The sequence below is a fragment of the Lolium perenne genome, chromosome 7 (genome assembly GCF_019359855.2).
Source record: "Lolium perenne isolate Kyuss_39 chromosome 7, Kyuss_2.0, whole genome shotgun sequence".
NCBI lineage: Eukaryota > Viridiplantae > Streptophyta > Magnoliopsida > Poales > Poaceae > Lolium > Lolium perenne.
Window position 1 is genome coordinate 192,989,309 of NC_067250.2, and position 71,193 is coordinate 193,060,501.

At 45.2% G+C, this 71,193-nt stretch overlaps 3 protein-coding genes, 3 long non-coding RNA genes and 2 pseudogenes across 15 annotated transcripts; 7 read left to right on the forward strand and 1 right to left on the reverse strand.

Moving 5' to 3' along the window:
* The first annotated feature begins 4,856 nt into the window (after positions 1-4,856).
* Positions 4,857-5,874, forward strand: LOC127314638 (germin-like protein 8-11; annotated as a pseudogene).
* Positions 5,875-6,081: 207 nt separating this feature from the next.
* LOC127312490 (germin-like protein 8-5) lies at positions 6,082-6,811 on the forward strand (annotated as a pseudogene).
* Positions 6,812-21,535: 14,724 nt separating this feature from the next.
* LOC139834124 (uncharacterized) lies at positions 21,536-26,172 on the forward strand. Its single transcript, XM_071824529.1, has 3 exons — positions 21,536-21,672; positions 21,766-21,927; positions 25,853-26,172. The coding sequence occupies exons 1-3, from the start codon at positions 21,540-21,542 to the stop codon at positions 25,993-25,995; spliced, it is 438 nt and encodes a 145-aa protein (XP_071680630.1). The 5' UTR covers positions 21,536-21,539; the 3' UTR covers positions 25,996-26,172.
* A 767-nt stretch (positions 26,173-26,939) lies between these two features.
* LOC139833435 (uncharacterized) lies at positions 26,940-29,833 on the forward strand. Its single transcript, XR_011749188.1, has 3 exons — positions 26,940-28,608; positions 28,699-28,904; positions 29,815-29,833. It is a non-coding gene; the product is annotated as an uncharacterized lncRNA (long non-coding RNA).
* A 9-nt stretch (positions 29,834-29,842) lies between these two features.
* LOC127312489 (uncharacterized) lies at positions 29,843-31,482 on the forward strand. 5 transcript variants are annotated; one of them, XR_011749189.1, is made up of 5 exons: positions 29,843-29,916; positions 30,013-30,164; positions 30,365-30,844; positions 30,928-31,073; positions 31,177-31,482. It is a non-coding gene; the product is annotated as an uncharacterized lncRNA (long non-coding RNA). The 5 variants fall into 5 exon arrangements; XR_007858397.2 differs by having other exon boundaries at positions 30,013-30,844; positions 30,925-31,073; XR_007858395.1 differs by having other exon boundaries at positions 30,013-30,844.
* Positions 31,483-32,933: 1,451 nt separating this feature from the next.
* LOC127314637 (uncharacterized) lies at positions 32,934-37,500 on the forward strand. Of its 6 annotated transcripts, none has more exons than XR_007859795.2 (6): positions 32,934-33,382; positions 33,513-33,718; positions 33,927-34,061; positions 34,318-36,231; positions 36,466-36,571; positions 37,161-37,500. It is a non-coding gene; the product is annotated as an uncharacterized lncRNA (long non-coding RNA). The 6 variants fall into 6 exon arrangements; XR_007859797.2 differs by having other exon boundaries at positions 32,935-33,382; positions 34,318-35,760; positions 36,141-36,571; XR_007859794.2 differs by having other exon boundaries at positions 32,935-33,382; positions 34,318-34,442; positions 34,564-36,571.
* A 5,177-nt stretch (positions 37,501-42,677) lies between these two features.
* On the forward strand, positions 42,678-43,702 carry LOC127314636 (germin-like protein 8-11). The gene is made up of 2 exons (XM_051345141.1): positions 42,678-42,833; positions 42,962-43,702. The coding sequence occupies exons 1-2, from the start codon at positions 42,713-42,715 to the stop codon at positions 43,516-43,518; spliced, it is 678 nt and encodes a 225-aa protein (XP_051201101.1). The 5' UTR covers positions 42,678-42,712; the 3' UTR covers positions 43,519-43,702.
* Positions 43,703-67,410: 23,708 nt separating this feature from the next.
* Positions 67,411-67,857, reverse strand: LOC139833802 (uncharacterized). Its single transcript, XM_071824149.1, has one exon. It carries the CDS (start codon positions 67,855-67,857, stop codon positions 67,411-67,413), a length of 447 nt encoding a protein of 148 aa, XP_071680250.1.
* Positions 67,858-71,193: the final 3,336 nt, after the last annotated feature.

The window sequence follows — 71,193 nt, forward strand, 5'->3', positions numbered from 1 at the left end:
ACCATATTGCCCAATCTCTCTTAGGAACCTAACTTTTCTTAAAATCTCGGGACGAGATTTGTTTAAGGGGGAAGGGTTTGTAACATCCCAAATTTTCAAACAAAGAAGAAGAGGAATTTCCTTTTTCCAAAAATGAGAACCAACAAAAACTTTCTTACCAATGAAGTTATGCATAGTGCTCCTACCTAATACTTGTGCTATTTCTATGATTGTTGGTTTGTTACATTGAACATACTTCCAAAACCCTAAAACCCTAACCATCTCAAAACAAAAGTGGATCAAATATGAAGAAACTAAAATAAAATAAAAAGACATATGTCGACATATAGCCCAACTATGTAAATATTGACACCTACCATTCTTACTTTTCTAAATAGTGGTGAACTATTGTAAACCCCACTAAACCCTAAACATCACCCCTCTTATCACCATCCATTAAAAACAAAATAAAAAGAAATGATATTAAATAAGAAAAAGGCCTATGTGCCTATGACTATTCTTGGTAAAACTTTTACCTAGGCTTTTATACCTTGTTTAGAGGTTTTGAAAACATCAACAAACCTAAACTAGTACTTACCAACTAATTCAAGTGAGAAACAGAAATAAAATAAACATATGCATAGAGGCATATGTGGCACATAGCCATAATGGTAAATCTTGCCCTATGCCCTCATACCTTACCCAAATGGTTTGAAACTCTTATCAAACTCAATCTAACCCTAAATAGATCCTAACGCATGCCCAATTGGGTCAAGTGAACCAAAATGGAAAAATAAGAAAAATCCAATTCAACACACATGTGTTTATGGACATTTTTTGCAAATCTTTAACCTAGGCCACTTTGGCTTGTGCCATTTCTTGGAGAAGGTTACTAAACACTTAAGCACCCTTTTTGAACCAAAGAAACCCAAATCAAATCAAGAGAAATTCAAAAACCTAGTCACATATGATAATGGTCAAATCTGCCATTTTTAGTCTGATCACTACTTTGAGCCTCTGTATTTAGAGATTTTCAAACCAAACAATTCCAACTCTTTGCACCTCATCCAAGTACACATCAAGGTGAACAACTTTGGTAAAGACCACCAGTACAAATTCATCTTGGATCAAAAACTATTTTCAATCAAAGTTGGGACTTTTTAACAAATTCAACATCACACCCACTATGAAATTTTGCATTTCTTTTTATTTTCCAATGCCACCACCACTGTGTCTCTGGTCATTTGAAGAAAGTCCAATTCATCCCTCTCACATTTTTCAAATTTCATTGTATAATGCAAATTGGACAAAATTTGGGGATCCATTTCAAACTCAAAACCCAAAGTTACTATTCCAAATAGTGTTGGCCAAATTTTTGCCCACCCCTTGCCTCCACCTGGTGCCATGGTCCCCTCTCAACCAAGCCAGGCCATTAAAAACCCTAGAGGAGGGCAAAGCATGGCCTAGCCATGGCCATGCCGGCCATGCTCCCCATGGCATGCTCCCCCTCTCTCCCCACCTATCTAGCCCTGGCCACCATGTCTCTCTGCTCCCCCTTGCTTCCCTGAGAGTGCTGGTACCCGCCATTGCCGGAGAGGAGCACGCATTTGCCCAGACCAACACGCGCCCGCGACGCCCTGTGTCGCCAGGGTCGGCATGGACATGTCGCCGTGCGCACGACAGCGCGCGACACGGGCACGCGTCGCCACGGCGATGCAGACCTTCCCTCGGACCCCATTTCTTCGCCTTGAGCTTCTCCACGATGCCACGGACCCGCCAGACACGCTCCCTTGCCCGCGCGAGCGCAGTAGCCGTCGCTATCATCGACACCTTCCGCCACGGCCGCGCAGTGCACCACTTTCCCCCGACCGAATTTGGCACCGTCCCGCCCCGCAATTGCCGCCAGGAGGTCCGCCAGGAACCGCAACACAGTGTCGCGCCCTCGCTTAGCTCCCTACGCCGCCGTAACCCCCGCGCCATGCTCGACCTCGCAGCACCCCTCGGCACTCCTCGCTAGCTATAAAAGGAGGCCACCCCGCGATGAATTGCTCACACCATCTCGCTCCCCATCCTCTTCTCGACCTCCTCCACCCCTTGCTCCTCCACATCGTCGCCGGTAGCCACCCAATTCGTCGCCAGAGCCCGCGGAACCACCGCAGACGCCGCCGTTGATTTGCGCCACCTCGTGCGACGCCATCTGTACCAGCAGCTTCCTCATCCTCGACAACCTCCTCCTGCACCTTGCCAACCCCTCGCCGGAGCCCAGGTTAGCCGTCGACCCCCACCACCGCCGCGACCAGGGTAGGGTCTCGTCGGAGACGACGAAGATCTGCCGCCGTTCGATCACGATCTGATCGTGCGGTCCGTTTTAAAACATACCGGTTCGGTGATTATGACCCGCTGACAGGTGGATCCCACCGTCAGGCGGCCCGCTGAGCGCCAGAGCGAAGCTGGGCCAGCCCGTTTAGTTTTTCCCGCGCGAGCCCACTAATTCAAAATCTAAATTTCTGTTTTAATTCAAATAGCTATCACATGCTTTTTCAAATTTAAATAGATTCAATTTGGCTCAACCAAATTTAATGAATTACATACCGTTGGAAAGCTTATGAAATTTCCTAACTAACTACACTGGTATCATCTTGAGATTCATTGTAGAATTAATGTGACAAAAAGAACTAGGCAGGGACTTTTGCACATTCAAACAATTATTAAAAATCAACCAAAAATGTTTTTTAGTTGATTTCAACTCTCATAGCTCACATTTCACTTACTCTAATTGTTTGTGCAAAAATATGGCAAGGTTACTTTGTGTGATCATGGCCTAGTTGAAATAAAGGACTTTATGGCTATTCTAGTAACATGATATTGTCCAAAACTATTATGTAAATTTTATGATAGGCTTGCTCCCATTTAAATCTTATCCCAAGTAACTTCATATGAGGTTGTGACCATGATCTACTTGCTCTCATATTGAATTACTTGGTGATGTTAAATCATAAGTGTTATGGTTAAATTGTATGAGGTACTCTACCTCATTTAAATCATTTTCCCAAATGATGATTATGAATGGTTGACCTTGGTCAACAATGGTTCATGTATTATGCATTTGAGGAGATTAAATCTTAACAAGATTCAATGAGAGGAAATTGTTTCCTCAAAGACTTAAATAGAAACTCTAAGTCAAGTGTTGTAATGACAGGAAATTATTTTCTCTTAAGAAGAAAACATAGCCGACTAACATACTAGTAAGTGTGGAATGCTAGGATAGTTGTGTGAACCCATTGTGTGTGCTTAGTATAGCTCTTGAACCTTGTTTGGTGATTGTTATCTCGTATCCGTTTTTAGACGCTAGTACCAAGGAGTACCAGGAAGAGGAGGTCTACTACCAAGAGGAGGAAGACCACTTTGACCAGTACACCGCTCAAGGCAAGCTAATATTCTTTCAAGTGCAAAGCTCTATTTGAGCAAGGCAACATTACCTTTACTTTATGAGCAATGATCCTATCCCAAGTTTTTACCCCTCAAGCTTTAACTTTATTTATCAAAGGTTACTTTTATAGTTAACTTTGGTCTAAGTATAGAGTGTTATAAGAGTAGTAAAGTTAGCATTAAAGTTGGACAAGCTAGATAGCACCCCTCATGATTAGTTGCTAGTGCTAACAAATAAAATTGACTACTCTAGATGGGAACTTTTGATTTGAAGTGAATTTGAAAACTTGGAATGATGAGTCATTCTAGTGAAAGATCTTTGAAGGCGAATATGACTTGAATGACTTGGTGAATTTGATAAAAACTGATGTTGGTTTGGATGCGATACCTTTCCAATTAGTTAGTACCCCCACAATACATGATTATGGGTAGGGCTTAACTGGAAGTTTATGCATCTTAGTATGGGTTCCCTCTGAACAAGCATCATAGGGGTTATGCCGAGGCTGCCTCCGTAGAATGTGAAATGATGTGATATGAGGTGAATGTACGGCCCAAGCCCTGTGCAGTTCCCAGGCTGACGGTTTGTCTTCACTGGGAGGCCAAGCTCATGGGGAGAGGTGCCTATACTAGGGTATGTAAGTGAAAGGTTATGGTTGATGATCCGCGTACTGAGTTACGATGATTCAGGGTTATCCTTGACGGATGTAATCAAATGTTGTGGCACAAGTGTGCAACCTCTGCAGAGTGTAAATCTATTCGAATAGCCGTGTCCACGGTTACGGACGGTTGGAAAGACCATACTGTTTCCGGTGTCAGATATTTCTTGAAAATGGTTGATGAATTGAATGGTGACTTGACTGGAATCACAAAGGAATTGTGGGAATGACACTAATGTTACCACTTGAGTTAGTTAGCACATGGAGAGTCTTTTATCAAATACTTGTGAACTAAAACTGACTTTATGCAAAATAAACTAGAGCTTGGCACCCCCTTACTAAAACTGTTAGTACTTACTCTAGTATTAGTTTGCGAGTACTTTAAAGTACTCACAGCTGTGTCCCTGGCTATTCAAATGGCCAGACTTTGAAGAAGAGCAGCAGTACCAGGAGGACAGACAACAAGACGTCTACGACAACTAGGGAATCTTCTGACGTCAGACGTTGGCCTGTGGACTAGATAGTCCCTTCTATTATGCTTCCGCTATGAATTGTATTCGTTGATCATTAGATCAACTATTTGTGTAATATTGGATCATGTGATCTGAATTTGTAAGACAAGTATAGTTTGTAATGAATGATGACTTATGATATCGACTGTTATGTCTCGCAACAACAATATTCCTGGGATTGCGATGAATGGCATAATAGGCATCTGGACTTAAAAATCTGGGTGTTGACACTATATAAGCATCCACCCTCTGCATCTTCAAAGCATCAGCCACCCACATAACACACAAGAAGCAACATAGGAAAAACACAATCGAAAAGGCTCAAAACAAATGGCCTCCTCTTTTTCCTTCCTTGTCCTCGCCGCTCTTCTCGCATTGGTCCCATGGCAGGCCATAGCCTCTGATCCTAGCCCACACCAAGACTTTTGTGTCGTCGACAAGAAGTCTGCAGGTATTATTTACTTCATGACTTATTTTTCAAGTTATTATCAAATATATATCTTGTCTCTCTAGAGATTATGCTTCTGCACACAATAATGAAACATCCATACTTACATCTTAAATTTGTTGTGCATGCAGTATTTGTGAATGGGTTTGTTTGCAAGAACCCAAAGGATGTTAACGCAGATGACTTCTTCAAGGAAGCCAACCTTGACAAGCCTAGGGTGACCAATAAGGTTGGATCCAACGTCACCTTGATCAATGTCATGCAGATTGCTGACCTCAACACCCTAGGCATCTCACTAGCACGCATAGACTATGCAACCTTAGGTCAGAACCCACCACACACACACACCCTCGCGCCACTGAGATCCTCACAGTTTTTTAGGGTACATTGTATGTTGGCTTCGTCACATCTAATCCGGAGAACAACTTCCTATCCAAGGTGCTTAACAAAGGAGATGTGTTTGTATTTCCCGAGGGGCTCATCCACTTTCAGTTCAACCCCAACCCTCACAAGCCAGCTGTTGCAATTGCTGCCCTTAGTAGCCAGAACCCAAGAGCTATCACCATTGCCAATGCGGTGTTTGGATCAAAGCCACCAATCTCAGATGATGTTCTTGCCAAGGCATTTCAAGTGGAGAAGAAGACGATTGACTGGCTTCAGGCTCAGTTTTGGGAGAACAACCACTACTAAATCGGACTTTGGTTAACCTTTATGGAAGATCTATGTTTGCTGCCAAGAGCTTACTTTAGTCTGAAACTTTAAATAAATGACACATATGTCATGGCACTATATGTGCCCGTGAGTTTGAATGTATTTCGGACTTTCAAATAATTAAAAATATTGGTTTTTTTCTGACTCGGAGAATATGGTACTCCCATGTGTTTTGTCTCTCGAAAATAAATCAAAATTGGGGACTTTGTTGCTCTAGTTCCAGAGCAAAAGTATCTTCATTAGTAATTCAGTATAAGTATGACGTCGACGGTTATACATGTGATGCAAATGGTACGTATATAGTATGTGTATCGTCACTCCGTTCTCAAATAAGTATACTTTGGAAATGGCCACCTCTTCTTCCTCAATTCTCCTCGCTTTCTCACATTGGTCCCATCGCAGGTCATAACATCTGACCCTAGCCCACTCCAAGACTTTTGTGCCACCGACAAGAAGTCTCCAAGTATTATGTACTTATTGACTTATTTTTCAAGTTATTGCCAAATATACATGTCGCCTCTCTCGATATTATGATTGCGGAAATAACAATGCAACAGTCATAATGATATTTCAAATTTTTTGTGCATACATTTTTTGTCAATGGGTTTGTTTACAAGAACGCGATGGATGTCAATGCAAATTACTTCTTCAAGGCAGCCAACCTTAGCAAGCCTAGGATAACTAACAAGGTTGGATCCACCGTCACTTTGATCAATGTCATGCAGATTACTGGTCTCAACACCCTGGACATCTCAGTGGGGCACAAAGACTATGCACCCTTAGGTCAGAAACCACCACACACGCACAGTATATTGTATGTTGGTTTCATCACGTCCAATCCTGAGAACAGCTTCCTCTCCAAGGGTCTCATCCACTTCCGATCCAGCCCCGACCCTCACAAGCATGTTGTTGCAATTGCTGCACTCAGTAGCTAGAACTCTGGAGCTATCACCGTTGCCAATTTGTTGTTTGGATCAAAGCCACTAATCTTAGATGATGTTTTTGTCAAGGCATTTCAAGTGGAGAAGAAGATAATAGACTGGCTTTAGGCTCAGTTCTGGTAGAGCAACCACTAGTAAGTCGAACTACGGTTGACCTTCATGGAAGATCTATGTTGCAGAGAGCTTTCTTTAGTTTCTGGCTATATATGAATCTTAAGCCTTCATTTCAAAAAAATATAAATCTTAAGCTATAAATAAATGCTACATATGCCCCGTGAGGATGAATGCATTTCCACCTTTTGAATAATTAATTGTGTTTGTATTTGTCCGACTCGCATCATATGGTACTTTCATGTGTCTTGCTTCCCGACAATATATAAAAACTGGGGACTTTGTTGCCCTGGTTCCATAGAAAAAGTATCTTCATTATAATTTCAGTATAAGTTTAACATTGCCGGTTGTACATATATATGATGGTGCATGCTTGTATACCAAATATATGAAGGGGATATTCACTTTGGCTCATAGGAGCATTTGCGCCCATTATGTGAATCTACATTTCGAAGTGCAAAAAGATTCTAAAATAAAAAATTCATGTACATCTACACATTTTATGTTCGTACACAAGTTTTCAAAAAAAAAAACTAAAAAAATTTGTGGCTCCTGTAAAAAACAAAATTTGATGCTATAACACGACTACGTACAGGACATTTTTTTTGTACACGCTACATAAAATATTATTTCTCCACGAAAACTTGTGCACTAACATAGAATGTCACGACGTACATTAAAAAAATTATGCCAGAATTTTTTGACATTTTTATTTATTTATTATTATTATATTTTATAATGGGAGCATTTGCTACTATGAGCCAAAACTCCACCTCCATATCTGACGGGGTTATAATATTCACAATTGATCATGCCAAAATTAAAGGGCAATTCAGTATTCCCATATTTCATATATGACGACGATATTGACATTCCACGTGCCTTAAATTTATTGTACTTATGTGTCATCAGTCACAAATAGATGGCGAATTGTTCATTGATAACCTTGTCACTGAGTATCTAATCAAGTATTGTGCCAAAAATCATAATGATTAACTCGAATGGTAAGGTGACTGAATTACAAAACAAAATAAAAACAGGCAGGAACTACTCGCTAAATCAGCAACAAGAACTAGAAAATAGTTCTTGGGCCCTTGAAACTACCATGCGGACATTATCTCAATGTTTTCCATATATGTACGTAACTCATGGAGATATACGAAAATAAATTATTGTTTGAGTTGTTTCCTTGTAGCAAACTCTATGCTACAAAATATTATGTATTTGATGGAAACGAGCTCTATGAAAAAATATAATTTAAACTATCTATTTATAGAAATTTATTTTCTTAACAAATGAGCTAAGTTAAATGGCCTAAAAAAGTTGCTAATATACAACGTGTGCTCGCACTTCCGGTGAATAAATTTGCAAACCATGTTACTGGAATGGATGCAGGCAGCCGCTCATTTGTCCAGCAAACCATACCATTTAGTCCCAGTTGGGAATGAAGGAACTCAAAATATAGGAATATGAAAATTGCAGGAATTGAGATGTCATACTGAATTTGTACAGGAACCAAAACCACATGAAAGTTACAAAAACATCATTTGAATGTTACATAGGAAAAACACATGAGTTATAGACACGGGTAGATGAAAACATGAGGTCAGATCTGATGTTAGTTTTCCCCAACAATCCCGTGGAATAACTTATTGCATAGGAATTTCAAAGGAATCTCAGATTCTCATTCCTTTGTTCCAAGGGTTAATTATTGGTTTGCCACTACAGTCCGAGCATGACTCAGTTTTGCCACTAGAGCAGAATGGTGCTTAGTTTTGCCACCGCTTCTTGCGCAGCTGCTCTGTCGAGGCCAAACGGCCAGGCTTCAAACGTTTCCGTCTCTTGCCGTTACTGGAAGTGGGGCCAGATCTTACAGGTAGGACCGCGCAATGACAAATAGGTGAAGACCGAACTACCCCTGCTCCCGCCACACAGCCACACACCGATCCGCTGCACCCACCACCATCTGCGCCCCTGCCGGCACCACCTGCGCCGCCACCACCTGCGACGCCACCACCTGTGCCGCCACCCGGCCGTCCCGCGTGGACACCTGCTCCACCACCACCGCCTCCAGGAGCACCTACTCTGCCCCCACCGTCTTGCGACGTAGTCGCTCGTTCCACCACTGCGCCCTCCAACTGCTCGATGAAATGACTAGTGGCGGCGACGACCTTGGCGAGGCAGGCGTCGGGCCGGAGACCCGCCGTGTCCACGACTGGGTTCCCGAGGGGTAAGCCTTGTTCCTATTGAGCTTTCTTGTGCAGTGCAATAGTCGATTTGACATGGAGTGCTTATTGCGTTTGATTTTGCTTTTGGTGTGCTCATTGCCTCTTTGTTTATGGTTGATTAGGATGGAATTGCGGTTTGCTTTCTTGGTGAACATTAGAAGGGAGCGATTCATTGTGGATGCAAAGGATCAAAAGAAATTCCAATGAGGGTTTAATTATCGGTTGCCAATGGAATGTAATTGGAGTTTTAGACAATTTGGCGAGGTAATTTGCGGCCCATATCCTTGGGGTATGCATGATGAAGTGGAATTCAAATACTACGATGGGGGAAGTGATTGGGTGAAAGTTATTAATGATGAAGAGCTCGCTACCATGTTTGCTAAGCATAAGGAGAAAGAGCAATTTCATGTGAGGCTGCAAAATGATGTGGTTGTGCCGGCAGTTGGACCTTCTCGGACAGATTCATGTCGTCGTAATGGCAGCTCTAGCCAGAACAGTTCAGTTAGGGGAGCTTCAGTTAGTGCACGGCGACGTGGTGGCTCGTCAAACATGGGCACCGGCAGTAGGGTCCCAAGAGAAGTGGAGCCTGAATACATCGATGATGAAGAGAGGCTATATTCTGATGTTGTGCAGAATTTACGACGGCCATGTCGGGCTGAAAGCCGAGATGAGTGTGACAATGAGGCTTTTGTGATTGATGATGAGGAGGTTGAGGACGAAGACCTTCCAGCTATTGAATGGGACCCTGCAAACTCTCAGATGGAAGAAGGTACCATCTTTGCATCCATGAGTGAGTATAGAAATGCACTTGTGACATACTGCATCAAGGCAGAGCGTACATTTGAAGTTGACAAGAGCGACAGAGTACGTTACAGAGTGCACTGTCCGACTGAAGATTGTCCATGGAGGATGCACGCGTCTAAAAAGCGAAATAGCACGAATGTTCAAGTCAAAGTGAACCCTTTTAGGCACACATGTCTGGAATCAACCCTGAGGAAGGAAACAATCAGTAGAGCCAAGTAAAGATGGGTGGCTAAAGAAGTAAAACGGTGGGTGACAGAAGACCATCAAGTGGGTACAAAGGAGTTGCAGAATAAGCTCAAAGAAAAGTTCAAGATAGAGGTACCATACATGAGGGTTTTCAATGGAAAACAACATGCTATGGATTCTATTTATGATAATTGGCAGGAAAGTTTTAAACTGTTGTATTCATTTAAGGGTGAAGTGGAGAAGACCAATCCAGGTAGTATTGTAGATATTGATCACCTCACCGTGGAGTACACATTGAGGGGAATGACAATGACCAAAGAATGCTTTAGTTGTCTGCTTTGAGGCTTGTCGCCAGGGTATTTTGGAAGGCTGCAGGCCCTATTTGGCTATTGATGCTACTTTTCTCACAGGGAGGTTTAAAGGACAGTTAGTAGTAGCTTGTGCAGTTGATGGACACAATTTTGTATTTCCAGTTGCTTATGGCGTGATAGAGGCAGAGTCTGAGCAGAGCTGGACTTGGTTTTTTGCAGAATCTGCGCCGGGCTATTGCACATCCCAATGGGTTGGTAATTCATACAGATGCTTGCAAGGGTTTAGAAGTAGTCGTGGACAATGTGTTCCCTGGAGTAGAGCATAGGGAATGCATGCATCACCTTACTGCAAATTTTGGGAAGAAATTTAAAGGAAAGGTGTATACCGACAATTTATGGCCAGCATCTTTGACTTGCAGTGTGAAGAAGCACAACTATCACATGAGGCAGTTATACAAAAATTACAAAGTGAAAGAATACTTGGAAACACACCACTCCAAGTTATGGGCCAGAAGCCAATTCATTGAAGTGAGCAAAGTTGACTATGTGCATAATAATATTGCAGAGTCTTTCAACTCAACGATCCGAAAACTAAAGGGTCTTTATTTGGCGGATTTGCTTGAAAAGATAAGGGTAAAATACGTGCAAAAATTTCTTGTTCGTGCAGAAATAGCCGAGGCAAAATTCATGGGACACATTATAATCCCTTCTGTGATGAATGAATTGAAGCAGAAAACAAGAGGCTTGGAAATGGACATGACTCGTTGCTCAGCTACGACGGCAGAGGTATCATTTTTGGATAAAGAGAAGAGGGAATGGAGATATCCAGTGGATTTAGAAGCTAGAACTTGCAGTTGTAGGCAATGGTAGATAACTGGGTTGCCATGCATTCATGCCTTGTTTTTCATCACTACTCTGTCAGGTCAAGCAGGTAACATACAATAGTATGTGCATGATTACTACTCTGTATCAAAGTTCAAAGTCACATATGCACATGCCTTACCTGCTTTGGAGGGAAAACAACAATGGGATCCAGTGGACCCTGGTTTTAAGCTTTGCCCTCCAGTTCTGAAGAGAGCAGCAGGTAGACCGAGAAAAAGTAGAAGAAGACCTCGCAGCGAAGGAGCTGGACTTGGACCGAGGAGACGTAAGTGCACAAGGTGTGGTGGGTCTGGTCATTTCGCTAAGTACTGTGATAACGCAGTAGATCCAGCGTTCGGAGAGTGTTTTGATGTTTCAAATGATGAGCAAAATGATGATCAAAATGAGGATGCAGTGGAGGCTACAACTGATGATCCAATTGATGATCCAATTTATGATCCAATTGATGATCCAAATGATGATCCAATTGATGAGCCACAAAATGATCAAATTGATGATCCAATTGATGATCCGATTGATGAGCCACAAAATGATCAAAATGATGATCCAATTGATGATCAAAATGATGTTCCAATTGATGATCCAATTGAGGAGAAAATTGAGGCTCCAAATGTTGGTGTCCAACCTTCTGTGGTTGTGAGTTCTACTTGGTATGTAAATCTTGCCAATACTAGTGTACATTTATCACTTGACACAATCTTACCGCCCTTTGTTTTGTATAGCTCTGTTGTAGGTTCGAACAAAGTTGTGGCAGTGAGCTCTGAGATAGTTAAGGTGCCGACAACCAAGAGGAGAAGAAAAGAAGCAATGAGCACAAGGATCACAAGGAGCAAAGTGGTGGCAAGAAGCACAAGGACCAACAAGAAGCCGCAAAGCTTTGTAGATGATTGAGTGGGAACCAACTAAAGTTCATGAATAATGTTGTATTTGTGTTTGAATGATGTTGGAATGATTAGAGTACATGTTTGAACTATGTTTGAATGATGTTGGAATGATGAGATTACATGTTTTGAGGAACTCATGTCAAAATGTGCTAAAAAAGAGCTCCAAAGGTAGGGTAAATGGTCTCATTTCTAAGCAAGTTTTTTTGACATTGTCTAAATTGTCCAAATAAGTTCACTGCACATCTATTCCATGTAAGAATACTATGTGAGAAGGATTTCCATTTTTTTGATTTTTTTGAATCTTTTATGCTCATCTCAAATTTAGTCAAACCTAACTTTGACCATCATTTTATCAAGTTTTAAACATGGAATTGTAAAACTAAGCATGGATCCTTGTTATTCACTCCAAAATGAAGCTTTGGTGAGGTTTTTGAAACTTTTCATGTTCCAACCCTAAACCTTTTGTCTTCACCCTCGAACTTGTACCCCAGTGTTTGAGATATCACATTAGACACATGGTTTTTTTTATTGAACAGCATGTATACCATGTTTATCAACTAGAGTGGGTAGTATATGACATAAGAAGACTATGTGAGAAGGATTTCCATTTTTTATTTTTTTTGAATTTTTTATGCTCATCTCAAATTTAGTCAAACCTAACTTTGACCATCATTTTATCAAGTTTTAAACATGGAATTGTAAAACTAAGCATGGATCCTTGTTATTCACTCCAAAATGAAGCTTTGGTGAGGTTTTTGAAACTTTTCATGTTCCAAACCCTAAACCTCTTGTCTTCACCCTCGAACTTGTACCCCAGTGTTTGAGATATCACATTAGACACATAGTTTTTTGTTGAACAGCATGTAGACCATGTTTATCAACTAGAGTGTGTAGTATATGACATAAGAAGACTATGTGAGAAGGATTTCCATTTTTTGATTTTTTTTGAATTTTTTATGCTCATCTCAAATTTAGTCAAACCTAACTTTGACCATCATTTTATAAAGTTTTAAACATGGAATTGTAAAACTAAGCATGGATCCTTGTTATTCACTCCAAAATGAAGCTTTGGTGATGTTTTTGAAACTTTTCATGTTCCAAACCCTAAACCTCTTGTCTTCACCCTCGAACTTGTACCCCAGTGTTTGAGATATCACATTAAACACATGGTTTTTTTGTTGAACAACATGTAGACCATGTTTTATCAACTCTAGTATATGACATAATAAGACTATGTGAGAAGGATTTCCATGTTTTTGATTTTTTTTGAATTTTTTATGCTCATCTTAAATTTATTCAAACCTAACTTTGACCATCATTTTATCAAGTTTTAAACATGGAATTGTAAAACTAAGCATGGATCCTTGTTATTCACTCCAAAATGAAGCTTTGGTGAGGTTTTTGAAACTTTTCATGTTCCAAACCCTAAACCTCTTGTCTTCACCCTCGAACTTGTACCCCAGTGTTTGAGACATAACATTAGAAACATGGTTTTTTTGTTGAACAGCATGTACACCATGTTTATCAACTAGAATCGGTAGTATATGACATAAGAAGTCTATGTTAGAAGATTTTCCATTTTTTCGATTTTTTTGAATTTTTTATGTTCATTTCAAATTTGGTCAAAGCCTAACTTTTACCAGCTAACCCTATTCTTCTAGAAGGAAACCGGACCGATCCGTGGGTTGCTCTGTTTTGCATTGTAGACTGTTCACTGCGGTAACGCCAGCCGTCCGATCTAGCCTTCTAGAAGGTTTCGGGGCCGATCCGTGGACACCCTCGTTCTTCAACATGATTGGTTCCTTTCTCCACGCGTACGGTGGGCTATAAGAACACTGAAATGTCCGTTGGTCCGTTGGCCCATCCCGCGTGTCTAGGCCTGCGATGCATGCGCCATGCAGGCGCCACGCCAACGGCCCTTTCCACGTACCTCACTCGCCGACTCCTTTTAATGCATCGACGCAGCGTCTCAGCGTTGCCATCGTCTCAGCTCTCGCAGCGATGCAGCGGCATCAGTTTTGCCATCATCTCAGGCCGTGCCATCGTCGATCGCGTCAATACGCTTAATTATTTTTGGAAGACGGCTAGCTACGCGTTAATTCATTAGGAACCCGAATTATGAGCCAACCTCTTTATAAGGGACCTCTCTTCCTCTCCCACACACCAACCGAGCGAGCCTCTCTTCCTCTCCCTCTCCAAAGCACCACGCACCCAAGCGAGCCTCTCTGCCTCTCCGAAGATGCAGTACACGGGACCGACCTTCCGCGGTCCGCGCACCAGGCCGGAGCTACTCTATCCGGCGGACGTCCTTTTCGACAACACGCTCCGTGTGTGGGCAAAGTTGAGGTGGAGGACCGAGGTCGAGCTCACTCGAGACTTCCTCGACGAGGGCTTCTCGCACCTCCCACCGGGCTCGCCCGTCATGTATTACGTCAACGAGTCTCGTGAAGGCGTCGCCCTCAAGCTGCTCACGGTCACCTTCGCCAACCGATTTGACGCGTACGCCCTCCTCGGTGAGGTCTTCTGGTGCGGCTGCGAGTCAATCTTCTTCACCACTTACAACGTCTTCACCGATTGCGACGCCATCTTCTTCTCCGGGAAACCTATGCACTGCCTCCCGTACTACAAGTGAAGATGTCGGTGAAGACGGTGGTGCGGCGCAGGTGTTGTGGCAGGTGGTGCGGCCAAGATGTGTTCTCGTCAAGCTCGTCATGTGTTTTTTAGCTTTACATTTTCATTTTCTATGTGGTTCCGTGTCGAGTCGTGTCAAGTCGTGTGTCACTCAACTTATCTATCTAGGGTACCCATCTATCTATCTATCTATCTATCTATGTAGGGTACCCATCTATCTATCTAAGTTATTTCCTTGTAATGGTGGAACTAAGCATCTTATGTATCGAATTTATCTAAATTATTTTGCGTGATGATCTGGCTACCAATATTTGCATCTCATATATCTTAGTTTTCTATGATTTCGATGTAATATATCAAGGGTGTATGAATCATGAAATCACAAAAATGGATCCAAGTATGAACTTTGATGTAATATAAGTAGGGTACCCATATAAGTATGAAACAGAAAATGACAAACACGCAATGCTTGAAATCAGATAAATGCACCCTTTTCCCTCGCAAAAATATAAAGATGCACCCTTTTTTGTTTGATTATTTTTCCAACCTAAACCACAAACACGTAATGCTTCAAATAACAAAGATGCACCCTTTTTTTGGTTAAGCAGCGTGCATAAACACAAAGAACAAACATATGCCTCCTTACACCATAAACCAAGTCACGGACTAGAACTAACTATAGCTAGATTTCTTCCTTTTGCTTTTCAATATCTTTCCATCCACCCCACTGGTTACCAGAGCAATCCTTCACGCTACCAAACAAAGCGGTCTTGGGTTCGAGTCCCAGCCGCATCCTTTTTTGTTTGTTCATTTTTCACCGTTTTTTTAAACACCCTTCTCATCTGCCCAAAGCCAAACCTTTGCCACTAGAGAATTTTGATCAGATTTATTTATTTCAAGCTTGCAAATTCAAGCTTACAAGTTCATACAATTTGAAGCTTACAAATTCATCACATATTGATGACAAAGTCATGCCTTTTTTGTTTGTTCATTTTTCACCGTTTTTTTAAACATCATTCTCATCTGCCCAAAGCCAAACCTTTCCCACTAGCGAATTTTGATCAGATTTATTTATTTCAAGCTTGCAAATTCAAGCTTACAAGTTCATACAATTTGAAGCTTACAAATGCATCACAAATTCATGAAAAAGTCATGTCTTTCCATACAATGTCAACATTAAACATTGTGCGATGACAATACGACCTACAAATGCACAAATGTAATTCCAAATTCTTGATTGATCTTCGAGCTCTCTAATCTTTTGGTTCATCCTCCGTAGCTCAAAAGCTACGTCTCTGTCAATGTGTGCTCCGCCCTCCGTCTCTTCTGCACTAGCTATCACGGCGACCCGTGTCGTTTGTGGCAAGATGGGCAACAATTCTTCGTGCTCATCTAGCAGCTGATTCATCAGCGTCTGGACCAAAACATCGACCCAAATGAAGAAGCATTTTATCTGCAAGCGCACGAAAGAGATCAACCACATTGAGCACAAACTGTGCACAAAATACTGAAATTTCCACTATTCTTACCCCTTTCTCGCTGCTGCACACGTAGAACGGACGATTGGTGTTCTTCGGTGTGCGCGAAATCCTCCGATCAACGGCCGCCCGGCACCGCAGACAGAGGAGGATCGGCATCTCCATGCGCAACGGAAGCTCGAACCGAGAGGTGGCACGGGAGCTAGAAGAAGACATGGATAGAGGTGGCGCGGGATCTGAACCGTGAGGTGCTTCTGGCAGACGGTTGCGCCCTCCGTAGCTCCCGCCGTCGGCGGCGCTCCCCGTCAACAAGGCCCTCTCAGTCGCCCGCGCCGCACCTCTGCGAGGGACCGTCTCCAACCCCGTCGATTTCTGCTCACCGCTGCGAGCTCCGCCGCGCGTTCAGGGATTTTAAATGGGGTTGAGCTCCAACGGTTGCCTTGTGGGTCCCACGTGAAACGGCCAGCAACGGTCCTCTTTTCAAACGCGTCTCGCCTGGTCCCACCTGAAACAGCCGAGTCAAGGTCGTTGACCTGAATGAAACGACAGACTCACGGAACGAGTCGTTGCAAGCATACTAGTGGCAAAACTGAGCACCATTCTGCTCTAGTGGCAAAACTGAGTGTGGCAAACGGTCCTGTTTGGAACAAAGAAAAAGCGTAGGAATTTCGGAGGATAGAATTCTTAAAGAGTTAATAGCCATAATACTCATATTAGGGTGTGCTCTATAATGCATACAACTCAGTGCAGGTAGCGAAGATGTCACCTAGACAGTTTTTTTTTTTAATGTTTAAGAGACAGTACAAAAGTGGAGGTGCAAGAGTGGTCGTATTGACATTCAATGTGCATAATTTTTTTTAAATCCCAAATAGATGGTGCAAGTTGATTATTGAGAACTTTGTCACTGAGAGTATCTAATCAAGTATTGTGCTAAAAATCATAATGATTAACTCAAATGGTAAGGCGGCAGAATTGCAAAAGTAAAATAGAAAACGACAAGGACTACTCGCTTAATCAGTGACAAGAACTACAAATTAGTTCTTGGGCCCTTGATACGACTACTGTGAGAACATTATCTCAATGGTTTTCCATATATGTATGCAACTCGTGGAGATATACGAAAGTAAGTTTATTTTTGAGTTGTTTCCTTGTAGCAAACTCTACGCCAGAAAACCATTTTATTGGGCTGCTTGAAAATATTATTTATTTGATGGAAACGAGCTCTATGAAAAATATAATTTTAAACTATCTGTGTAAAGTAATTCTTTTAACAAATGAGCTAAGTTAAATGGCCTAAAAAAATTCTAATATACAACTTGTACCCACACTTCCTGTGAATAAATTTGCAAACCAGGCTATTGGAATGGATGCAACAGCCACTCATTTTTTTTCCAAGCAAACCATGCCATTTAGACCCCGTTGGGATTGAAGGAACTCAAAAATGTAGGAACATGAAAAATGCAGGCATATTCATATTAGGGTGTGCTCTATAATTAATGTATACAACTCAGGTGCACGTAGAGAAGATGTCACCTAGACAGAAAAAAAAAATGAAATGTTTAAGAGACAGTACCAAAACGGAGGTGCAAGAGTGATCGTAATGTCGTCACGTCGATCAGCAAAGTCGTCAAAGCGTGTACTTGGTCATAATTTCCTTTGGAGTTGTTAGTTACTTGCAGGAAAGCCATGACATTAGTCGGGATGCCGCGCGCGGATATGCTTACCTAACCAAGGGCTAGCAAGATACGCGATTGAGACCCGTCAGGTTAGTTGGTAGTGCTGACATATAGAAAGCTCGGTCGTAAAACAGAACTCAATACAGCTTAGTCAGTGTGATCTAGCAGCCAGATGAACACGTTTGAGACTAGTTCTGTCGCTCATAAGGTCACACCGACGAGACGATGGGGGGAAAAATGACCGTTGGGAGTCAAGCGGGCGATGCGGGGGGCGATCTCGTCGCCCCGACGCCGACGACGGTGCCGGGCGATGTGGGGGCCGATCTCGCCACCCCAACGCCGACGACGGTGCCGCCGTTGCGAGGCTCGCCGGTGTCCGGGACGCCGGCAAATGAGGCGCTGCTTGGGAAATCTGTCTGCTCGTCGGAGAGGCCCATCGGGAGCCGCTTCTGGGCGCTGCAGTCGGAGGATGAAGAAGAAGGTGGGAGCGAAGTTGAGGAGGAGGAGGGGTCTGGAGATGGTTCGTCTGATCGTGCCGGTGAGCGCTTGGCATACTACTTATGCCACACTCCAACGCCGTCGCTGAATCCAGATCTGGTTGAAGACTCTACCGAGCTGAATCAGAGGCAGTTGAAGAGGCTTCGAAGGCGGGATGGTCAGCGTCTGGCGGCTCGCGCTGCTCTTTTCTTCTCTTCTGATGAAGGTACGGGATCTTCTTCCTCTTCGCGGTTCGACATGAAATCTTACCATGTTAGTCACAAGAACCTGCCGGTCCTTGCGCCGTCTGTTTTTGTTGACGAATCAATGGATGGCTGGACTTTGGTTCGTCGGCGGCGTCGGTCGCCGGCGTCCGTCGGGAAAGTCAGAGATCCGGGGTTGACGGAGAAGTCAAATTTCTTGTCTGTGGGCCAAGCTCGGTTGCGGGCTTGTACACAGAAAACTGGGCGCCGTTCTGGCCCAAATCGGCATGGACAGGCTGATCCGTCTCTCGCTCAATTGGAAGGTGATCGCCTTCCCAGGGTAGCCAAGGTCGGTAACGTGAATGCTGGGTTTGCGTTTCGAAAATTCCTAGGGCTAACCTGGAAAAAGGGTGTGGCGGCGGCTCCGGTGATCCGACGTCGTACTGTCGAGGTTGCCATGAGCGGAGAGGGCGGCCGGGGTGGTTTCAACCCTGGGCGTGGTGGTTTCAACCCCGGGCGAGGGGGCTATGGAGGAGGCCGCGGGAACTATGGTGGTCGCGGGGACTTTGGTGGTGGCCGCGGCGATTTTGGTGGTGGCCGCGGTGACCACGGACCTGCTGGGGGGCGTGGTGACTACGGCAGTGGTCGAGCTGGCTATGGCGCTGGTCGTGGCGGCTATGGCGCTGGTCGTGGCGGCTACGGCAACAACCGCGCGGAGTTTGTCCCGAGAGGAAGGTACAACTATGCTGCTGGTCGTGGTAATGCAGGTTACGGCGGCGGGCGTGGCTTCCAGGGTAATGGTTTTGGTGGTTTTGGAGGTCACCGAAATTTTGTCCAGGGGGAATCCAGTAGCTCGGTGGGGGCAGGTTCTAATGGAAATTGGGATAATTCGCGGCATGGCGGGAATCAGCAAAGGTGGAGCTCAGGGCGGGGTGATGCCATGGTAAACCGGAATAGGGGGCAGGAGGCGGAGGGGACTCGTCGCGGTGGCTTTGATGCTGACTTTCTACAGCAAACTGTCCAGGCTGTGGTCGCGGCTGTTACGGCAGCTACAAAGACCAAGGATACACCGGTTGCTCATGCTCCTGTGGTTGCGCAGGTTTCGGAGCCGGTTGCTGTTGCTGTTCCGGTTGTGCAGGCCCCGGCGTCTGAGCCACAGCAAGTGGGGATGACACAGGTGATTACAGAAGGTGCTGACACGGATGCAAATGTCAAAGAGAATGAGAACCAGGGAGCCACTAAGAAGAAAAAGGAAGATAAAGCTGGATGTTTTCGGTGTAAAAAGCCTGGGCATTATATTGATGATTGTCCTGCTCCTTTCTGTGACATTTGTGAATCTATCCATCATGCCACTGCTGCGTGCCACCTGTTGAATGCTCCCAAACCAACTGCTATTCTTCATGGGTATGCCAATGAGGGTCTTATGTTTTTTGAGCTCGCATGTGGTGTGTTCAAAGCTAAGGCAGAAAATCCCAAATTGGCGAGAGTAACTGTTGAAGGGGATACCTTGACTATTCCAGAGATTATAGAACAGCTCAAGAAAATTGTTCCTTCTGAAAAGTTTAACTGGGAGGTTTTTCATTTCAAGGACAATATCTATAGAGTTAAACTCCCTAGCAAGTTAGAGGTTCAGCGATTGAAGAATTTTGGCACTTATATCTGTACTAACAAGGAGGCTTGTTTGGCTTTTGATTCATGGTCCTCAGTGGAGGAGCCCCTGCACATGCTTCCAGAGGTGTGGGTTCGTGTGTCGGGGTTGCCATCGGATGTGAGATCGGACTATCTAACTTTATGGGGAGTTGGAACCTTATTTGGCAAAACTCTGGATGTGGATATGGCTTATACTCGTAAGAATAAAGTGCTCAGAACAAAGATTGGATGTCTTGATTATAGACTTATCCCAGAAGATAGTGACATGTTCATCAGGAGAGGGTTCTATAAATTACGGTTTGAGGTGGAAATTGAAGAGCAGTCTCAGGAGGTTAATATGGTTGATGCAAACAATGGCTCTGATGAGAATAATGATGGTAACCAGGGTGAGGGAAAGAGTGGAGATGCTCATGACATGGACACAGATTACAAAGAAAAGGATGCAGATCAGGCAAATAAGGATACTGACCAAGATGGTTCGACTTCCCAGAAGGGAGTGGAAGGTATGCAAGAACATTGTGATTTGTTAGAGGACATTCAGTTTGGTACTATAGATGTTGTTTGCGCATCCCAAGGTAATCCGAATACTGCAAAAAATTTGAATCAAATTGACCTTGTTTCTATCTCTATTTCTCAATCTGATTTTTCTGTGCAAAATGACAAATTCGGCGCGGTCTCTCATACAGATTTGCTCCACAGAGCAGCAGTCTCGGGATCAGCGGACATTGGGATCGGTAAGCTGGGTCAGCAGCCTGCTATTGGGCAGGTGCTGCCCGTTGCTGTACCTGCACAGCATGCAGCCAGTACGGTGCCGCCTGCTGGCCGTCGGCTGCCTGGGTCCGCTCTCCACCCACCCGTGGCAGAGTCTTCTCAGCATGCAGCCAATGGGGCGCTATCTGAAGGCCGACAGCTGCTGTCGGGTCCCGCAGACGCCAGGTTGCCGGGTGGGGTGTCGAGCCCCAATGGAAGACGCGCAGTGACAGCCACTGTCGTGCATGCGGTTGCATGTGCGCGTGCAGATGGAGGCCCTGGATCTTCTGTGCTGACGAAAGGTGCAGCGCCGGCTGCGACGCCTTCGCCGGTGCCACAGAAAATTCCGCATGCAGAGCTCAGCCGGCCTGGACACAGCTCGCCAAGCGAGACTGGTCTGGGGCCAATGATTGGTGTCAGGCCTGGAAGTCTCGGATCGGCTGTGTACAACAATGCTGTGGCCCCTGTTGTGTCTACTGGTGAGAATGTTGAAAATATTTTGGATGATCTAAATTCAGGTTTTTTGCAGCGACATGATTTCAATTTGGCTTGTAATCCTGTACTTGCTAATGTTGAACGTGGTCATACAGGTATGAGTTCAAGTGAGTCGGTAGGACAGTACAAGAAAGGTTTTACTAAGGAAGTCTTGGCAAAAGAGAAGGATGATGTTTCAAGCAAGGGCATGAAGGGATCGGTGGGGGTTGCCTCAGCTACAATGTCCACTGGTAAGCCTTTAGATACTGTAGGGAATTATCCAGTGAAGGTGATGTCTAATGTGAGTTTATCCTTAATTGAAAATTCTGTTGATAATGTACCAGCCCGCCCAACTATGGAGGAGGTTATTGCATTTGGAGGAATCCCTCAGCCTTCACTTGATGTGAGGACTAGTGCTAGACTGGGTGGCCAGCCTGATGGGGATATGTCTCAAATGGAGAAGGCTATGAGAAATGCACAGTTGAGAGATGGGGCTTCGAGTATAGGTAATTTTTTTCCTCCTAAATTTTCTATTGTTAATATGCCTGATGATGAGATTATGCATAAGGCGGAAAGTTTGGGTATCTCGTTAGGTAAATCTGAAGGAGAGGTAGGGAAAACTATTAAGGGAATTAAATTGCTAGAAGAGGAACGCATTTTAACTATTCTGCAAAAAAATGTAGAGGAGTATGTAAATAAGGAGGAGGACCCTTCCACACTTGTCATGTCTAAGGTTTCTACCCTATGTGATGATCTGGTTGAGGATGATTGCATTCCACTGGATTTAGATGATCAGTTGGAACATTTAAATATGGTAACTAAGACAAAGAAGACTAGGGTGAGGAAAACGTATGATACTAATAATATCCGCAAAAGTACGAGAAGAAGAATTAAAAAACAATATTCATGATGCAGAATCTGAAAGGAATGAATTGGAATCCTGGGGGGTTTGGGGACACCGCTAAGCATTTGTTCGTAAAAGAGGCAATTAGAGAACATAAATTAGACTTTGTAGCCTTATTGGAGACTGGAAGGTCTAATTTCTCTATTCCTTTTTTAAACCAATTGGCGGCGGGTTATAGTTATTCCTGGTTTTGTTTACCACCGCATGGTCGGTCAGGAGGCATTTTGGTTGGTATTAACTCTGATACTCTCGAAGTGCTCAAAGTGAGTACTGGAGATTTTTGTGTTAAGCTCCATATTAAGTGTAAGAGGGATGGTTTTGAATGGATCCTTGTGCCAGTCTATGGGGCTGCCCAAGATGCACATAAAGCTGAATTTTTAGCCGAATTGGTCAGAATCTGTGAGACTGAAACATTACCTATGTTGGTAGGTGGTGATTTCAACATTATTCGAAAGCGTGAGGAGAAAAATAATGATAATTTTAAAGCTCGTTGGCCTTTTGTTTTCAATGCAATTATTGAACATTTGAACTTGCGCGAAATTGCTTTATCGGGAAGACAGTTTACGTGGGCAAGTCGAAGAGATATACCAACTTATGAGAAACTAGATAGGGTGCTCGCCTCCATTTCTTGGGAACAAAAATTTCCCCTTGTCACTGTGCGTGCATTGACAAGAGCAGACTCTGATCATACTCCGATTCTTATTGACTCAGGGGTGAAAGCACATCTGGGTAATAAGCCAAAATTCTCCTTCGAATTGCATTGGTTGCGACAAGAAGGTTTTTTTGACATGATTGAAAAGGAGTGGAAGTCTGTTTTAGTGGGTTTAAATCCAATGGATGTGTGGTTGAATAAATTGAGACACATTAGGAAATTTCTTAAAGGATGGGCAAAGAACCAAAGCGGGCAATACAAAAGAGAAAAGGACAGGTTAATAGGAATTATTGATGTGTTAGATGTGAAAGCTGAAACGAGTACCTTATCGAGGGCAGAAAGAGACAAGCTTAAAGATGCAAATGATAAGCTGAATAAACTACGGAGAGAGGAAGAGTCTAAATGGGCGCAGAGAGCTAAAGTTAAGCATATCCAGGAAGGGGGGAGTAATACGAGGTATTTTCATTTGATTGCAAATGGGAAACACAGAAGAAAGAAAATTTTCCAATTAGAACAACAAGAAGGAACCATTGTTGGGGAAGATAACTTGAAGGTCTACATTACTGAGTTCTATAAAAAATTATTCGGGGCTCCGGCGTCAAATAACGTTTCTATGGTTGAGGAGGAGGTGCAGGACATTCCCCAGATATCGACTGTTGAGAATGCGATTCTGACAGCTTCTTTTTCTGAGGAAGAAGTTCATGACGCTCTTTTTCAGATGGAACGTAATAAAGCGCCGGGGCCTGATGGTTTTCCGGCTGAGTTTTACCAAAAATTTTGGGTGGTAATAAAGGACAATTTAATGGCGCTGTTCAATCAATTTAGTGTTGGGGATTTGCCTCTGTACAAATTGAATTTTGGCGTCATTACATTATTACCAAAAAAAGAAGATGCGGTGCAAATACAACAATATAGACCTATTTGTCTTTTGAATGTGTGCTTTAAAATCTTTACTAAAGCTGGTACAAATCGTATAACGGGGATTGCCCCACGTGTTATAAGACCAACACAATCTGCTTTTATGCCGGGAAGGAATATTCTTGAAGGGGTGGTCATTCTTCACGAAACTATACATGAGTTACATAATAAGAAATTAGATGGGGTTTTATTTAAAATTGACTTCGAAAAGGCATATGATAAAGTCAAATGGTCATTCCTACAACAAACTTTGAGGATGAAGGGGTTTGCTCCAGAATGGTGTAGGATGATCAGCCAATATGTTCAAGGAGGTAGTGTAGGTGTTAAGGTAAATGATGACATTGGTCATTATTTCCAGACAAAAAAAGGTTTGAGACAGGGTGATCCTTTGTCTCCAATTCTTTTTAATGTTGTAGTGGATATGCTTGCTATCATAATTGAGAGAGCAAAAAATGATAATCAGGTAGGGGGGCTTATCCCACATCTGGTTGAAGGGGGGATCTCTATTTTGCAGTACGCCGATGATACTATTCTTTTCTTGGAACATGATCTCCAGAAAGCAGTAAATATGAAACTAATTCTATGCCTTTTCGAAGAGCTCTCTGGGCTTAAAATTAATTTCCACAAGAGTGAGATTTTTTGCTTCGGGAAGGCAAATGATGAAGTGAACCAGTATAAACAGATCTTTGGTTGTGATGCTGGTTCCTTACCTTTTAAATACTTAGGCATTCCTATTCATTTTAGAAAGCTTAGAATTTCTGATTGGTATCCAGTAGAGACCCGATTTGAGAGCAAATTGGGATGCTGGAAAGGCAAATTACTGTCCTATGGGGATAGACTTGTCCTTATCAATTCAGTTTTAACAAGCTTACCGATGTTCATGTTATCTTTTCTAGAAATACCTGTTGGGGTAAGGAAAAGATTGGACTTTTATAGGTCTCGATTTTTTTGGCAATCGGAGGAAAATAAAAGGAAATATAGACTCACCAAGTGGAATATCGTCTGCAGACCCAAAGATCAAGGAGGTTTAGGTATTGAGGTCCTTGAATTAAAAAATAGATGTTTATTGAGTAAGTGGCTCTATAAACTTCTTAATGAGGATGGGGTGTGGCAGGAGCTGCTGCAGAATAAATACCTAAGACAAAAGACCTTATCCGAGGTACAAGCTAAACCAACAGACTCTCCCTTTTGGAAGGGATTGATGAGGGTTAAGGACGATTTTTTTAGAAGAGGTTTTTTTAAGCTGGGTAATGGTAGAAATATTCGTTTCTGGGAAGACACTTGGATGGGTACAATTCCACTAGCTCAACAATATCCATCCTTATATAATATTGTGCATCATAAGAATGTAACTGTAGCTCATGTGTTAACTCAAACGCCTCTGAATATTAGTTTCAGAAGGCTTTTGGTGGGTAACAAATGGACTTCATGGTTGCAATTATGCCGAAAACTTATGAGGGTTAATTTATCTGATGAGAAGGATCACTTTGTTTGGAAGTTGACAACAAATGGCATGTTTACAGTAAAATCTATGTATGAGGATTTAATGAATGATCACACCCCTTTCTTGCGAAAATATCTTTGGAAAGTTAAAGTTCCTTTAAAGATAAAAATATTTATGTGGTTCTTAAGCAACAAAGTTTTACTTACTAAAGACAATTTAGCCAAGAGAAGATGGAATGGTTGTACTAAATGTGTTTTTTGTGGTGAACAGGAGACTATTGAGCATTTGTTCATCACTTGTCCTTTAGCAAAAATTCTCTGGCGAACGATTAATTTTACTTTTGCTCTCCCACCTCCAACCAGTATTACCAATATGTTTGGTAACTGGCTAAATGGAGTTGATAGACAATCAAAGGCTTTCATCCGTATTGGGGTTTCTGCCTTATGCTGGTCTATCTGGAGGACAAGGAATGATATAATTTTTAACAAGAAACTTTCATTTCACTTTTTGCAGGTTATCCATATGGTGTCACACTGGGTCCAGTTGTGGGCTCTTCTGTCACCAGAGGGACAGCGGGATGCTATGGCTACTGGATGCACACGGCTCCAGATGGTCGCTCAGGATATCTTGTGCCAGGCTGGCTGGCGGCACAATAGACGGATACAATGATGTGTAGTCCGTTTCTTCTTTTTGTCTTTCGCTGGTTGATTCTTGTATCAATTCTAGGCGATGCCTAAGATATTTTATATTTTGTAACTCTACTTTATCAATAAAAGGCCGTGTGCATCATCACGATGCAGAAGCCGGGGTTCCATTCCCCATTTCGAAAAAAATAAGGTCACACCGACAGTTCAGCACATGCATGCACCGTCATCCGGAGGACCGAATCGCTGTACGCAAGGTTACTTGGTTAGTAAACATGGCGATGGTTGCTGCTCTGGTGCGCTGATCCTTTGGGGCCTTAGCACGACGACTTCCCGTCTGTCTACTACAAAAAGCTCTACTACGACAAGCTTTGCCTGGCTCCGGTGATGGAGGGGCGAGGACAGCGGCGCGCCTTCAGCTCGTGCTAGTGTCTGTAGTCGTCGCTAGGTGGTTCAATGACCTTTTTGTAATTTTTATTACTTTTAGGCATCTTTGTACTACTGTTGATGATTATTAATAGATCGGTGGAATTTTCGCAAAAAAAAAAAAGAACAGTCTGTTCTTAGGCCCTTGGTCAGACTATACCGTGGGAACATAAGAAATTTCTCAATCTATAGACTATACACAAAAGAGTAGCCAGCTCGTGGGCTAAAACATTACAAGATATGGGACTATACATGAAGTGACTCACCTGAAATTCAGTCCCGCGGAGGCCTTATAAGTAACTACTATATTAAACCTTAACAACTTTGATTTTTCACAGAATTTTAGGCCTCCTTGAGGATTAACAAGGTTGTGGCACGTGTTATATTAATTGGGGTGATTTCTTTCGTTATTCTTCTGTGTGCAGTTTGGGTGCTCTATAAGACTTTACTTTTTTTCTTTTCTTCATACTTCTTGGGCTGTGGTGTTGCTCTAGCGTGTGGCTGTAGCATTAGCAAAGATAGTCAAAGCGGTGCTCTGATTTCCACAGGCCACACTGAGTAATCCCAAATCCTGCCGCTTAACGAGACCGACTAGCTACTTGCCGCTCCCCCTCCCTCCCCCACACACCTCTCCCTTGCCGGCCATGGCCACGCCCAGCGCCGCCGCACGGCGCAGCGGCTCCGGCGCCTAATTATCTTCTCCTCTCTCTCTTTCTAAATCGCGTCAGGGAGATCAGCGGGAGGAGGCGCGTCGCGGGAGGTTTCGCGAGCACGTCGCGGGAGGATACGCGAGGCGGCCGCCGACGAGCGCGTCGCGGGATGCTCCGCGAGCGCGTAGCGGGAGGCTACACGAGGCGGCCGCCGACGAGCGCATCGCGCGAGGCTCCGCGAGGCGGCCACCGACGAGAACGTCGCGGTAGGCTCCGCCAGGATGCCTCCGACGAGCGCGACGAGGAGCTTCGCGTCGCGGGACGCTCTCCAACAGGCCGCCGACGCCGAGCGCGATGAGGCACGTCGCGGGAGGGCTTCGCCTGGACGCCTCCGACGAGCTCCAGGAGGCGCGTCTGCCTTCAGTTGTGATTGTAGGGGATCCACGCGTGTATCTCTCCGTGGGTCTCTGCGTGGATAAGGTCGGCTTTCTGGTGGTGGAGGTGCTACTGACCGGCAAGCCCGTGGTGGCCGAGGTGCTGCTAACGGGCAGGGCGATGCCGCGCTTTCCGCGCGTGGTGGTGGTGTTGAACGACTACCTAATGTGCGGCACCATGTCCAGCAAGATCGTGTGGCTGTTCCGTGACGCAGGTGCGCGCGTCAGCCTGTCCGTGGTGGATTCGTGCCTCTACAGCGTCGACACCCTGAACGCAGTGCATGATAGGGAGTACATACGGCGAGAAGGCAGGGGACTACTGTGACGCCTGCTTCTCTCGCAAGTACCCTGTGCTGCCGACACTGCTCGAGCCGGCCGTCGAATTCGATGAAGATTGACTGGTGAGCAGGTGAGCGCTGCTCTGCACATCCTGCTCTGCACATCTATTCTGCATATGTTGTACCGTTATTCTGCCAGTTCAATAATGAAATTTGGGTAGGTTCGCGAATTCTATGTACCTGTACCTAAAGCTGCAACAACATTTGGTTATGAATTCTATCCCTAAGATATTGATGTAAACGTTAAGTTGCTGCAATAGTTGACACTGATAGAGCTTGGTGAGTGCTACTGACAAAAAACTGGAAAAGCTTGAACCTCTTTAGGACTAGCCAAGATGGCCAAGTTTGCTACCACTGGAGCATATGGGTTGAGTTGAATGTCTGAATGTGTCACTTTGTGAAACACCCAGTTAAATCCATCTAATATACAAAGCAAGCAAGTGGAACCCTTTGTAAGATACCCATTAAACCTTTCTGAACGTTGGGAAGGCTGCTAACCAGCAATATTCAGGTACCACTTTAAAGTGGGCAGTTGATTTTATGAACCCAACTATCAAGAGCACGAATTGGCTCCCCGTCAACTAAACATTCTTTCTATTTTCAGAGAACACTGCAGTTTGCTTGGATTCTCTTAGATTCGCATGTTTGGCTATTTGCATGATTTTGTAGATGAAGCATTGATTCTCGGAAAATATTAGTATTGATTGTTGGACAGGTTTCTCTGAGATGTTGGGCAGTTGGTTCAACCTCCAGTGTTCCTCAAGTACTACTGATTTGGTAACTGATGGAGCAGCCCTAAAGATTTGGTTAGAATGATTTGGAGTTCCCATTGTCTCAGTAACTGTTGGTTCTACTTTGCTTTCCCAGATGTTCAAACTTATATCAAAGAATCGGAAGTCAGATGGGACAATGGGAATTCGAAGATGATGCAGATCTGCTAAAGAACAAGCATACTGCTCATCTAGGAGATGCAATAATAACGGGACAAATTCAATCTTCTATGCAAGGCATTGGTATGCTCTCACTACTGAGAGGTGGCTACTGAAGAAGTTCAGATGCTTAGAGATTATATGGTATGTAGCCCCATTAAGCTCTTTTTTCGGTAATATCTTTCACTGCCATTATGGACTTTTGTGGCCAAATACCTTCTTAATGATAAAGTTTCGGATAATAATTCTGGCAATGAGATTGTAGACCCAGCTGAATGAGTATTCATTGTTCTGGTTTACAATAGAGTAATGTGTCAATAATTAAGACCGCTGATATAGAAATAAATATGGTATCATTTGCTTTGATAATTGTATATGAATGGGTTTCATTGTTGTTGACCAAGAGGAACCTCCTAAACATTCAGATACATAGTTTTGCTGATAATTCCTGCACACCAAATACACACCGTTAGCTCTTCCTACTAGCCTCATTATCTGCACACCAAATATCTATTTTTGTCGTGCAAGTTAGCCAAATTTATCCAACCTTTGATGCATCACATATTCTCTTATTAGTTTAACATTCAGATTTGCAATTCGGCTATTATCAGTCTGCAATAAGTTTCAGTCTATTGCCCTACCATTTATTGCTGGAATTGGTAGTCATTCACATGCAGCATGTACTTAGATTTAGTTAAATTTTCAGGGCAACACAACAGAGAATGGAACTTCGAATTCTAGGGATGATTGTGCTATTTCTAGGGATAACTGTTGCTCAATTCTTAAATATTCAAATTCTAGACACCAGCTAAAACAATATTAAATTAGCTTGACTTGCTACTGACTTCTATTGCAATGATCTATGTTGTTTTCTTTTTCGAAAAGCAATGATTTATACTGTTGCGGGGATGTTAGCTTTCTAAAGCACCTATCTAACTGGATGGCACATTAACATACCAAATCCGGAAATAGATGCAAACTTATATTCTATAGTCCGCGTTTTTAGCACATACTATAATATGTACTCATATAATGATTTCTTTCTGCCTTCAAGGACAACACTGCATTACAGATCGCAGCTCGCAAAAATACAAAAGGCGAACAAATTGAAACCACACTTTATGCTTTATCCAAATAACTACTTGAAGCAATTGAGGTGAGCCTTTCGCTCAAATTACATAACATGTACTACATCCAGCTATAGTCGTACACTACAATGCATCAGTAAAGTAAATGGCACTAGATCATACAGGGAAAACGCTTGAAGTTAAACATTGTGATCGCAAGAGATGAAAACCCGCATAACTAGTGGTTCGGTTAATACGAGGATTGTTGGAAGAAAACAATTCCAACTAGAAATTCCTTCAGATGTTCCAGCTATAAAGGCACACACGAACGACATAGGTAAATTCCACGTACAAAAAATAATAATATCGTCATATAGATAATTGTACTTCCGATGTATGCAATATATGTTCGCTGAATCATCACATATATGTACATGTATAAGCTCTCGGGCGCAATTGATATTGAGCCGAACAACTAGAGCAAAAGGGTAGTTAACCACTTCATTTTTTTTGATGACAACGACACTACCCTCACAGGTAGAGATGCAATAGCAATACTGCTTGCTGCAACCACTGAAAGCCGTCCTGATTTCGTCCCTCGAGCCATTGCCCCATTGCCAACACGGTGGGGAAGAAGTGTATTGTTTTCGCTGATGTGACACTGGAAACTCTTGACATGGGATAGTTTAATTTCTTCACCATGTCAAATGTCCAGCTGATTAATACTACAGCACTACCAGAGCCATCTCCTAGCAACTCCAGCCGAGCAGCAAGCAATGAAGCATCTGTGCTTACACACCCACCTTGAGATATACAGAATCACCTCGAGGACGAGAAAGACCCACAAAGCAGCACCTGCAAGGGGCGTACTTGAGCGCGTGTTTTTTTGGTCTTTTTTCAGCTTTTCATCACTAGAAAAAGCCAGCAAATCAAAATAAATGTGTGGCTTTGGGAGCTGTCTTTCCTAAAGCCAAAGCAACAAATAGGCTGAAGAAGCAGTCAACATGGACATAGGAGGTAAATAAATACGATCATAAGCTGGCTCCAAAAATAGTTCAAGAAAGAAATTGTCTAATGAGCTATAATCTTATCCTCAGCAGGATCAACAACTCAAGGAAAGAAGATAAACAATGCATTGCCAACAACTAAAACAGCAAAAAAAGGTACATTCAACTACCATATTCATGTTACATCAATCTCACATCATACTGGTGAGAAGGGGCTAGCGAAGGAACTCTTCCCTCAGGTAATTGCCTAATATAGATATTAATCGCATAGCTCATATACCATTACAATCTCACATCATACTCTTTCTTTCTGAGAACTCTCAAATCCTACCCTTATCGCAGCTATCATCAAAGGCCTACTTGGAAGCAAACGAAGACAGACAGGCAACTAGGCGGCTACAAACAAAGCCTTGCTACAAACACAGCTTTCCTCCAGGAAATCACAGCCGACTTTTGTTATCGACGCTACGTTGTATAATAATACCATCCTATGTAATGCAACCGGTAGTGGACAATCTAGCGATCCTGTAATATTGTGTACCTACAACTCTATGTATAATTTACTCCTACAATAACTTTATACACAATACTGCATTTTGTGAACTTCAACCGTAGAACATTAATGATTTATTCAGAAACCTTTTAATATAGAGCATGCAGTCGGCACGGTCCAGGTACGAACAATGGAAAAATAGACCAGTGCTGCCTAGCTTAGCCTACTAAAAATATGTATTGGCACAGCCGAAGTCAGCTCAGCGCAACGCAACTCCGTCTCCATTACATCATCCAGCAATCAACTGTTTAACTTCGTATCCAGTGATCAACTGATTATCTCAGCGATATGTATCCTATCAAATAAATAAAGTGCCACAATAAATAAAGCGCCGATGTGGCATTCCTTAAAAAACATTAACAACAACTTACATGCAAATGAGATGACAAGAAGGTCGCGGCATCATGAAGGGAGAAATACCTTACAAACAGTAAGATGCATCATGTACGACCTGTACGTGTAGTTTGGATTGTGTGATAATGAGCCTTTCCAGTGCCTTCATAATTTAGTAGCCTTATATATACGTGCAATTGAAATTTTTTTTTTATTATGTGTTCTTCGGAGGTATTTCTATTTTTCCATACCTAAGTTTGTGAGCCTTCACTTTTCACAATTAATGCCATATTTAAAAGTACTCTTTGCATATTTGCTAGGTCTTCTTATTGTGTTTATTGCGATCCAATTTTTTTTTTGCAGTATTGCTATATTTTACTTCGTTAATCTGGCCGTTTCTGATAAAAATTGCAGTATGCCTATATTCTACTTCACTACTGTTTCGATGGTTGGATTTTATCATCTCTCCTTTTCTATTTCCGAACCTTTGATGGAATTTTATTCTCTGAACTGTTCACGGATGGCACTCAGTTTTTCGTTTGTTCTCTCCGTTGACATCCTTTAGGTAGTATGCAAAAACATGAGCATTCCATTCTTTTTTTGCTTCTTCGATCGGTGTTTCCTCAATGACAACCACTCACCACCTCCATCCGCAGCCCAATGCCAATCTACAAATACCCCTATGCAAACAAGTAAAACTTGCCATCGGACACAATCTATCAGTTAAGATGCGTTCTCACCTTCGTTTCTAAAACACAGACCAAGATTAGGCAACAACAACAAAATGGCAATCTATCATAATCACATCTAAGCACACAAAACTACTAACCGAGTATACAACTACAATACAAAAAAAACGACATAGCAGCTGAGCCTAGAAAAATTAGAACAAACTCAATTCTGAATGGACACAAAAATCAACTAGAACCCACAAATATTTACCACCGCCAAAAATTACCATCAACCAGTCACTATATGGCGCGGCGTGCCGCCGTGCCGATCATTGCTAGTTACTATACTATTTGGGAACAGGTTCGATTTTTCACAAAATTTTGGGCCTCTCCAAGGATTAACGTGCTGTCGACACGTCGGCATTTTATTTGATATGGTCTTTTCCGTGTGCAGCTGTATTGGTGCGTGTGAGATTTTCATGGGAGCTCTGGATTCATCTGATGCTGGTGGTCAAAGCGGTCCAGTTCCATCGGGTTATGAGCCAAACAGGCAATTTGCCCCCGATCTCTTCCATCTCTTCTCTTTCATCAGTTTTATTTCTTTCGTCATCCCTGGCAACATCCATTCCCCATGCCAGTTCCCTTCTCCTCCTCCTCCCAAGCCACGTCCAACGCCATCGCAGGGAACCTCCGCCTCCTCCTCTTACATGTCTCCGGCACCACGGTGCTCGGCCGCGCAAGTACTTGCGCGCCCACGAAACCCTAGCCCCGACCAGGGCTTGGTCGCCGGCACGGAACCAACACTTTCCCATGATGGTGCGCACTCGGGCGCACACATCGACATCGGCCTCTGCCGCCAGCGTTTCCGTCGATTCCATAGCGAGCAGAAGCCGCACCATCTGGGAACCAGCACAATCCCGACAGTGATGGTGCGCACGCGGGCGCACACGACGAACTCGGCCTCCGCCGGCGCGCCCTCGACTCCGCGGTGGTACAATATTTTTCTCTTTGCCATGTTCAAATTTCCAGTTCATCCCTGGATCTGTGGGGATTGCCTCTCGAGTAGGCCTGTTGTTGTGATTTGGGGTTGATTCGTTGGGTTGATGAGTTTTGTGGTTCAGTTTTTGGAGGTTGGGGCCTAAGGCGGTGACAGCAACAAGAGCGGCAGCGATGCCAGAGGACACCAGCTCGCCGGGCTTGGCCTGAGATTTATCTCTGGTGATCCTTGCCTTGAGGTCTGAACGACTTCTCCTATTTACCATGTCCGATTAATGGCAGTTGTATGGGAGGCTCACCATGTCACCATGTGACGACAGATCAGACTAAGGTGAGCACCAACAGTACAATCGCATCCCTGCTATAGTGCTATCTATACTCCAGCTATTTTCTAGATTAGTTGGCTTTCGATGATTGTGCAACCTGAATTCCAAACGACCCCTCATGTTAAGGCAATTTAGTAGCTTAATTTTTATGTTCATATTATGTGACATGATTTTTTATCGTTAATTACTCCTCTTGATTTGCTCAATTTTTAGGTCTACTTTGCTCAAGTTTTGCCTCAATGATTTAGAGTCTCACGCTCATGGTTCATGGAGATGGAAACGCCCCTCAATCCCCCAGCACTACTGGTGACTTCACCGGCACCGCCACCGCCTCCTCGATGGCCCCCGGTAAGTTCGGCGCGCAATGCATCCTTGCCTCATCCTTGTACTAGACTGAATGAACTATTGAGATCAAGTAAAATATTATCCACTATGCCCGCACAAAGCTGTAGCATCTAGACATGGCATCTGATTGGATGGAATGTACATCCAACTGCCACATTGCAGGCCAAACGGCTTAAGACATTACTTTGACTACTGGAAGATTAGGATGGTAGATGGTTTTCAGTAAGGCTCACTTTGACATGAGTTCTTGTGTTTTCAGAATATTGGATTTAGGCATAACTATATGTTTGAGCATTCTATTACTCAGTGATTACGCATGCCATTGATGGGGAAAGTATGTTCTGTAACTCCTTCATTTACTGAAAATACTGGAGGGTTTTCAAAGTGAGTAGGCATACGATCATATTTAAGTCAGTGCGGTTATCTTTTTAAATGTAGATGGTGCCCATTTCTCTAAACATCTGCCTATAGATTTCATTGACTTTAAAAGAGTTATTCTCTGCAGGTCTAATTGAGTATTCCATAAAAAGAATTGTAGCCCGTACCATTCTTTTCATGGATGTTCAAGCCATATGTCACTAAAAGGGTGCCTATTGTGACTGAATCTGGTTTGTTCTTTAATATAATTCCCTGATGTATAAATAGAAATATGCGCATCGTAATGGCATGTCATCATCTAGATAGATTGATAGGATGATCTATTCTTTATAACTGGGAAGTGCTATCAATACATTATTTTGTACTTACTTGCATTTTTTTATTTTAGTTGTCACTGAATCTTTCGTAGGTGTATCGTGCTTTCCAAGGACAATTTAAAGTTAATATAGTAGTGCCTCTTCGGTTCAAACTGCAGAAGCCCAACATTACATTGCTCCATTATTTTGTGTCTACACCTTCTCCTCTTTGGTGACATGAAAATATGTACAGTCTAGATACACTTCAGTTGATACCTGGGATATTGGAGACATATTTGTAGGAATTTTCAGGGTGATGTCAATGATTTCATTTCTTAATGCACTTTTATGCCTTTTATGATTCAATTTCACATATAGAGACCTATTTGTATTTTTTTATATACAAAGTTGTAAGAACTGATTGCACCTCTCTGTCAACTTTTATAACCAAAACATTTTCTACCATTTTACTTAAAATGTTGTTAATAATTTTATATTTAGGAAATATATTGCATTCATGGTATACATTGGTGTCCAGGAAACACATTCTATTTCATTCAAATCCTTTAATAATCTGACTTCATTTCATTCATGAATTCAACATATCTTCAGGGCATTACATAAAACCATCCATAAGCAGTTAGAAACCAACAGATTTGTATGCCAGCAGCACTAGCTTCTTAAGAGCCCATCACTAGCAGCTTACTAATAACAACATCGCATTAACGACTATGAGTCCTTTACACCCAAAAGACCAAAAAAAAAATTAACATCTACTAGCAGCACTAGCTTCACCACGTTCCCTCAACCATTTGTTGCCAAACTTCATAGCAACAACGACATCAGTAACAAATATAAGCTGCATAAGAAGCAACGCAAGCGTCTTCTCCTTCAACTTGCTGAGCTCCATCGGTAGCACCACCCCCTTCGGTTTTGCCTTCGACGACACCTTTGTGCTTGCCATCCTCAGAGGTGTAGAAGCGTCCTGGCACAAGACATACATTCTTTTTGTGAGGCAACAGAACGAGGTAGTACTCTCCTTTGTACTACAGCTGGTTAATTACAATGATGCTAAATTAGTTAACTTCTATGTTTGCCAAAATTTTGGTGAACAAGTTCAACATCTTATCCATATATCTCCCCATAATGTGTATCTATCTCCTCTGCGATCACCAATGGCAGCAATAGCATCGTGCTCTTAGTTTCCCAGTTGATGACTTGAGAATAATGAAAGTGCAAAAGTTCAGTGTGAATAATGACATAAACATTATAATGTGTAGGCCTTGAAAGGGTGTCATAAACTTGAGAATATATCAAGAATTTATTGATTTCTTAAACATGAGATGATTAAGAAAAAAACTCATTTTGTAGTATATATAGTAGATGATTTTAAAATAAATAAAAATAGAAATCACCGGCCATCGGGAGCTAGGACAGGGGAGAGCGCGGGGCAGCACTAATGGTGGGCAGGAGGGAAAGTGGCATCGATGAGTTTTCTGGTATGATTATTTTGAACATTTTTCCCGCTGTGTGTTATAAGCTTAATGGTCGCAAAAGTTTGCACTTCAACAGTCAGTTTCATAGCTTGGTGTTAAGATGAATGCATCAAGGAACTTTCAGCACTGGCATTGACTTTGTATTAAGATTAATTACCTACTATACATTACAATGGTTGCAACTGATATCAGCTAATCATATTATTACTTTTGAACCATACCTACTGTTAATTGCAGGATTTGGAAAAGGAAGGAAAATAGGGACGCAAATAATTCCTTAGCACTTGAAGGTGGTCCGCTCTACAAATTTTCATCCAATATTCTAATGAACATGAGGACTGTGGTATGAACTGGACGAAACTGACCTATGACAAGTTTATTGTTGCTTTTCTCTAAATTTTGTTTCTCTATATATTGTATTCGAACTAAGCTGATAGGACAATATCTGTTAAGCTACTGTAGAACATGACAGATATGTTTTGCTTATTGCTAGACCTTACTCTTTTCGGTAGCAATCCTATGAATGCTTTCTCATCTGGGAACAAAGGATCCTCACTGGAAGATCTACAGAGATCTTCAAAGAGAAAAAAAATTAGAAGAAAATAGAAATTGGATTATCAACAGAGGATATTCTATAGTATACATATTGTAAAATCAAAGATAGCATATTATTGGTTCTTTCTCTCTATGTGTATTTTTCTTGCATCTTTCCAGTGGAAGTGCTTCCCAACTTGCAGTTTGTGTTTGGTTCTCTATCTGAAAGATTTTTTGTTCTCTCTTTTGATGCAACCTCCATTGTTCACAGCCTGAAAAACAATGAAAGACAGTTCTCTCTATGCTTTTCTCATGTCCTCCACTATTCTTAGCGCATACTGTCCTTTTTTTTTTTTTGGGAAATCCTACAACTGAATTGCTGGCTCATTCTCATGCAGGTTGGAAGTCCTATTGGGGCTCGATTAAATGGATATGAGTAGCAAAACATGAGCTCAATAACTGTTAATGTAATCCTCAAACCAATCTTTATATTTATATTCGAAGTGGCTCAACGGTTCTTTCTGTACTATCTCTGTTGTCGTTTCATCTTGTTTGATGTAGTAATGGTGGATGTCAAAATATATGTCCTGAACTGAGCATTAGACTTTGCTTTGTTGTTCAGATGTGGAAACAAAGGAGCTGGCCTTAAGACCTTAACTTGTTGTTAAGGTGTAACATTGTTGATATTACCATTAATGTGTTGGTCAATACAAATGCAATGTCATGTTTTGTATCTTCTTTCGAGGTGTTCTGTTCTATTTCATTCCCCAGTTGATGCAATGTATTTTTTTGTGAAGGTATATGGTAATACAAATTTTCTTTACTTATTAGTCGCCTTTTCTCTTACAGTTTCATTTTCTGTGAATAACGTCATAGGAGGGTTGAGAAGTATGACAAGTTTGTATCTCTCAATCATGTTTAATTAGTAAATATCTTGCTTTTGTGCCAAGTCATGATGTTGATAAACTAGATAGTATCCTATCAGAAGCACCAAGAGCTTCTAGCATTGTTGCATTGTCGTAATGTATTCTCTAAATTACATGGAGCTCAACTTAACATCATACCCCAACTTGTGAAGTGTTTTGCTTACTCGGACCACCAACTCCTCTGGTTGTGCAGCATTGCCTAAGTCGCATGTAAAATTCTCTATTTTTCATATATTGAGAAAGATTAGCATGAATGTGAGCTACCAATTAAGCACTCAATGTTTGTGGCATGCAAGCTGGAAGGGGCACTGAAAATGATTCTAAAAAAGCCGATAAACCCTGTTGCCTTGGAAATGCCTAGACCTCTTATGGTTTTGTCTTTCAGATATCATCCAGGCTAATCAATTTTCTAAAAAAAACAATGGTTTGTTTCCGGGAAGCTGGTTGAAGTGGCATGTGTGGCCAGCTTGGGTGTTTATTAATATATTAGTAGGATGAAAACAATGATTTGGTCGTATAAACTATTTTAACTTTTATCTACTGAGGTCTTTGTGCATAAAGCTTGCATGTATTCTCTTAAAACTATACTGATTTTAGTATCTTTTCTTTGTCAACAAAGAAAGATACTCCCGCAAAGAAGAAGACCATGACTGGTCTAATGTTAGATGCAGTGACGAACAAGGCGACCCATCGACATGGAAAGAACCAGACATTCAATCCATCAATTCCATGGACAAATACATGGACAACATCATCCTCGCTTCCGGAGATAGCACTAGAGGAAAAAAAATAAACTGCACTCCCCCCTAGGGTAGTAGCGTAGTATGTGTTTTGTGTCGTAATTCCTACTTGTGTGACTTGCTCTTGTTTAACAGAGTCGGTTCACTGTGTTCTGTTCCTATTATAAGATCTCTTTACAGCCTCAGTTCAATGATGTTTTCATGTGTGAGCACACTTCCTGATCCCACGGCGGACTCCCCTCACCGGTCCACAATAGCACGAAATATCCTTCATTCTTTGACTTGTGGGTGCGGCGTGCCGCCGCGCCATTCCCTGCTAGTCTCTCTCAACATAGAACCAGCAACAACAAAATACTAATGAACATTAGAAATACTGCCTCCGGTAAATAATACACCTCAAATAATAAGTTTTGTGGTTTTAGTTTAGAATTGTAGTAAATGAAATCACCAAAATTTGGAGCATCCGCTTCAGCCTCCCTCCCCAATAAACCTTGTTCTCTTGAAGATATAACAAACAACAGCAAATCATAAATATTAGAGTTATAGAAATTCACTCGCTTGGTACCACGCCATTGCTTAAGATGCAGTGCATCATAGGCGCAGCCGCGTAAGGCTAGCCGGACAGTAATATTGCCCACTGCAAAGCGCCAGCCACCACTCACAGTCAAGGCATCAAAAGTTTCATTAATATGGACTTTTAGTACCTTACCTGAAGGAGGATTCCACTTGTTATATTAGGGGCACACTCAGCCGACCCGGATGATGGAACCTGGGTGCGCGCGCACCCATTTACGAAAAGTTTAAAAAAAATATTATTTAAAATTTCAAAAAAATGTGAACTAAAATTTTGCATGTATATATTATGTTGATACTTACTCGTGTGAGTTTTCAAGAAAAAATATCATTGTGTGTGACCTGCATAAAAATGATAAAATGTCCAAATGAGAATAGTGAACAGGAATTTGTACTATTCACAGGAATAGGAATTTGCATTTTGTCATTTTTTGTGTAGGTCACACACAATGGTATTTTTCCGTGAAAACACACATGAGTAAGTATCAACATAATATTTACATGCAAAAATTTACTTCACATTTTTTGGAAACTTTTAAAATATATTTTTTTGAAATTTTCGTAAATGGGTGCGCGCGCACCCAGGTTTTATTCACCATTTTCGCACACTCAGCTAGCTATAACCTTCTGGCTTGTCAAACATGTTCTGCCTTTGATGTCTTCAGACAAACAATCTCCATCTTGTGAATTTATTCCTTGCACCCAATATATGTCAAAGAAGAACAGGGAACATTTTAGCAAGCAAAGGAAAAATCATCAAATCATATTAAAGATGATTTCCCTGAAAACACGTCTATGCATCTCAATCTAGAACTGGATCTGTGACATCCATGGGCAATTACTCCCTTACTAAAAGTCCATTACCGCTGGATTTGTGACCTAAAATGAACTAGATATGTCTAGACTGGCTTCACTGGACTTAGACCTGAGGAGGATATTAAGTACAGTAGCATTTGATAACCTTGGACAAAGTATTTGGATAGTCCAGGGTCCAGTGGACGTGTGCTGATCCAGTTACAGAGTTACCATCTCACATCTTTCCCCAAATAAGAAATTATAGGAGTTGAAACTGCAAAACACAATAAGAAATTACAAGCATATAATAACCAAGGATTTCATAAGTTATCCTAGGCCCAAAGTAGGGTAACATAGTGATCATAATGCATCTACCAGTTTCATTCCAGAGACCAAGTTTTAAAATATGGCATTCGTTAATTACCCAATATGTGGTAGTAGCTGCAAATCCATGTGACATCGTAGCCGATGACTCAATAGAATTACTAGGATACTCAAGGAAATAGGATTAATCTTGTTTTCCGGAAGCTCATCTCCATAGAACCTCTCGGTTACGTGTGTTTGGTCCTACGGTGTGCAGGAGTGACACAAAGTACACTGAAAAATACTTGTGTTGCTTTGTGGGGCCAATCTAAAAATCCTAAAGAGGTGATAGGCGTCACGACCACCAGCCACGGGGTGGCTGGGGTGCAGGTTCATATATGTAGCATACAAAATATCCACAAAAAGTCGTTTTACGTGAGTTGATGAGGGATGTTGCTGATGCATGATGATTTGTGTTAGCTATCACTTTATCTTATGGTTCATTGACCTTGTCATCTCGGTGCATGTTTTCTCTGTTAAACCGACTTCCATTTTCGTTGGTACTACTTTAGTTAGTCGGCCATTACCTCATGACGTCAGATGGATGTATTGGTAGGGATGTGGTAGTAGTTTGAAAGGTCAATAAAATAATATTGCAGCACACAAGCAACCAGGAAGAGACCATTTGTCTTGTAGTTGGTTTCTACTTCATTTATTCATTTTTTTAGAATCAGATTGACTTATTCTGTTGCTAATGATTTCACTCCGTCACCATGAAATTACATTATAGTCAATGCATGTCAGCTGTATGTGAAAAAAATATCCGAAAATAGGAAATAATTCAAAATAAAAAAGATAAATTCTTTGTTGTACATGGATTAAGTGCAACACGGAAACCTGAGAAGCAAAGAAAACAAATGAGTTCCTAAAAGTTGAAAAATTGGGGAGAAGTAGATGCGAGCCGATGTACACAGGTTTGTTGTTGCTCGGACAAACGCAGGAAGGATGAAAATGATGTGAAGAAGGATGTTGTGTGGGATGTGAGAGGCGGCAAAACATTTAACTGGATGGTTGGTGGGCCATGGAGAGGATTTGGAATGCAAGAGAGAGGACAATGGGAGGTGGCGCGCATGAGGCATAGTCAGCATGCGGACGTCAGGAGGGATGGATGAAGAGTGACACAAAGCCACGCGGCTTGCCGCCTCTTCGACGAGGGTACCAGCTCACAGGCTCCATGAAATATCGTGAGGCCTAGAACAATATGGGATGGCGATGGCGGGAGGAGCTAGTTGGTTTGCATATAGCCATGCTTCAGAACCTCTCTCACAAGGCAATCGGCGTGAGTAGGTATGCATGTGCATAAAGGAGGTGTGGAGGATAGCCCAATTCCGTGTGAACCCGCACACTCTCCTCTAACTCAGCCGACATGACCGGCCGACGAGGCCTCGAGTATGGTGGGAGGATGTGAGAGCAAGGATCATGCGGGTCTGGGCCCCACATTGCAACCAAACGGCCCGCGTATATGTGAGATAAGAGAGTTGACTGCGCATGGTGCCCATTACGCGACCTGGCATAGAGGGGTGCACGCAGACGCCGATGACTTGCATGGGAAGCGTTGGAGGGACTCTGATTGCGATGTGTGTCTAAGAGGGCGATACGTCAGTGATGATGAGTTTTCGGGACTATATGTGCAGCCTAGTTGTTGGATCATTCGTGCTATATAGTTTGATTTACTTGCATGAGATCTTTATTTTCTACATAGACACTTTGACACTGAATTTATGTTTTGTCAGACATCATGTCAGCAACATACTGGGTTCTGAAAATCCTCAGATAGCAAGGTAACAGGTGACGACACGTCTGGGAAAAGTCAGCAAGAAAGTTATTGTCTTTGAGATTGCTTAGACTTATACAATTGTACCGATTCTCTCTACCGACCGATATGTAGGGTAGTAGGTTGGATCTTGCTCAAAGAAAATGCGGATCAAGTAAAGATTGGATCTGGTAAAAACAATACCAAAGTATTAGGTGTAAAAGGGAGGCAGTAAGCCGTAAGCCCATACTAATTGTCTCTCGTGCATGAAATCTTCTTGTCCGTGGAGGTGAAACAGTGGTAACTTCTCTTGGAGCCACAGCATGCAAGTCAGTACAACATGCCAGGTCAAGAGAAAACCCCAAGACCGGGCACAATCCAAGTCAGTACAACATGCCAGGTCGTTCTGTAGCTCACCACACTAAATCTGTTTTCTGGCTGTCAAAAAAAAATGTTTTCTGGCTGTAAGAAACACAATATCTGACCCGAGTGACGACCAGCATAATAAGCACTGAAAAAATCTGTCAGTAAACATTTTAGTAGCCGCATCTGCTACCTTGTTTTAAAGAAAAGAAAAAGGTGTGCCTTCAAGCCGAACGTGAAAAGTTGATGCAACATAATTAACCTTCTACCAACCCGAGACCATTTCCATCCATCGGTAGATTATACCAACTCCTTTCTTCTGCGTCTCATACAGCCACACTACTTGCTGCAGCTATATAAGCATCCGCCCTCTGCATCTTCAAAGCATCAACCACCCACAAACACACAAGCAACACAATCAAAAAGCCTAAACACAAATGGCCACCTCTTGTTCTTTCCTTGTCCTCGCCGCTCTTCTCGCATTGGTCCCATGGCAGGCCATAGCCTCCGATCCTAGCCCACTCCAAGACTTTTGTGTCGTCGACAAGAAGTCTCCAGGTATTATTTACTTCGTGACTTATTTGTCAAAGTTATTGTCAAATATATATGTTGTCTCTCTAGGCATTATGTTTCTGCAAATAACAATGAAACATCCATACTTACATCTTAATTTGTTGTGCATACAGTGTTTGTCAATGGGTTTGTTTGCAAGAACCCGAAGGATGTCAACGCAGATGACTTCTTCAAGGAAGCCAACCTTGACAAGCCTAGGGTGACCAACAAGGTTGGATCCAACGTCACCTTGATCAATGTCATGCAGATTGCTGGCCTCAACACCTTGGGCATCTCACTAGCACGCATAGACTATGCACCCTTAGGCCAGAACCCACCACACACGCACCCTCGTGCCACCGAGATCCTCACAGTCCTTGAGGGTACATTGTATGTCGGCTTCGTCACATCCAATCCAGAGAACAACTTCCTCTCCAAGGTGCTTAACAAAGGAGATGTGTTTGTGTTCCCAGTGGGGCTCATCCACTTTCAGTTCAACCCCAACCCTCACAAGCCAGCTGTTGCAATTGCTGCCCTGAGTAGCCAGAACCCAGGAGCTATCACCATTGCCAATGCGGTGTTTGGTTCAAAGCCACCAATCTCAGATGATGTTCTTGCCAAGGCATTTCAGGTGGAGAAGAAGACGATTGACTGGCTTCAGGCTCAGTTCTGGGAGAACAACCACTACTAAGTCAGACTTCGGTTAACCTTTATGGAAGATCTAAGCTTGGTGTGTGCCAAGAGCTGCTTTAGTTTCTGGTTATATATGCATCTTAAGCTTTAAATAAATGACACATATGTCATGCTAGTATATTTTCCCGTGAGTATGAATGTATTTTGACCTTTCAAATAATTAAAAGTGATGGTTTGTGTCTTGACTCGGACTATATGCTACTCTCATGTGTCTCGTCTCCCAAAAATAAATCAAACATGGACACTTTGTTGCACGCGTTCCAAAGCAAAATTATCTTCATTAGTAAATCAGTATAAGTATGCGGTCGGAAGTTGTACATATGCAAATGATACATATATAGTATTTGTATACCATACTCACTCCGTTCTCAAAGAAGTGTACTTCTAACTATTGTCCTAGGTTAAAAAAAATTAAACTTTGACCGACTTTATTAAAAAGATTAGCAACATATATAACATCAAATTGGTACGATATGAAACTACATTTAACAGATCTAGTGATACAAAATTGGTGCCATAAAGGTTGTTGCTTTCATCCATAAAGTTGATCAAATATTGAGATATTTGATTGATGAGAAGAGCAAAGGTACACTTATTTAAGAACGGAGGGAGTAGATGTAAAGGAAGTAAAATATTCACAACAAATCATGCCAAACTGAAGGGCAGTTTTGTATTCATATACAGTATTACATTTATGACACCCTTATTCACATTCAATGTGCATTACATTTTTACTTATGTGTCCTAGGTTGTCATCATTTCTTCCCACTATCACTTTCTCATAACAACTTCTAGTTTATAATACTCCCGCCATCCCATAAAAGTTATCTTAACTTTGTCTTAATTTGGATCGGAGGGAGTATAAAAGATGCATCTAGATATCAGTAATACAGTATCAAAAGCCACTATTTATCTTAGAGCCTGAGTCAAACTCCCAGATTGCCAGTAATATCGCTCAAGAATATGGAGATCATGGTGCTACAGAAAGAGAGAAGGAAGTATGGTGTTCACTACTAAAGTACTAATTATGCCACAAATAGTTTAATTTCGTAAATCATGAATTTTTAATTTATGAAATATTTGCCACTCGGTGTGTTGTGTATCTAACTATCTATACACATGGTGTTTCTGTTTTATTTCCATTGCTCCTCACTTACGTTCATTTATGTAACCCTATACATATTCAGTGTGTTTATCCGCTGTTATCTTCTTGGAGACGTCATTTTGGAGAATCTTTTTAGGAATCAAGGTGTTGACACAGGTGTTGGTTGTTCTTGCTGTTGCGAGTGACCGATCCTTCGGCAGGGCTTTTATGTTCTTTTGTTATCTTTCTGGCTAATGTCCATCCATAATGTCTAGCATTGCTCTTGATATTATGTCATTGTATAGGCTAGGTGTATTCAGTATCAACTTGATATTAATATATTTTCTTTATCAAACAACAACTGAGAGATAATTATGAAACATGTTTATTGAAGTAGATGTAATGCCCAGGGTCTATGCATTATATTATGTGTAGAAACGTATATGTAAGATTAAAAAAAGATGATTTCATATTATTATCTGTCACCTAGAGAAAAAAAACGTTATATGAAATGCTAAGAGACAATACCAAAGTAGAGATGGAAGAGTGTTCGTAATGTCATCACGTTCGATCGCTGAAGTCGTCAAATGTGTATTTGGTCATAATTAACTTGTCTAAGTGGTTACTTAGTTGCAGGAATGACACCGATCTACATGCAGCATGCTTGCTTTTGGTGCGTACCTAACCAAGACTTAGCGAGATGCGCGATTGAGACCACGTCAGAACTCGATCAGTACAACAGAACACAGTAAAGTTTAATCAGCGTGCTACGGCGCTGCCAGTGATTTTTTTAAGTGTTCTCAAGAAACTAGCTAGCTGAGCACAAGACACGTTCTGTCGCTCACAAGGTCACACCGACAGTTCAGCCTTTTGATGCAACGATTTGCTCATTTCCCTGCCCCATTCTTCGCAGTGACACATACGGTGGGGGCGGCGCCGACTTGGGCGGGAATACGCGCTGTTGCCATGTTTTTTGTGAAATTTTCAATCTGCAGGTGCAATGCTTGAGTGCGGCTGAACCATTTAGATAATTAGATTACCTGCTTGATCGTTCATTCTTTAACACCTTGATGTTGCATTGTAAGTATGTAACTACACCTTCTTAATTAAGATGGGTTGTGGACTTCCCGTGCAGAAAATATGTTTGCAAAGAGTATACCCAGGTACCACTTCTCCACCTCATTTCTGCAACCAGCTCACCACTTGCATTGTGTTTTTTCCTCAACAGAGATTGCTTTCAGATATCACTCTTTCACTGTACATAAGAATGCCATGATGACTAAACTTGGTTATGTACCATGATGTGTTCCTTATTAACCGTAGCGTAAATTGAGAAGCTTCGAAATCTGTCTCTGAATGTTTTGCATTATAAAAGACCTTTGGCTGCAGGGCTTGCTCCGTCAGTTTTACCACCCACCATTTTCACTCAGGAGATCAATCCGGTATCAATCATAGCCTATAGGTGTTCTGGACAGTTGCTTATGGTGTTAATGCTGACAAAATCAAATGAAGCCTATGATGACTCTAAAGGAACCAAGCATGCCTATTTTGTTCTAGCATTAATTATTTATTTCTCTCTATCGGCTCATTGAACTTACTCATAAGAATATCTTGGATGATCCTCCTCGGCTCATTGAACTTATCATAAGAATTTTCCTATAGGCAAGGCAAACAATAAGGTAACTTATGCCAATGCAGTATGATGACATGTCATGCTCCTTTTACTGTTTCAAATAAAGCAGGTTGCTGAAGAGCACTTAGAGGATAGCCATGTCCCGTTATGAAGAAGTTCTTAACAGCTTGAGAAGATGATCTGTTCTAAACAAGAATATGCTAATTCAGTGATACTTGAGAGCGTAATTACCAGTGCAATTTTTTAAAAAAAATGGGTTATTCCATAATAATATAATGAGTTACTCACGTGTTGTTTACGACGAGTGAACACATTTTTTTATTCTGCTTGGAGGAATATGAAACTATCACAGCAGCTCAGACAAGGAAAAGCTGTTGGCTTTGTCAAAAGAATGAACTCTAGCAGAAAGCACCGGTCATACTCTAGCATCCATCAGACAAATCATGCTCTGGAGGGTGCAGGGGAACCAGCAAGGCAGCGAGCCAGTGAGTTGGCCACAGATAACAGGAACAGGGTAAGCGGCAATGAGTGCAGAAAACAGGCCAGATGGGAAGCCGGGCATGGCGATGAGGCAAGAAGGGTGCGGCTGCGGCCAGAATCAGGACGCGCGTTGTGGTAATCGAAAATACAGTGGAAGCCTGAGACCACCCATAATGCATTATCTTTTAGCACCATGTACTAGGGTATGGTAGATATTAAGAATTTGAGATATAATCACCCCAATGCTCCAACCAGGACTGTCTCTTAGCCATGGTACATATGCAAATTATAGTGATGTGGCACTATAATTAAATGATGAAGAGAGTGATATTATATCTTGGTGAGAATACGGCTCTTTGCTTGTCCCTCTATGCGATGAAATTAATCTAGCGATCTAATGCGCTGATTACTTTCTCCTCCTACCCTAATTCTCTCCTCAGTGGACTGTGCCTCCTGGCCACTTCCACCTCCATCTCCCAACCCAAATCCGACATCGCCCTTCCCGCTAGTCATCTCTACATGAGACCGTCCTACCCCTCTATGCCGCTGTGTCCTATCCTTGCCCCAGTTCGCATCCACATCCTCTCTCTGAACCATCCCGCAACATCTTCCTCCCCTTGACCCTCCCCGCTGCGACCACATCTGCTCCACTCGGCTGCCTCCTCCTTCCCTTCTAAATCACTGGCCAGTTGCACTATACCTTGTTATATGAAAGATTCGTAGTGTCTATAAGTGATGCTGTGATCAATATGGCTGATAGTTGACACATTGTTTGATTACGTTTGTGGTTGTTCTGCACTACATGACCATCCTTTTGTCTTTTACTTGTTCACTTGAGTAAACTGAATCTTTGAATTAATCAGTAATAAATTCCTGTGTCATCCTATTTAGGACCGCATCAGTCTAGTAGTAATTTGTATTTCAATCAGGAGTTGGTATTTCAAGAATACTGCATATGATGATATCATTAGTTCATAAATAGTTGCTGCATCTTTCATGTGTGCCGTATCTGTATTCTATGAAACCAGAGTCTCCAGTAGTGGGGACACAAGACAACGATATATGGACTGCCATTATAAGCAAAAGAGAAGGATTTAAAATGTGTCATCTATAAACCTGGATCCTTCAATATCGCATGAAAATGGAATCAACTTCCAGAGTTCTGCACTTGACCGCACAACTTTCAGATTGAACTGGATACTGAGTACTGTCTCCGTGTTTCTTTTCCTTGTGAGGATCCAACTCAAGTTCTGGAGAACAGAAAGTAGAGTATACATCACTTGGTAACCGATCACAAAATGATGAAGTGCTGCACCCTTGAAGTAAATAGATAGATAGTTGCACGCAGGCATTTCGTCAAGCACCTAGTGTGCAGCCTACGAGTTTTACCTGAACAACCGACGTCCTACTGTTTTGGCGAGCTCAGAGCGGTGCAGGGAAGAAGCGAGGCAGCCCAAGATGCCCAAAAAAGGATTCCATGACGTGTCGAGATCCTCGACTAAGAAGCCGATGGCGGTCGCGCGCTGGCGTTGACGATGGTCGTGTCCATGGAGAGCGAGAGTGGCCTCGCGGCGGGTTCTCTTATTTGACGCCTGATGCGTCCCCAGTGGAGCGTTCGCGTTGACGATGCAAGGTGGGCCGGCCCATTTCGCGTTAGGGTATTGCACAGCTCGATTGTCCCCGCTTTTCTTCGTTGTATTATTTCGGTCCTGCTTTTCAAGCTTTTGTTAGCTAGACTGGTTGAGATTCAAACAAAAAAGTTGAAATTTGACAAAAGTTCAAAGATAAAAAAGAGTTCATATACGAAAAAATTACAAATCCCAAAAAATTCAAAAATAAAAAATGTTCAGAACTCAAAAATGTTCAAATCTCAAAAAATATTCAAATTAGGAAATGTTCAAAACCTCAAAAAAAAAGTTCAGATTCAATAATTGTTCAAAACCAAAAAAAAAGTTCAAAATTCAAAAATCCAGATTAAAGAATGTCCAGATTCGAAAATTGTTCAAATCTGGAAAAAAAAAAGTTCAAAAATTTGAAAACATGCATATTAAAAAAGTTCACATTTTAAAAAGTTTATATTTAAAAATGTTCAGATTTGAAAAAATCAAAAAGTTAAATAAATTTCAAATTTGAAAATGTTTAAAATTTAAAAGAATGTTAAAAATTTGAGATCTAATAAAAAATTGGTAAAAGGAAAAAAGTAAAGCAAAAAGGAAAAAAAGAAAAAATAGAAAAACGAAAAAACAGAGAAAACCGACCAGAAAAACAAGACAAAAATGGAAAACTAAAGAAAATAGAAAAATCGTTAAACCCGGCCTAGGAAGGTTCTAGAACCTTCCCAAAACAAGGAAAAAACCATGACCGCGGATCCTTTACTGGGCCGGTCCGCTTAAGAATTTTCGCGCTAAGGAGGGTACACGTCGGGTGGTAACGTTCGCATGAAGCGTTAAATAGGGTTCACCCCTCACGGTGGCAAGAACTGGAGGAGATAGAAAGAATGCACGGTGAACAACCAGGAGTTCAGGAGGGCCTCAGGGTGGTATACGGTACTGTGCTCCTTGATGGGACGACCCAGTAAGAAAGAAAGGGTGAACCTTACCTTCGACACTCGTTGCTTTAGTTATCATCAAAACGTGTATACGATGAGGACGTGGCTGGCAACTGCATTCCCATCGAGGCGAGGTGAGATCTCACTGGAGACGGGGACGCCACGGTTGGCCATGACATCACTGGCGCAGGTGAGGCTGAAACTTAGGGGAGACGGGTCAGGTATGGGTGCTCGGATGCTGAGGCGACTTCAATTCTAGGTGGTGGTGTGTTAGACATGTGCGTTTGGTTTTAACAAAAAAATCATTTCATTTTTGTTTTGTTTTTTCTTTAATTTGGATAGATGAAATGGTAACCGAAAATATATCGAACAGACTTCAGTTAACCGACAAATTCAGTTTGGTGTTTAGTTTTAAAAACGAAATGACCAAACACAACAGTCCGTTAGGAAATAAATAACAACACTGATACGTGCGTCGACCAAAGACATGTGAGTTGTGATCACGAATACAACGTTGCTCGCACAAAACATTGCTCCTGGAACCAGGTATTCGTCATGCACTAATCAAGCTCATGCCTAGTTACGGGCAAAAAGAAAGCTCATGCCTAGCTCAAGCAATATTTTTTTGAACAAAAGGGTCCAGATCCCAGAAGGACCCAGGATGCTGTATTAGATAAGGTCAACAATTACAAAACAGCCACACAAAGGACACAAAGAAACTGAAAATACAAACTAGTCCCTAGACTATGCAACAAGAACCCTACAGCAGCAGCAGCACCGCAATCGGGTCCAAACTTCATCATCGGATCCAAACTTCATCTTCTTCACTGAGCCAACAGCAGCACCGCATGCCGCAGTGCCACCTCCTCCAATCAATGAAAAAATAGCGCGCTATTTAGCGGGCGCTATATCGTATTTGCGAGTTGAACGCTACGCTATGCATTCTAGGCACGCTATGACGCTACGCGCGTTAAAGATGCGTTATTTCACGCTATTTGGCGCTATTTTCTATTCTGCATAGCACGCTATTTTGCAGAGTAGTTTTTAGTAGCTCATTCCACATTTTGACCCACTTGCGTATCTAAATCATTATAATCTAGGCAACCCTAGACTAAGAAACTCATATCGCGCACTCCCCAACTCCTTGTCACCTGCTCTGCCTGGCAGGCGACGACGTGATGGCGTAGCTCCGCCCCCCCCCCCCCCCCCTTCTCCTCTGTCAATCGGTGGTAAGCAACCACGCCTAGCTTCACCTTCACGCCTTCACCCCGTGCCTCCGTTCCCCTCCTCCAATCCTTCTAGTTCAGGACAATGTGAATGTGAATGGTTTGTGATTTTGAGACTATGTCATATCAAGTTATGGACTATGTGAACAATCTCTGGTTGATGTTTGGCTGCAAAATATCATATCCGAGATTTTATAGCTGCAGAGTGCTATATCTATTATTATATATATTCTGAAATCCTGAATTTTCGTATTTTTTTGTGAAACGCTATTTTGAAAAATAGCACGCTATTAGCATGCTATAGCGTCTATAGCATTTTTCTGAAGCCCACGCTATTTGTGTTAGCGCGCTATTTTTTTCATTGCCTCCAACACCTCGTGGAAGTAGATGACATGGATGCCAGGAAGAAGATGTGCTGCCTCCCATCAAGCCATCTTTGGCCGGTAGGAAATCTTCAAGGGGCCGCCATTCGATCAGATGATTCAATGACGAGGAGACTGGCAAGCAGCCGCCGCAGCATCGCAGCGTGCGCCGTAGCTCCATATCAGATGTCGCCGAGGATGAGCTCCTAGCCAACTGAAAGAATTGAGGCCACCATCTCGCCCTTCCACCACTCCCATCGCCATGACGACAGTAGGGAGAAAAGAGAAATAGAGGCCGGTCCTCGAGATCCAGGAGAGAGGTGAGCTTATTGGGGGTGTCTCCGCCGGAACCGACACCGGCCGGAGGAAGAACCGGCATCCTCCTCACGCTGCTTGCGACCGCAAGAAGGAGACAGCAGAACGGCATATGAAGCCATATGCCATCACTGGTAGAAAAACGCTCATCTATACCGGTTCCAGAGGGGCATTAGTACCGGTTGAGCAACCGGTATTAATTATCCGGCACTAAAGGCCCCCCCCCCCTTTCGTACCGGTTGCTTACGAACCGGTATAAAAGGGGCCTCCACGTGGGCCACCAGGAGAGCTCAGGGCCAAGGAGCTTTGGTACCGGTTGGTAATACGAACCGGTACCAAAGGTTCCCACCCGCGGCAGGGAATTTGCCCAAATCTCTGCCGCGGCAGAGAATTGGATTTTTAGGGTTTTTGGAGGGGTTTAGGGATATCGGTTTGTTTCATATCGCGTCGATGCACCAGAAACGCGTTTGGGTTTAGGTAGTACATGAAGATCAAGATGATGCATAGCAAGTTGGTGCATATAATATAACACACATGTAATTGCATAAGATCGCAAATTAAGTAGCACTATGCATGAAGATCGATCTTCATGCATAGTGGTACTCTCCGAGGCGTACTCTATATATGTCTATTACATGTAGCATAGTGGTACTCTTCGAGTCAACTATATATGTAACATGTACATCTTCATTCATAGTGGTACTCTGCGAATGGTGGTATGACGTCCCGAAGGAAAAATCCCGCCAATTCCTCGCCTATTGCTATGAAGCGGTCATCGATTGAGAGCTTGTTCCGCTTTCTTGCCAACTATAAAAGAATAAGATACAAATGAATACATGAAACAACTATTACTGAAACTCAGCACAACTTATGATAAGAAAACAAATTTGTGAAGATTGTTTTTGTACCTCTTTATTTCTTTCATTATTCGTTCTCTTGCTGACAATTCTGCGGATGTACTCGCAAACGAAGAATCCACAGAGATCGGTCCCTAGTGGTTGTTGCGGGCATTTCTTTACAAGAATATAATTCAATCAAACAATAGTCAAGTATGATAATTAAAAGGTGTGTGGACCTAGGTAGTACTACTTACTTTCGCACGCCATCGTAGCTTCGGTGTCCATTCACGGGACGTATCTTCCTTGATGAAAGTTTGCCATACGCTGCTCGACAAAAGAAAATGCATAAAAGAGTCATCAATTAGTTCAAAGCAGGAAATTAACGAAACAAACCGATAAGAATTAAAATTACCTTCTGAGCATTAAAAAACAAGACACGTATAGTTCCGATTTTTTGCTTAGTGAGTCAAAGACTTCAACTTCTCCAATTTCCATATTGATGACGAGAAGAATAAAGTGAAACCTACGCACGTTTCAATATGTAGTGTCATATATATAAGTCATTAGTTAAAATTTTGACATACGGTGAGCAAAATATAATGTGTTATAAGACAGTAAGACTCACTCGAAGTTGTAAGGCCAAATTATTAGCTTTTTGTCACGTTGTCGCTTCAAAAACCTTAGCAAAGTCTGCGGTGTATCCTTGTTATAGAGGGGATTCTCTATGGTTTTAACATGCATTGTGTGCGGGTCAATGAACCCAATGTCTGTGATTTCGTCCCTTTTGCATTCGAGCATCTTCGATCTGCATAATATAGCGCACAAAAGATTATAATCTGCAGACAATGAACGAGCTGAGCTAAAGACTTCTCAAATTAAATAAATAAATCACTTACAGACAATAGCAACTGATGATTGATTTGTCGAGGGCCCGGAGATTGTATAACTGAAAGAGTTCGGCGAAGTCAACGTTCACACAGTACTCCTGGAAGTAGTGCTCTTCCCTAACTCGCACCATGATAGTCTCGATCCCTTCCTTTGAGGCATTAAGGTACCACGAATGCAAGTTACGCATACATGTTGGTACCTTCCTGAGATTCTCGACCAAATCTTTCCCTTGAACAAATTGATATGCTCGTTCAGCGAAGGCGTAATCAGTTGCGTCTTGTCGAGAACTTTGAACGGTCTTCCCGTCAAACACCTTGAGAGGGGCGACCGATTGAACGGGTTGTTGTCCGAGCTGGTAGACTTGGTGTATCCCTTTTATCTCCCTGATACCCGATTTAACGGGTTTTGTCGCCTCGATCATCTTGTCATACGACCTTTCAATAGAACGCGCATAGTCAGATGGCGGCGATGGTACAGGGTCATATAGATTGTCAACGGTACGCACAACTTTCACCGGATCTAGTGTCTTCTCGAAAGGTATCTCTGGCACTTTCGGTGCAAAAAATTTCTTCAACTCGGCCTGAACGGCCTCCGCGTTTTCCTCTGGAGTTTTTTCCCAAGGTAACTTCTCAGTAGGCGGCAGTTGTTTCTCCTTTCTAGCTTTTTTCCTAGGCGGCGTACCGTTCCGCTTAACGGACGCTGTCTTACGCGGAGGATCTCGAGATGGTGGACTCACGCTGGGGTCCCTCTCAGGTAGTTGTGGACTTGGCTGCTCACCAGGACTGCCACCAGGAGGAGTCGATGGCATTTGCTGCTCATGTGTAGGAGTCGGTGGCCTTTGCAAAAGGACGACGTACTTCTTCGGCCATAGGGCGAAACCGTGCTTGACATCGGCCAGTGTCCTCTCATCTTCACCTCTAGGAATATCAAGCTCCACTGTTTCAAAACCCGGAACAACTTCATCTACCCCGACACGAACACAGCCAGGTGGAATGGGCATATGATGGTGCATTGCTCCATCTTCACTTGGGTACACATAGCCGACCGCCACCTTAACGGACGCGGTCCTGAATAACATATGTAGCTCGCAATCTGTCTTCTCCGTAACATAATCCACGGGGTAGCTTCCTCCACATCCGTCAAGATGCGAGGAACCGACACTGCTTCTTCGCTGAGATGGGGCAACATCGGCTTGTGGATCCTGTAGAAACAGTGGCTGATCAGGTGCCCTCTGATTTCTCTCAAGAGCCTCCACCCTAGTTAACAATTCTGTTACAATGTCGGCGTCCTTCTTCTTCTTTCGCGAACGGCTTCTATAAGTGTCAGCGCTGTCCGGCCACGCTTCCTTCATGGTGAGACCTGGGCGAGCTCGTACCCGTCCAACATGTTCAGGGTTCCCCAGAGCGAGTGTCAGCTCGTTATTCTCTCGATCGGAAATGTACTCTCCCTTTCTGACCTTTTCAATTGCATCTACAAGCTTCGGTACAATTGCCTCAATTTTTTCCTTCCATTTTCCATTCGCAACGATCAGCCCTGTCTTTGGGTCCAACCCTGCCCCATGAGCGAACAACCAGAACTTGGACCGTTCGGGCCAGTCCCATGTCTGTGGAGTGATTCCATCATCCATCAGTTTATTCTCAAACGCTGTCCACTTCGGAATGGCACTCTTGTAGCCACCTGACCCCAAATGATGCGGAAGTTTCTTCTTTGAAGCATTTTCGGTATTTTTCTTCGATCGGGACACAAAAGTAGACGATTTCTTATACTCCTTAAATGCGGCCCAGTGATCTTTTATCTTCACTAGATTATCATCGAATACTGGATCTTCATTCTTATATTTGTCCCATAAATTTTTCTTGAAGCTCTGGAATTGTATGGCCATCTTCTTCAATGTCCATTCCTTGACTTTATTCTTCTGGCCTTCCGTCATGTCTTCCGGTAGGCTGAACTTTGTCAGTAGCGTGTCCCAAAGAAATTTTTTCATCGTGTCGTTGACATAACTAGCACCACTCTCCGGGTTCTTCGGCTTATGCCACTCTTGAATGCTGATCGGTACATGGTCCCTAACAATAACTCCGGCTTGACTTGTAAATTTGCGGCAAAACTCCTTGGGATGCTCTGGTTCACCATTATCCTTGAATGCCATGAGGGCTAACCTGCCCTCGCCCTTTAGCACCCGCGTCGGGCCTCGTTTTGTTCTAACAGACTTGCTCGATGATCCAGAAGGCTAAAAGAAAAAATTATTCGTTAATAAGTGCAATACAAATAAATGAATGCATCTAGGGATGAACACAGACTAATTGATACATAGATATACACCTCGCCGGAGTTTGTGATGGACACTTCATTGTCTTTTCTAACTTGTTCAGACTCAAGTCCCTCGCCAAAATCATTCAGAAAGTCTTGGAACTCGTTGTCATCTCCATCGTCGGGTTCCGGACCACGGGCACTCTCATAGATCAATTTCTGCACCGCTTCTTCCCCCTCCTCATCTCGGACGAAGGTGCCGTCCTCCATACCTCAATGTCACTACAAAATTAAGAAAGCAATTGTATTTCATTCATCATGTCATGATCATATAACAGATTGCTAGATGGATAACAATTGAAATGAAGAAAGCAAAAAAACCCTAACGGACCGCCACGGCCACGGACACGGTGTTCCCCCTCCTCCTCTCGCTCTTCTCTCTATGTCGCGGCGGCACCGCCACGGACTTGGCACCGCTACAGACCCTAACCCTAACACTCGGCCCTCACCCTCTCGCTCTTCTCTCTATGTCGTGGCGGCACCGCCACGGACTCGGCACCGCTACGGACCCTAACCCTAACACTCGGCGCTCCTCCTCTCGCTCTTCTCTCTATATATACCGATTGCTCAGCCACGGCAATGTCAAGTCACCGAAGAACAAACAGAGAAACGCACAGCATAGTAAGGCTCCACAGTTGCAGTGTGATGTCTACTGCGCCGATTAGCAATAATCAAACGAGAAACATTGGTCGAGACCGACCCAGCACATGTCACGATGCCCTGTTCCCAGTCAAAATTCCATCAAAAACAATTTGTGTACGTACAGTTTTATATTTCAGTCAAATTTATGCTGGTTTCCGGTCAAAACCCCGACATAAACAAAGTGTAGTACATACTACTGATGAGTGTAGAGCAATCATGCTGACAAGTCAACATGTATGACCACGGCCATGCATGCAGGTTGGCGAGCGCGGCCTGCAGCTCTCCGGCGGCCAGAAGCAGCGGATCGCCATTGCCCGGGCCATGCTCAAGAACCCGGCCATCCTCCTCCTCGACGAGGCCACAAGCGCGCTGGACTCCGAGTCGGAGAAGCTGGTGCAGGAGGCGCTGGACCGCTTCATGATCGGCCACACCACCCTCGTCATCGCGCACAGGCTCTCCACCATCCGCAAGGCCGACCTCGTCGCCGTCTTGCAGGCCGGCGCCGTCTCCGAGATGGGCCCGCACGACGACCTCATGGCCCGAGGGGACAGCGGCGCCTACGCCAAGCTCATCCGCATGCAGGAGCAGGCGCACGAGCCGGCGCTCGTCAGCGCAAGGAGGAGCATGCATCTACTACGCGCCGGACCCGCGGTACATGGACCGGGAGATCGCCAAGTACTGCTACCTGCTCATCGGCATGTCCTCCGCCGCGCTGCTCTTCAACACGGTGCAGCACCTCTTCTGGGACACCGTCGGCGAGAACCTCACCAAGCGCGTGCGGGAGAAGATGCTCGCCGTCGTGCTCCGCAACGAGATGGCATGGTTCGACATGGAGGCCAACGCCAGCGCGCACATCGCCGCCAGGCTGGCCCTCGACGCCCAGAACGTGCGCTCCACCATCGGGGACCGCATCTCCGTCATCGTGCAGAACCCCAGCGAGGAACGCGGTGCCGCCCACCACCAGCAGCGCCGGCCGAGGCAAGCGCACGAGCGCGGCGACGGCGGCGAGAACGGCGGCGTAGCCGAGGAGGAGCGGGAAGGCGACGCAGGAGGTGACCGCGATGCGCGCGGCGGCGCTGGGCCTCGCTCGACATCTCGTCGAACACCTTGCGGACAGTGGGCAGCGGTAGGGAGGAAAGAAGGAGGAGGTACACGCATCGGCGGCGGGGGCTGCGTCGGCGGCGGCGGGCTGCGTCGGCGGCGGCGGGCTGCGTCGGCGCGGCGGCTGCGTCGGCGGCGGCGTGGGTGCGTGGGCGGCGTGGGTGCGTCACGCGGCGTCGGGCGGCTCTGCTTCGTCTGCTTCGTCGCGCGCGGCGTGGGATTTGGGGATTTTTCGGTCGCGGCTAAGTTAAAACGAGGGGAACGGACCTTTAGTACCGATTGGTAACACCAACCGGTACGAAAGACCTTTCGTACCGGTTGGTGGTACCAACCGGCACTAAAGGGTTTTTTTTGTTTTCTTTTTTCTTTTACTGTTTTCTTTTCTTTTGCTGTTTCTTTTTTCTTTTACTGTTTTCTTCTTTCTTTTCTGTTTCTTTTTTCTTTTCTTTTGTGTTTCTTTTCTTTTCTTTTCATTTTCTATTTCTTTTCTTTTCTTTTCATTTTCTATTTCTTTTCTTTTCATTTTCTATTTCTTTTCTTTTCATTTTCTATTTCTTTTCTTTTCATTTTCTATTTCTTTTCTTTTCTATTTCTTTTCTTTTATATTTCTTTTCTATTTATTTTTTCTTTTCTGTTTCTTCTTTCTTTTCTGTTTTTTTTTCTTTTCTTTTGTGTTTCTTTTCTTTTCTTTTTATTTTCTATTTCTTTTCTTTTCTATTTCTTTTCTATTTCCTTTTCTTTTTTCGTTTGTTTTCTTTTCTATTTCTTTTCTATATCCTTTTTTATATTTCTTTTCTATATATTTTCTAATTCTTTTCTATATATTATCTATTTCTATTCTTTACTCCCGCCACGACGCCGTCCGCGCGGGAAACTTTCCCGCCACGTACGACGGAAAAAGGCGGGAAAGAAAGGGCGGGAATAAAATTTTATTACGAGTGAACTCGAATTAAAAGTACATAGCTTAACAGAAAATTAAAGATACATGGCCAAATTCTACTGTTGGAGTCATTCAGTCATACTCGTGCCTAGCCCTGTAGTAGTCGCCACTGTAGTCGTCGTAGTCGCCGTCATCATCGTCGCTGGCATCGGGGTCGCGGTACTCGAACGTCGGCGGGTGAGCACGCGTGGGCTGGGACTGAGGGTAGCGCAGGCGGGGGCCACGGTAGGCCATGACGCCCTGGAGAGTCCGGCCGCGCCACCACAGCCGACGGCCGGCCTCGTTGAAGTTCGGAGGAGGCGGGCTGCCCTCCTCGTGCCTGGCAAGCGCCCTCTCACGCCGATTGATGAAGAAGCTTTCCCAAGTCGGGCTGTAGTCGGGATGCCACTGGGGATTCCTCCGCTGCTCTGGCGTGAGCTCGAAGTAGTAGTGGTTCGTGATGGCCATCTCGCGCGCCACACCTAGAGGGACTGGAGGGACCGGTACGCCTCCGACGCTTAGCAACCAGCCGGTCGGGACGCGGTAGCCCGGCGGGCAGGGGTAGTTCGAGGCGCAAAGCGCCTCCGCCTCCCGGGGGGTTAGAGATGCGATGGAAGCCATGGGAGAGAATGATGAGGTTTGCAGATATGAGTCTAGATGCGATATGTAAATGGTGGCCAAGCCTACATATATATAGTGAAAAAATGGCGGGAAGACAGAGGCGGGAACCGGTGGAAAGCGCGGGAAGAAAATAGGCGGGAAGACAGAGGAAAACCTTTAGTACCGGTTGGTGGGTGCAACCGGTAATAAAGCTGTCGGCAGGATAAGGACGCCCTGCTCGATGAGATAAAGTATGTAGCGCACGACGCCCTGTCGGTGGGATAAGGACGCGTGGGTAACCTTTAGTACCGGTTGGTGGGTGCAACCGGTACTAAAGCTGTCGGCAGGATAAGGACGCCCTGCTCGATGAGATAAAGTATGTAGCGCACGACGCCCTGTCAGTGGGATAAGGACGCGTGGGTAACCTTTAGTACTGGTTGGTGTCTGCAACCGGTACTAAAGCTGTCGGCAGGATAAGGACGCCCTGCTCGATGAGATAAAGTATGTAGCGCACGACGCCCTGTCGGTGGGATAAGGACGCGTGGGTAACCTTTAGTACCGGTTGGTGGGTGCAACCGGTACTAAAGCTGTCGGCAGGATAAGGATGCACTGCTCGATGAGATAAAGTATGTAGCGCACGACGCCCTGTCGGTGGGATAAGGACGCGTGGGTAACCTTTTGTACCGGTTGGTGGGTGCAACCGGTACTAAAGCTGTCGGCAGGATAAGGACGCTCTGCCTATAAAAGGAGCATCGATACACCATGGGAAGCAGCTCAACAAGCCAACATGGATGGAGAGTTTCATCACCATGGATGGAGGAAAGGGTTGGGAAATCTCCCGTGGCGGAACTTGTCGAAGATGCCCTTGGTGCACACGCCCTATGGCATCTTCGGAAGTTCCGCCTCGGAAAAATTTCCCTGCAAGCCCGTGGAAGACTCCATCTCCTCTAACAATGTTGGGGAAAGGGTTGGGAAATCTCCCGTGGCGGAACTTGTCGAAGATGCCCTTGGTGCACACGCCCTATGGCATCTTCGGAAGTTCCACCTCGGAAATTTTTTCCTGCAAGCCCGTGGAAGACTCCATCTCCTCTAACAATGTTGCGGAAAGGGTTGGGAAATCTCCCGTGGCGGAACTTCTCGAATATGCCCTTGGTGCACATGCCCTATATATGGCATATTCGGAAGTTCCGCCTCGGAAAAATTTCCCTGCAAGCCCGTGAAAGCTACTTAACTAGTAAAACAAGCCAACCATCTCCATTGTTAATATCTTACATACAGTAACATCATTACACAAAAGTGATTTCCATATTGAGATACACAAGTTATGATCCCTATATGTAGCTAGCTAGTCTTCTGAGTTTTCTTCGTCCGTTTCCCTTTCTTCTTACTGCGACGCAACCATGGACAATCTTCATTGTTTAAGATGATGCTTGGGTCAATTTTTACCTTGAAGGGTGGAATATCGTCAAACTTATTATAATCTTCTGACATGTCTGTCTTGTCCTCTACTCCCACGATGTTTCTTTTTCCTGAAAGAACTATGTGCCGCTTTGGCTCATCGTATGATGTGTCCTCTTGCCTTTCTTTTCTTTTTTTCGGTTTGCTAGACATATCCTTCACATAAAAAACCTGAGCCACTTCACTGGCTAGGACGAATGGTTCGGTGTCGTACCCTAGATTCTTGAAATCCACTGTAGTCATTCCGTACTGCGGGTCTACCTGTACCCCGTCTTTCAGGTTGAACCATTTGCACCGGAACAAAGGGACCTTGAAATTAGGTCCATAGTCAAGTTCACATATCTCCTCTATGTACCCATAATATGTGACCTTGTTCCCATTGCCATCTTCTGCATCAAAGCGGACACCACTGTTTTGGTTGGTGCTCTTTTTGTCTTGGGCGAAAGTGTAAAATGTGTTCCCATTAATCTCGTACCCTTGAAAAGTCGATATAGTAGAAGATGGTTGCTTGGCCAACAAGTACAGCTGCTCGTCATCGGTGACATTCATGAGACGTGTTTGCAACCAACCGCCGAAAGTCTTCATGTGTTCTCCATCAATCCAATCTTCACGTTGCTCCGGGTATTTAGAGCGTAAGATATCCTTGTGTTCCTCTTTGTACGGAGCCACCAAGATGGAATTATGTAGAACTGTGTAGTGTGCTTGAGTGAAAGAATGTCCGTCCATACACGTTGCTGATTTCTTTCCTAGCGTGCCTTTTCCACGCAGTCTCCCCTCATAGCGCGATTCAGGAACACCGATCGGCTTAAGGTCAGGAATAAAGTCAACACAAAACTCAGTGACCTCCTCTGTTCCATAGCCCTTGGAGATGCTTCCTTCTGGCCTAGCACGGTTATGAACGTACTTCTTTAAGACTCCCATGAATCTCTCAAAGGGGAACATGTTGTGTAGAAATACAGGACCGAGAACGCCAATCTCTTCGACCAGGTGAACTAGGAGATGTGTCATAATATTGAAGAAGGATGGTGGGAACACCAACTCGAAGCTGACTAGACATTGGACCACATCCTTCTGTAAATTTTGTAGAGTAAGTGGATTGATCACCTTCTGAGAAATTGCATTGAGGAACGCACATAGCTTCACAATGGGTACTCGAACATTTTCTGGCAGAAGCCCCCTCAATGCAACCGGAAGTAATTGTGTCATAATCACGTGGCAGTCATGAGACTTTAAGTTTTGAAACTTTTTCTCCGACATGTTTATTATTCCCTTTATATTCGACGAGAAGCCAGACGGGACCTTGATGCTTCTCAGGACTTCAAAAAAGATCTCCTTCTCCTCTTTGGTAAGAGCGTAGCTGGCAGGACCTTGATACTTCTCTGGATTCAGGTTGTTTCCTTCGTGGATACTTTGCTGGTCCTACCGTGCATCCGGTGTATCTTTTGTCTTCCCATACACGCCCAATAAGTTTAGCAGGTGTTTGACACGAGAAAAACGTCCGTGAAAGACAGACGCGCTACGTTGAGGGGAAGGATGGTAGCGTGTTTCTCTCATGCGCCGGGGTAAAATAAAAGAAGTGCGGGCGTGCCAGTGTACCGTAGTACACAAGAAAAAGATAGGGAAGCATGCATTTCATTAATCTCTCTTGGAGAAACAAAGTACAAGTTCCCGGATACAAAGTGCTCCGTGGCCTGCTTGCGCGACCAGCCTGACTATGGCGATTGCGATCTCCTGGTTCCCGGGGCCTCGGAAGGCACCCGGTTAATTACTCCCGCGGGTTACGCCGCGAGACACCTCCGATTAAGCCGTGTGGTCGTCTTCGTCATCTTCGCTTCACGTTCTCCATGCATGATGTGGTGGTGGTGTGTGTGTGGCGGCAGAGCCCGTGTCCTCGTCGGTACACGCGCCGCAAGTAGCGTGGCCTTTGCTCCGGCCACGCCCGCCCTCGCCGTCATGCCTCGTCGGTCTTGACGGCGTTGGTGTAGTTGTAGTTGGAGTAGCATGGGTCCGTTCAGCTGGGACTTCTCGACGACCAACAGTCTCATCGGGGTGCGCAAGGGGTATGCCTCGCGGGAGTAAGTTGTCGATGAAACGCTCGTAGGCCAGCATAGCCGATGTGGCCGGCGTCTCGTCGTGGACCAACGCCAAGTTGATGGCTGTCGGCATAGCCAAGGACGCCGTTTCACGGGCTCACAGTGGAGTGGAGTCGATGATGGGGCGAAGGAATCATCGCTTCTCGGAGAGTGCGGCCGCCCGTGTAGAGCCACCTCCGTGTGGCTAGCGGATGCTCGCCTAGAATTGCTCTCAGGTCGGTGGTGATCGTGGTCACCGTAGCTAGCATATGCAGCTTTGGTGACGAGCGTCGGAGATGTCCGACACCTGGTGAACGGCTGCCTGCGTACGTGCTAAGCGCCATCGCACGACCACGGGTGGGTTCAACGGCATGCCTGGCATCGGCCACCGTGAACAGCAGCGTGGAGGCTACCCAATGCACCCGTACGTGTTAGGCACGCATGCTTTGTACATGCATACGCATGAATCTAGCTCTGTATTTTATTCTTGTATAAGATTGACTGGAAGAGACACGGTTGTCAAATATGACAGTTGCGGCTGCCAAAACGAGCAACGCCCTTGACGCCGTTTCCTTCTGTGCGTGAGCTGCGCCTCTAGGCAGCGTCATGGCCGCTGCCCGTCAGTGGACCGGTCCGGACGTGTCTGGTCCGTTCCAATGAAGACGGCCATGAGCTGCACTCTGGCAGTCTCGACGCCATTGTCCCTGGCATGGGCCGTAGGTTTGGAGACGGCGTCTATGTTGCACACCGGCAGCACCGACCCGGATGTCGTTGTCGCGCCTCGTGGCTGTGGTGGAGGTGGCGCCGCGATACATGCTGGCGGCCTCATCGCGGACGTCGTCGTCTCGCCTTGTGGGCGTCGCGGAGAGGGCGCCACGCTGTACGTCGGCAGCCTCCTCGTGGGCGTCACCGTCGCGCCTCACAGGTGGTGGAGATGGCGCCGGGCTGCGCGCCGGCAGCCCTGACACGGATGTTGTCGTCGCGCCTCCCGGCTGTGGTGGAGATGGCGCCGGGCTGCGCGCCGGCAGCCCTGACACGGATGTTGTCGTCGCGCCTCCCGGCTGTGGTGGAGATGGCGCCGCGCTGCGCGCCGACAGCCCCGACACGGATGTTGTCGATGCGCCCCGCGGGTGGTGGAGATGGCGCGCGCTGCGCGCCGGCAGCCCCGTCAAGGACGTCGTCACCGCGCCGCAGTGCCGTGGAGATGGCGCCGCGCTGCGCGCCGGCAGTCCCGTCCAAGGACGTCGTCACCGCGCCTCGCAGGTGCCGTGGAGTTGATGGTGCCGCGCAGCGGCCGGCAGCCTCGTCGCGGACGTCGTCGTCGCGCCTCGCGGGTGCCATGGCGTTGACGCCGCGCTGCACGCCGGCAGCCGCGTCAAGGTCGTCGTCGTCGCGCCTCGCCGGTGCCATGCAGACGATGGCGCCGCGCTACACGCCGGCAGCCTCGTCGCGGACGTCGTCGTCGCGCCTCGCGGGTGCCATGGTGTTGACGCCGCGCTGCACGCCGGCAGCCTCGTCAAGGTCGTCGTCGTCGCGCCTCGCCGGTGCCATGGAGACGATGGCGCCGCGCTACACGCCGGCAGCCTCGTTGCGGACGTCGTCGTCGTGCCTCGCGGGTGCCATGGTGTTGACGCCGCGCTGCACGCCGGCGGCCTCGTCAAGGTCGTCGTCGTCGCGCCTCGCGGGTGCCATGGTGTTGGCGCCGCGCTGCACGTCGGCAGCCTCGTCAAGGTCATCGTCGTCACGCCTCGCGGGTGTGTTGATGGCGCCGCGCTGCACGCCGGCAGCCTCCTCGCGGACGTCATCGTTGCTGTGGTGGAGTTGGGAACGAAGCCGGGATGTGCACGCCGGCAACCCCAGCGTCGTCGTCTTCATTCGCCCATGACGGCAGGTTGCACACCCACTCCGTGTCACGGCATGGGATGCATGCGTGCATGTATGCTTGAGAGAGGGAGAGGAAGGAAGAGAGAGAAGCACAGATTCAACCGTTCATCTTACCATCGGGAAGTGCTTGCTTCGCCTCCATGCTCCTGGTCGATGTATAAGTGTGTGTATGGCGTTTTGGGTAGGTGCTGGTGCGTGTGTTTGATGGATGAACGGTGAATGGAAGATGGCTTGCGTGTATGGGTGGGTGTTGATGAACCGATGGGTGCTGTGATCACCTCCGGTTGTGAGAGCTCTGCCTCTGAGAGAGTTCTTCGTCCTGCCTCCGGCTGCTGGGAGTTGTGCGTGCCTCTTCAGGTGCTTCTCCTCTACCTCCTTTTATAGACACCGGGGCGACACTGGGTTGGTTCGCGATGAAGCCGGCAGCGATGTTTATCTCAACGCTGGAACGCGCTAAGCCTCCAGAAGAATCTCACCCGTACAAACATGTGATGCTTATCCGATCGCTCGGGTCAGCTAGCCAAAATATGTTGTGTACTTGAGGCAAACTGCTTGTATACAGCTTCTCGCGTGTATGCGCGAACGGGCCGACCGACGCCATGTACGCAGGCATGTACGTACTTGATCAGCTTATATACACATACACCTGCAAAATACCCTAATTAATTAATTATCTGCCTTCTCAATCTTGAACTTGCTTTGGCGCTCGTGCACGTGATAGTGCTAGCTGCCTGAGCGTGCCATGCATATATAGCTTGGATCGATTGATCTACAAGCTCAATGCTTGCAGGTTGAATTAATCAATTGAACGATTAGCTTCACCATGTACGGCAGCTTTACTTGCTGAGTATTGTTTTATTCTCGCACTCAGAACTTCATCGTGAGCTACCATGGCGTACAAAAACACGTCGAACAAATCCCCCTCGTCAAGGTGAGGCCGAGTGCGAAGCAAATTGGCCTCAGCTTGGCGAAACGTCCGGCGCAACCAGTACATGTGCAGCCTGTGCCTTCAAATCTTGGGAGGCACCCTAGGATGTTGTTGATGTAGATGATCCTTGGAGTTCGAGCGACTTGTTGGAGGTTTGAGTGTTGATATAGAGGTAGTGTCGCGAGCACCGAGCGTTAATGTAAAGGCAATGTCGCGAGTGCCAAGTTTTGATGTAGAGCTGCCGAGTGTTGATGTAGAGGCAGGGTCACGAGTGCCAAGTGTTGATGTAGAGGCAGGGTACGAGTGCCAAGTGTTGATGTAGAGGCAGTGTCGCGAGTGCCGAGCGTCGATGAAGAGGCAATGTCACGAGTGCCAAGCGTTGACGTAGAGGCAATTTCGCGAGTGCCAAGCGTTGATGTAGATTTGTGCGGGAAGGTACGTCCGCATACGCGTTTTGAAGAAGACCGGTTGGGATCGTGTGTGATGCCAGCCAACCGGCTGGTCTTCCTTCATCTTCATTCCACGGCGAAATAACATGCTGCGTCATGGAGAAATTTTATCAATCCAGCCGAGACCATGTAGCCATCATGGTGCCAGCTAGCTAGATTAAAGGGTTTCACAGATTCGCGCTAGCCGCCCTGGCGCGCTGCACTGCTCCCGTATCTTCATGTGTTGATGTCGATGTGCCGCCGGAAAGTCATCGGCGTCAACACCGTCCCGGTATTGCCGAAGTAGGTCGGTGTAGACATTTGAAGGTCGTGGCAAGCCCATCATCGTGGGCGCTGAGTCGTAACTCAACTTGTGAAAGCGTGTTTATGTACTTTCTCGGGTTTGAGGAAACAAGAGCAAGGAAACACGAAGCAAGGTAGAGAGTAACAAAAAAAACACAGTTTTGGTTTGGGATTTTTTAAAATGTTGGCTTTCCCGTTATACACTAGCTATATGTGTGATATCCGAGAAGGCCGCCAAAGCACTTATCATTGGGAACCGTCGAAAGACCATGACGATTATATCTTGTCCTTGCGTGTAAGTGTGTGTGGAGGCGCCATATTCCGAGATGCTTCCGAGAGGCAGTAGAGAGTCATACTCTAGCCCATCATGGTACCGAGGAACCCCACAGCTCAGCATGCCCCCCAGCATGATGCCCCACGGACCCAGAGGCTTGGGCATGGTAGGACGGGGCTGAATGGCTTTGGGACAATAGCTTGGGAGTTTCCATGCCTTCTTGAGGGGTGGTGAACAGCTACCTTCCGCCTTCTTCCAATGGTTCCCTCGATCTTCGGGACCTTTATACTTGATTCTTGGATTTTCTGGATGTTTGCCGTCTTGTGAGGGCTGCTTGTACGGGCCATTTGAATGACCATGGACTTCATGAGATTGCATGTACTTCTATTGTAGTTTTTGTTTGCTTGAGCTTCTTTGTAATTCTTCTTTGCTTGAACTTTTGGGACTCTTCTTCGCTTGCTTGGGGACCCATCTTGAGAACTTGGAAGGCAACCATTCACCTTGGTGGACTACGAAACCCTCTGGCACTTTATCTGGAGCTTATGGTAGCACGCCCCAGGGTTGTCACGTGGCTCCACACCTAGTCCAACTTGTGCTGAGTTGGGCGGGCCTTTTATGATCTTTCTCCTAAGGTCTTCCCCGGAGCGTGAGCCTCTGTGATAGAGTGGCACGCCGGGAAGCATGGGGCACGGAGCCTCAGTACGATGAAGTGCCCAAGTAATTTTCTCCACTGCCTCCGGAAGCATACACTTGGTATGTGCCGTGCTTTATGGGTGTGAGAGCCGCTCAACTTGCACTTGACACATAGTGCCACCCTCCGACAAGCCCCAGGGTAGCCAAATCTTCAATCACAAGCATGGTGTGTTGGGGGAAAGCCTTTTTTTTTTGTTGGACATGGTCCGTTTTAAAATGGGGGAAATAAATATCCATGCCATGCATATAAGAATGCACCATGGATCGAGCCGACCGAGGATTCCCCATTATTAAAAAAACAAAAAAAAAGGCAATGGAAGAAGCAAATGTTTAGCAAAAATATTTTTTGAGGAACCTTCCATTGATTGGAGGCATGGGCCGGGCTCCCTGGGGATCGACCAGCTGGTATGCACCCCCGTCGTAGACTTGCTCGATGGCGTATGGTCCTTCCCACTTCGGCTCGAACTTCCCCTTCGTCTTGTATGTGACGACGATGGGGCGCCTGAGCACAAGGACCAGCTCGCCTTTCCGGAAGACGCGCCGCTTGACGAGCTTGTCATACGCTCTCACCATGTTCTGGCGATAAAGCTCCAGATTTTGTAGGGCATGAAGTCGCTCCTCTTCCAGGGCGTCGAGCTCCTGAAACCGCAAGTGTACCTGTTCGTCTTTGGTGAGTTCGTCTTGGATAGCCACCCGTAGAGAGGGTAGCTGGACCTCCAATGGAAGAACCGCTTCACTCCCATAGACCAGGGAGTAGGGAGTAGCTTGAGTTGGGGTACGGACCGTAACGCGGTACGCCCATAAAGACTCGAAGAGACGGTCAGGCCAGTCTCTTCTATGTCTTGTCACCGTCTTCTTGAGTATCTTGCCAAGCGTCTTGTTGAAGGCTTCAATGGCTCCGTTTGCTTAAGGGTAGTAGCCGGTGGAGTAGTTCCACTTGATCTTGTACTTCGCCATGAACCTGTGCATCTTATTGGACTTGAAAGCCTTGGCGTTGTCGGAGGTGATGCGGTGTGGAATCCCAAAGCGATATATGATATTTCGCTCTAGGAAGTTGATGACGTTGTCGCTCTTCACCTCCCGCAGCGGGACAGCCTCTGCCCACTTGGAGAAGTAGTCGGTCGCTGCAAGGATGAAGCGATGTCCCCCGGAAGATGGTGGGTCAATAGGGCCGATGACGTCGATGCCCCAAGCATCGAATGGCCATGCGGGAATGGTGGGGTGTAGAGGAGCTGGCGGCTGATGCTTGAAGTCGCCATGGATTTGGCAACCATGGCATGACTTGGCCACCCGGAGACAGTCGGTCATGATGCCGGGCCAATAGTACCCAGCTAGGCGTATGCCATGGTACATTTTGGCCCCGCCTTGGTGGCCACCGCAAACTCCATGGTGCATCTCCTACAGGATCTTCTCAGCTTCACCTCGGTTGACACACCGAAGTAAAATCTCCTGCCCATGAGACCGTCTGTACAAGACGCCGGCCTTATAGACATAGAACGGGAGTCGTCGCTGCAGTTGGCGCCTCTTGACGGGGTCGTCGGGGAGGCTGCCGTGCTTGAAGTAGTCAAGGAAGGGTTGCAGCCACTCGTCCTCCTCCACGGCATTTGTCGTGATGGTATTGACTTCACCTTCCTCCGGGATGAGCTCCAAGACAGCGGGAAGAAGCCATCGTTCTTCAACCGTCACTTGCGTGGATTTGTCACTTGGGAGAACCAGTGCCGATGCCAGTTTCGCCAACGCGTCGGCAGGTGCATTCCTGCTTCGCGGAACATGGAGCACTTCGACTTGTTGAAATTTCTCCATGAGCTTCCGGGCCGCGTTGTAGTACGGCACCAGTTCAGGCTTGCGTACCTCGTAGATGTCGTTGACTTGCCGAACAATGAGTTGAGAATCTCCATAGGCCCGTAAGGAACGGACTTCCATGGAGAGCGCTAGGAGAAGGCCGAAGATGAGCGCCTCGTACTCCGCCTCGTTGTTGGAGCACTCTTCCTTGAGGAGGGAGAATGAATGGTACATCACCCCTCCTTGTGGTGTCTTGAACACCAATCCTGCCCCTGCTCTCCGCCTAGGAGTTCCGTCGGGGTCGACCTCCGTGCGGGAAGCACCGTCGAAGTAGAGCTCCCATGGCGCTTCCAACTCGACGGCGAACGCCTCCTCGTCTGGAAGGTTGGTGATGAGCGGGGAATCATCGGGGACGGGGTGCGCCGCGAGGAACTCTGCCAAGGCTTGACCCTTGACTGCCTTCTGAGGGAGGAACGTGATGTCAAACTCCATCATGAGCAGCGCCCATTTACCGAGTCGCCCCATCAACGCAGGCTGACTTAGCACATACCTTATAGGATCCGCTCTTGCAACGAGCTGGATTTGGAGTGCTAGCATGTAGTGCCTCAACTTCTTTAGTGCAAATATGAGCGTCAAGCATAACTTCTCTATTGGAGAGTAGTTGCGCTCAGCACCCACCATGGTGCGGCTCAAGTAGTAGCAAGCCACCTCCTTCCCTTCATCATTGTGTTGAGCGAGTAGGGCGCCAATCGAGGTAGGCTGCGCTGCGATGTAAAGAATAAGAGGGCGCCCTTTCACAGGAGCTGCCAAAACAGGTGGGTTAAGCAAATACTTCTTGATGTCATCAAAGCCTCTTTGACACCCTTCATCCCACACGAACGGAGCTCCTTTCTTCATGAGACACGAGAAGGGCTGGATACGTCCGGAGAGGTTGGATATGAAGCGGCGGATGTATGCCAACTTCCCTTGCAATGCCCTCAACTCCTTGAGGTTACAAGGCGGTGGCATGTTGAGGATGGCCTTGATCTTCTTGGGCTCGATCTCTATGCCTCGATGGTGGACAACAAATCCTAGGAAGAGGCCTGATTGTACGGCGAATGCGCACTTTAATGGGTTCATCTTGAGTTGGTATTGTCGTAGACGCTCAAAGACAACCCGAAGGTCCTTGCGATGATCCTGGCGGTCCTTGGTCTTGACCACCATGTCGTCAACGTAGCACTCCACCGAATGGTGGATCAGGTCACCGAGGATGCAGGTCATGGCCCGCTGTTACGTTGCACCAGCATTCTTCAAGCCGAACGGCATCACGGTGTAGTAGAAGTTGCCCTTCGGGGTCCTGAAGGCGGTGTCGATGGCGTCATCTGGGTCCATCTTGATTTGGTTGTAGCCGGACGAACCATCCATGAAGGACAGTGCACCATGACCCGTGGTAGAGTCGACGACCATCTCCGTGATGGGCAAAGGAAAGTCGTCCTTGGGGCATGCCCGGTTCAGGTCGCGAAAGTCCTGGCAGACCCGCACCTGGCCGTTCTTCTTCTCTACGGGCACGATGTTTGCGAGCCACCGAGTGTACTTGGCCTCCTTGATGAAACCTGCAAGGATAAGTTTATCTACCTCGGCGATGACTTGGTCTTCAAATTCAGGTCGTAAGCGTCGTGGAGGTTGCTTGACCGGGCGGTGATGTGGATCAATCGCCAGCTTGTGAGTGGCAACACGAGGGTCCAGCCCCGGCATCTCCTTGTAGTTCCAGGCGAAGCAATCTCGATACTCCATCAAGAAGCTTCGATAGCTTTCACGCTCCTCTTCCGTCAGCGTGGCGCTAACGAAAGTGGGGCGTGGATCATCCTCTGTCCCAAGGTTGACCTCCACGAGCTCGTCGATTGTGGGCTGCCCACCGTCTTCTAGCTCTTGCGGGGCTGATGTCGAGTCAAGCTCCCCCACCTCGGTTTGGTCGTTGTCGTTGTCGTTGTAGTTTCGTCGATGGAGACCGCGACGTGAAGTTTTGGTGTCGTCTCCTGAAGAGACAGACGTTGCATGGCACGTAGCTCGTGGGACGTAGGGTGGCCCCTCTTCTTCATCATCGGAGCCGCCAAGGTCGACGTAACCGAGCCCGAACTTGGGTCGGGCCTTGTGCCTCTTCTTGATGAGATCCTCGGATTGCCTCCACCACGCCTCGCACACTGCAGGGGGTGGAGGGATCCGGTTGTTTCGCCGAAGGGTAAACCCAGCCTTCTCCAGCAGGCGAGCCATCTTGGGCTCGGCCTTCATTGTTGATGAAGCCTCTTCTGCATTAATGCGAGGTTGGGGCAGCTCAAATATGGAGTCACAATGTTGTACCTGCGGAACTTTATAGAAAATGGTTTGGGTTCTAGACCCAGATGAACTTGGGATGGCCCAAACCTCCAATGGAGAAGCCACAGATACGTAGAGGGATGGGGGCTGCATGTCTCGAGCTCCCCTTGCGGCCTCTTCTATCTCCTTGATTCTTCTTCTAACCACGCCACCTTGTGCGGGTACACATTCCTCCTTTGGAGCATTGCGTACCCGTAGCGTGATGGTTGATGGCGCATTACTGCTGCCGATCAACGTCTTCGGACTTTCCGGGACACCTGCAGAGCTTCCAAGTGTTAAACAACCGGGCTCCTGGTATGCCAAAGTCGACGAGGATGGAGTAGCTTCACATGGAGGTGTCGTGGCCGACCTCAACGTGATTTGCGTCGATGGTGGGAACCTCGCCTTCAGCAGCAATGGGGCTGTCGGGGCAGGTGTGGACGAACCTGCCCCCAGCAAGATTGGAGCAGGACTCCCAGTCCCCTCCGGGAAGGGTGGCTTGTAGTTTTCTTGCGTACTTGAAGACCTTCTACGCTCATGGTTCCTGCGGCTTCGAGAGGATGAACTCCGTGTGCT

Bases quoted from the DNA above. Each gene is read 5' to 3' on its own strand.
- LOC139834124 (XM_071824529.1), top strand. From the start codon at position 21,540: ATGAGTTCAAGTGAGTCGGTAGGACAGTACAAGAAAGGTTTTACTAAG. The intron at 21,673-21,765 runs GTAAGCCTTTAG...ATAATGTACCAG, and splicing joins CTCAGCTACAATGTCCACTG to CCCGCCCAACTATGGAGGAG. The intron at 21,928-25,852 runs GTAATTTTTTTC...CACTTTTTGCAG, and splicing joins AGATGGGGCTTCGAGTATAG to GTTATCCATATGGTGTCACA.
- LOC127314636 (XM_051345141.1), top strand. From the start codon at position 42,713: ATGGCCACCTCTTGTTCTTTCCTTGTCCTCGCCGCTCTTCTCGCATTG. The intron at 42,834-42,961 runs GTATTATTTACT...TTGTGCATACAG, and splicing joins CGTCGACAAGAAGTCTCCAG to TGTTTGTCAATGGGTTTGTT.
- LOC139833802 (XM_071824149.1), bottom strand. From the start codon at position 67,857: ATGTACCATGGCATACGCCTAGCTGGGTACTATTGGCCCGGCATCATG.